A 72,089-nucleotide genomic window follows, 5' to 3' on the forward strand; every position below is an offset into this window, starting at 1 on the left:
TGCCACATTACTCCAATTCCTTGTTATAGCTAAACCTTCTTCACATTGAACTTTTCTTGTTCAAATTATTGTCTGGATTCTCTCTCCTGTGTGGACTTAGACTTCTAATTAATACTTGCTAACAGAATAGAGTTCACTTCATTCACACCATAATTTAAATTATTTCTCTCAATGTTCTTCTTGTAGGGTTCACTTAGGTGAGAGTAAGAAAAGTAAAATTATTGAACATTCTCCACTGGGAACAAGGATTGAGGAGCCAGCTCATAAATCACAGAACATATATGACATGAGAGTTTCTCAAAGTTAAAGTTACATATTTAACAATATTCACTAATTCTTTTAAAGACTATTCTTATTTGTGAACACAAGTGGGAAAATCCTGTTTCTTTAAGTGAATATTTACTTCCCATTTAATTATTATATTGAAGATATATACAAAGTAGTTTTCGATCAGCTGAAAGTTATACTTTTTGTTTATTTTTTTTGAAATTAAAAATCTCAAATCAAATTTAACTCTTCAGTAAGATTTTACATAATTTTTCACACATGCTTTTGGTTCATTATTAATTCTGGCCGAATATGCCATAATTCATCATGAAAGAATTACTTGGAGACATAAAAAATGCATTAAAGAACAGCTGTTGTATTGCTGAAAGCAATGCATCAGGGCATGCACATGGTGTTATGAAACACAGAACTGATTAATTGTATACCCTTGTTACAGTAATTTCTTAACTTTATGGTAATTGCCATCTATTTAAGGGCAGACCGTAGGATTTCCTTTATGCAATAAACTTGTCAAAACAAATAAGAAATAATTAAGTTATTAACTTAATTGGAGAATCTCACCTTAAATAGTGTATTTAAGTTACCAATACCAATAAAAAGTCTAAGTCCAAACTCTCATGAGTAAGGTAAATTACACAAAAATTATTGAAACATCAAGGATTTTAATATTTGAATATCTTAATTTTTGAATGACTCTGAAGTTATATATATAACCATTTTAATGTATGTAATATAGTAAGTTCTCATTATGCAAGTTGCATTCTTTCATATGTTGTTTCCCAAACACTGTCACTAATGCTAAAACAACGAGCCATGTGAATTGTCGATGAAGCTGGAGGCAATTCTATTGAATGTTCTTGACCATTATGTATTTATTCAATGATAAAAAAAGAAAACATTAAAAGTTGAATAACATGTGAAAAACTTATGATAACAAAGGAAAACTGTATAAACTTCCTTATTATTCATCAGCATTCAACAAATATGTTTGTTTTATACTTTATTTAAGGCACCATGCTAGGATTATGTGGTCATAAACATCTATTGTTTTCAAATTCAAAGAATTTTAAGCCAAACAGGTAAGATATATAAACATATGTCCCCCAGGAGTTTATTGGAAATTCTGCTCCTTAAAAACCTTCAACCTGCTTATCAAATTATCTGTAGTTAATATTCAATTAAGATTTAGTTTAACTATGTTGAGTAATTTCAAAATATAATTCTACTAACCTAGCCAAGCTACAATGTAAAGAGAGATTCATTATATTTATCTGATTAAAAAAAAGGATGTTTATGTTTTTCAAAGTAAATAATTGCTGGAAGATAGCTTACAAGTTAAATTTCAGAGCTAGGAAATATATTTAGCTCTATGACTCCAAACTAATAGTTCCTTTACCATATTACAACTGTTCATATTAGAATTTCAACAAATGTTTCTTTAAAGTTGAATAACAATTCCTAGGTAGTATATGAAAGTGGTTTGTTTCACATAGTTTTCCACTTCTGTAAATAATCTCTAACTTTTTAAACATACCCTTCACCCCTAATCTTCTTTACACTTTTTAAATGAGACTTATTTTTTTTTAGATCAGTTTAGGTTCCTAGCAAAATTGAGCAGAAGGTACAGAGATTTCCCATATACCCTCTGTTCCCACATATATATATATATACCCTCCCAACTATCAACATCCGCCACAGGAGTATTAAATGTGTTACAATTGATTAAACTGCACTGGCAAATCACTATCACCCAGAGTCCATAGTTTATATGGAAGTTGACTCTGGTGTTACACATTATAAGGGTTTGGACAAATTTATAATGACACACAGTTACCATTACAGTATCATACAGAGTAGATTCACCGCCTAAAAAATCCTTTGTACTTAGCTTATTCATCCTTCCTCCTCTCCCCCAACCACTGACCTCTTTGCTATCTTCATAGTTTTGCCTTTTCTAGATTATCATATTGTAAGAATCATAGAGTAGTCAGCCATTTCAGTTTACCTACTGAAAGACATCTTGTTTCTTTCCAAATTTTGGCAATTATGAATAAAGCTGCAAAAACATCCATGTGAAGGTTTTTACACGGACATAAATGTTCTATTCATTTGATAAATACCAAGGAGTGTGTTTGCTGGATAATACGGCAAGAGAATGTTTAGTTTTATAAGAAATCACCCAAACGGCTTTCCAAAGTGGCTATACCTTATTGCATTCAAACCAACAATGAAAGAGAGTTCCTGTTGCCCTACAGGTTTGCCAGCATTTTATGTTAGTGTTCTTGGTTCTGGCTATCCTAATAGGGGTACAGTAGGATCTCATTGTTATTCTAAATGCATTTCCCTGATGACATGTGATGTAGAGCATCTTTTCATACACATATTTGCCATCTGTGTATCTTCTTTGGTGAGGTCTGTTAATGTCTTTGACCCATTTTTTAATTGGGCTGTTTTCTCATTGATGAGTTTTAAGAGTTCTGTGTGTGTGTGTGTGCACACGTGTGTAGAGACATATATATATATATATATATATATAGTTCCTTTACAGATGAGTCTTTTGCAAATATTTTCTCCCTGTTTGTGGCTGGTCTTTTCATTTTTTTAACAGTGATTCTTTAAATGGTGTTAAAAGAAGATATGGTAGGGGCACCTGGGTGGCTCAGTTGGTTAAGCGACTGCCTTCGGCTGCGTTCATGATCCCGGAGTCCCGGGATCGAGTCCTGCATCAGGCTCCCTGCTCTGCAGGGAGTCTGCTTCTCCCTCTAACCCTCCCCCTTCTCATGCTCTCTCCCTCTCACTGTTTCTCTCTCATATAAATACATACAATCTTAAAAAAAAAGATGTGGAATATATTATATATACAAAGGGAAATTATTCAGTCATAAAAAAGAATGAAATCTTGCCATTTGCAACAATGTGGATGGAGCTAGAGAGTATAATGCTAAGCAAAATAAGTCAGTCAGAGAAAGACAAATACCATATGATTTCGCTCACTTGTGGAATTTAAGGAACAAAACAAATGATCAAAGGGGAAACAGAGAGAGAGAGAGAAAGTGGGAGAGAGAGAGAAACCAAGAAACATCCTTAACGTTAGAGAACTGATGGTTACCAGAGAGGAGGTGGGTCAGGGAATGGGTGAAATGGGTGATCAGGATTAAGGAGGGCACTTATTGTGATGAGTGCTGGGTGATGTATGGAAGTGTTACATCACTATGCTGTATACCTGGAACTAATATAACACTGTATGTTAACTACACTAGAATTAAAATAACAAAATAAAAAATGAATAAATTAAAACAAACAAAACAACAGTAACAACAAACCAAAAGAAGTCTTAACACTGTCTTACCAGGGTGTAAGGTCTGTGGTCCATGTCTAGATTCCTTTTTTTTTGCAGATGGATGTCCAATGTTTTAGCACCATTTGTTGAAAAGACCACCTTTTTCCATGTATTGCCCGTGCCCCTTTGCCAAAGATCAGTTGATTATATTTATTGAGGTTTATTTCTGAGCTCTCTATTCTGTTCCATTGACCTATTTGCCTATTCTCTTGTTAATATCACACTATCTTGATTACTATAAACTTTATAGTAAACCTTGAAATCAAGTAATGTCAGTCCTCCAATTTTGTTCTTTTCTTTCAATTTTGTGATGGCTATTCTGGGTGTTTTGTTCTTCTGTATAAACATTACAATCTGTTGTTATCCACCAAGCTTTCTGGGATTTGGTAAGGGTGTGATGAAACTCTAGATCAAGTGCGGAAGAACTGACATCTTGAATGCTTTCAGTCTTCCTATCCATGAATGCAGATTAGCTCTTCATTTACTTAGTTCTTCTTTGTCATTGTTCATTATAGTTTTGTAGGATTCCTCATATAGATCTTATAACTAATTTGTTAGGTTTATACTAAGTATTTCATTTTGGGGATGATATTGTAAATTATATTGTGTTTTTAATTTCAAATTTCACCTGTTAATTGTGGTAAATAGGAAAGTAATCGACTTTTGTATCCTTCTTCCTTGCTTTAACTGCTTATTACTTGCAGGAGTTTTTTGTCGATTTTTTCAGATGTTCTGCATAGACAATTATTTTACCTATGAAGAAACACAGTTTTATTTCTTCCCCAATCTGTATACCTTTTATTTCCTTCTTTTTTTTTTTTTTGGTCTTATATTAGCTAAAATTCCAGTATGTACAATTCTTTTCATACATTGTTGGATTAGATTTGATATTTTTTTGAGAATTTTTGTACTATGCTCATGAGAGATAATTGGCTTACTTTTCTCGTGATGAAAAGATACAGTTTTCTCCTAATGTATCTGATTTGGTATTAGGGTAATACTGGCCTCATAGAATGAATTAGGAAGTATTCTCTGCTTCTATGTTCTGAAAGAGAATATAGAGAATTAGTAAAATTTCTTCCTAAATGTTTGGCAGATTTTACCAGTGAACCCTTCGGGGCTGGGTACTTTCTATTTGGGAGATTATTAATTATTAATTCAATTTCTTTAATAAATATAGGCCTATTCAGATTGTCTGTTCTTCTTGAGTGAGACTGGCAGATTGTATCTTTCAAGGAATTGGTTTAATCTTGGTTATCATATTTGTGGGAACAGAATTGTTTATAGTATTACTTCATGACACTTTTAATGTCCCTGGGATCTGTAGAGATGTTCTCCCCTCATTTTTGATATTCGTAATTTGTATGCTCACTCGCTTGTTCTCCCCCCCTTTTTTTTCTTGATTAGTGTGGCTAGAGGCTTATTGATCTTATTTATCTTTTCAAAGAACAAGCTTTTTGAAAAAAAATTCTCTCTTGGTTTCCTATTTTCAGTTTCATCGATTCTGCCCTAATTTTCATTATTTCTTTTCTTCTGCTTACTTTGGATTTTATTTTCTCTCTCTCTCTCTCTCTTTTTTTGTCCTGGTTTCCTAGGGTGATGCTTAGATAATTTGTTTTCTCTCTATTCTTTCAGGCATCATTTGTGTGATCAATTCTCTTGGTGTCAAATAGTTGCTAGTAAGGTAGGAAATGATATATAAAATACAGAGTATTCCTTAAAACATGTGTCCAAGAGGGCAATTGTTGTCGATAAATGACAAGTGGAAAAGAAAAGTTGAAGTGATTGTGTTAAAGAAAAACACCTTTGGTGCACTTTACTTTGTAGTGGTATCTAGTAAACTAATAGTTATTTGAGTGTTTACTACTCAGAGAAAAACAAATATGCTAGCAAATGAAAGAAAATACAACAAAAATGCTTATGATTGCTTCTCAGGAGGAGCTTGAACTCCAGGTAAGTGGTTCCTCATTTTTTTTTTCTCTTCCTCTCTGATACCTATCTTCGGATGCATCATATTCTAATAAGCAAACACAAATTTGGATTGCCATTCTATGTCATTGTTTCTCAAATCCACATCTATTCTTAATAAACATAAAAATATATTTTTCAACTTGATAAAGAATATCTATGAAAACCTGAAGCTAACATCTTACTTAATGGTGAGAAATTCAAACCTTTCTCACTAAGATTAGGTACAACTCTCTCTCACCATTCCTTTTCAACACCATATTGGAAATTCTGTCCAGTGCGATAAGACAAAAAAAAAAAGAAAGAAAGAAAGAAAGAAAGAAAGAAAGAGAGAAAGAAAGAAAGAAAGAAAAGGTATGAAGATTAGGAAAGAAGAAGTAAAACTGTCTTTGTTCACAAGTAAAACAATTGTCTATGTAGAAAATCTGAAAAAATCAAGAAAAAAACTACTACAAGTAATAAGCACTTATAGCAAGGCTCTGAAATAAATAAATGATTACATTATGAACTGAATAATATATATGAATAATAAATATAATAAATATGTTCATTGGATACTTAAATTTGTATACAAACATATTTAATATTCATATCCAGCTTTAGCAAGCACTATACACTTTTATTTTCTAAGAAAAAAATAAAAACAAGAAAGATTGTAGAAGTATAATGATTAATTAAGATTCAGGTAGTTTTATCTTGACTTGCTTTTGAAAAAAAACCTCTTGAATAATGCAAGAAAAAACATATTTGAAAATATTCATCTCAAATATTTTTGATATTGTGTCAAGTATAAGTAACAACTTTTGTGGTTAGAAAATTTTCCAATTGAGGACTTTGTAACAAATGTGAAATCTGAATGCATCTGTCTTTTAATTTTTTTCAGATTTTATTTATTCATTTGAGAGAGACAGAGAGGGAGAGAGCATGAAAAGAGAGAGGGGCAGAGGGAGAGGGAGAAGCAGACTCCCCACTGAGCAGGGAGCCTGACACAGGGCTCAATCCCAGGACACTGAGATCATGACTTGAGCCAAAGGCAGACACTTTTTTTTTAAAGACTTTATTTATTTATTTGACACAGAAAGAGACAGCCAGCAAGAGAGGGAACACAAGCAGGGGGAGTGGGGAGGAAGTAGCAGGCTCCCAGCAGAGGGGCCTGATGCAGGTCTTGATCCCAGGACTCTGGGATCACACCCTGGGCCGAAGGCAGATGCTTAACAACTGAGCCACCCAGGTGCCCCAAGCCAAAGGCAGACACTCAACCAATTGAGCCACCCAGTTGTCCCTCATCTGCCTTTTAATTAAAAAATATAGTACAATATTAAATAATAAAATAGTTTTTATTCAAAGAACTGAATGCTATTTTATTTTCTGTGAAAACAAATGTATAATTTAACTTTAAAGGATATTGAAATGTAATCTACTTGGAGGTTTTTGCTTTAATTATATTATAAAATAGCATATCAATATAAATATGCCAGTTGGCAATTGAAAGATTAGATAAAAAGAGGAAATAAGGAAAATTAGAAAACAATATTATTTTACTGTTTACCTTTAATGTAATATTTGGAAGAGGTAAAATAATTTTGAGGGAAAATCAACCATTTGCACACTCTTCTTGAGAATAAGAATCTTTCTAAATATAACTAATAACTTCTAAATTTTGAATAAATACAAAATAAGAAAAATATAATGATTTATCTTTTATGTTTATGATATTCAGAGTATTAGATATATATATAGAAATATATATATATGGTACAGAGTAGGAATAGAGTATTAGGTATATGTATATACCTAATAGGAGTAGGAATAGATGTACATGTTTATATATTAGTATAAATATATATAAATATATATATTTTAAATAAGAACAAAATTTGCAACTTAGTGCTTATATTAGCTTATTTTTAGAGAGTTCCTTTTTCAGAAATAGTAAAAATCTCTTAAAAAAATAAAGACTTAAATAGTTTAATGAGGAAAGAGGATTAATGTGGCCAAATTTTCCTGTTTTATTAGAGTTCCATTTGTCTATATTTATATTCAATGTTCTTTCTTTAATTCATATATTATAATGTTTCCTTGGTCTGCTTTTTAGCAGTAAAACCAATAAACAATAAGACTCTATTTTCTTCAAAGTGGTAGAAATTTTAAAAGCTTCCAAACCATGAATCAGATATGATTTGCATAAAAAATAAAAATAACGTATCACAAAAAGTTTTTTTACAAGTCCTGAAACTGTGTGTGGAAATTCTACATAAACAGAACAATAATGTGTATAAATGGACACTATTGCTTGCGTAAAGATCCTGATATAAACTCATTTCATTAAAACATAAGAAATTTTGGTGTAAGTGGCCAAAACAGCAAAAGAACTTTATGCACTCTAATTCACAGGTTGTGTTAAAAAAAAATTAACTACAACATTTAAAAATGAAAGAAAGAAGAAATTCTAAGGGCCAAAATAGGGAAATACCTAAGAATCAGGAGTGGCAAAAACAACCTACTAGGAGCTTGGGACCAATATAAGATTCTACATACAGACAGCAGGGTGGGGTGAGGAGACCAGGCTTCCTGCATGATACCTAGAACCAAAACAGCAGTGTCAATTAATTACCTTGGCTGAATTACCTTTGCTCTTCAATTTGGGATGAAGCCGTCATGTGCCAATTTGAATATTCAGAGGGCCAAAGTAAATGCACCCACAAATATGTATTTGGTCTGTGTCACGTGTGGCTACAGGGCCAAGATTGCTGATCTGCAAAGGGTAAGGTTCTGGAAACAAAGTGATAGCATGGTATCTGCTCCTTATATCATGAAAAGCTTTTATTGAGGCTCTTAAGAAACTACTACTCTAGTAAAGAGTGCATGATGAAGAACTACAGAGAATTTTCAATATTTGAGTAATCAATATGTAGGAAACTTTACATCTACAGAAGTAGAAATCTAATAATTATAAGTACAATATTTTGCAAAAATTAAGCTTAAGTTCTCAAAATGTAGAGGCTTCCTAGTACTAAAAAAATAAGTAGGAGTTTTAAAGTACAGAGAAATTAACAATTAATCATTTGAAAATCTTTAAATTGAAAACTATAATCATTGAAATTATATTTTTACTCAATCTTGCTAAGAGAAAATAAATGAACTGAAACCAGAAGTAAATGCAGGAGTTAGCACAGGTCAAACTGATTTGGTTTGAATATTTAACCTCCTTGTCACACTCAGATTCTTCATCTCTAAAACACAAATTGTAATAGCCTTTGCATCTTAGGCTGTTGTGAATGCAAATGTGCACTGAGTAGGTACTCAATAAATCCCTACACATCTATTATATCACTATAATCTCATAAGGGCAGGATAATAAGAAAGAGACTGGAAAATAAAAGCAATTGAGGCATAGAGTATCAAATGCAAGTCTCTAACATAAATCTAGTAGGAATTCTAGAGGGATAGAAGAGGGAAAAGGGAAAGTGAAGGGGGGAAGGGGAGGAAAGAGGAGGGGAGTGGGGAGGGGAGGGGAGGGGAGGGAAGGAACAAGGTGTCAGAGTGTGGTGTTGGTGGTGGCCTTGAGGCAGACCCAGGTATGCAGATCTTTGTGAGACATGACAGACAATTGTCTCCCTACCGCCCCAAGTTCAAGCTCAATGATGTCACTGAGAATATCAAAGCCAAAATCCAAGACAAGGAGGGCACCCTGCCTGACCAGCAGCATCTGATTTTTGTGGGATAAACAGCTGGAGGATGGCCACACCCTTCAGATTACAGTATCCAGAAAGAGTCCCACCATGTACTTGGTGCTTCTCCTTCAGGGCAGCATCACCGAGCCTTCTCCAGCTCACCCAGAAGTACAACTGTGACAAGATGATCTCCCCCAAGTGTTAAGCCTCCCCTACACCCCTGCACAATCAACTGATAGAAGAAGAAATGCAGCCACCCCAACCACCTGTGCTCCAAAAAGGTTAAATAAGGCCCTGCCACCAGCTCTTTCTTTGCCCTCAGGGCAGCCTCCTGCCCAGTCCCATGGACCTGGGACCTCAATAAAAGAGGAAAGGAAGGAGAGGCAAAAATCAAAGAAAGTATTGGAGATGTATTTTTTTTCCAAGTTAATAATATTAAATTGTTTATCATGTGTCAAGGCAATGAACCAAGGGCTTGTCAAAAATAAGTATTATGTTTGAAAAGTAAGTTGAGTTTTTCATTAACTGTGATTGGTCTGTGAACTTTGAATTTCTGATCTGAACCTTTCATACTTTTGTCATGAACAGGGTTTGGCCCAAAGCCCCAGTGATCAATGTCAAGTGTCCATATCCTAGTTCTGGTACTTTATAATTTGGAGATACACAAGGTATTTAAACTCAGTGTGCCTCTGTTTCCTCATCTCACAAAGCTATTAGGCACTTTGATAATTTGAATAATATTACACATATAAAAAATTAGGATTGTGTATTACTTATAAGTACAATTATACTGCATAAACGCAGACTTAATGATTCATCTGAGGAGAATTTCAACAAATCTGAAATTTATCTTGTGAAAATTCTAGTAGGCTACTCCTGGATATATATATATATATATATATATATATATATATATACACACACACACACACACAAACTTATGTATAGACACACACAGTTCATGATGTAAATAATGTAATATGTAATTCATGTAATATAATATGAAATAAGTTTGATCAATAAATTGAAAATAATTAAATTATAAGTAGAAAATATATCTATTTTTTCTAAATACTTTCTACAATCTTTGAAATCTCCCTTCCCACTGTGTAGCTGATTAGTATAACTGCTTCTCATTTGAGCCCACGAATTTTCAATCATTTTTTTTAACTTCGATCACATATTTGATTCAAAGTTCTCCTTCCACTAGCTTAGTGTGGCTGGAAACAATATCTGCTCTTATCCAAAGACCCCTTCTTGCACTTATTGCTCTAGTTGGGAAGATGCAGACGAAGAGGAAAATGAAAAGTCCACATTAGTGGCACAGAAATCGTTTTCCTCATTGTGTGGGATGCTACTAATTCTCCAGCTAATACTCGCTAGTTTTCATTTACTTCTCTGTAGCAGGTACTCAAATGCTGGCTGCCTTAGGAGAAAGACGTATGATTATACAGAAGGTACCACAGGATTTTGGTGTGCACAGGAAATCCATCTTAAGCTATCCCTCTTGTCTCTACTTCTCAGCCACACCTATAAAAATTATTACAAGAAGATTTTTTTTTTAAAGTTTAAATGCTCCTCAGAGGAGCCACGAACATAGTGACTGTGTAGTACAATTATGCTTAACATTTGTTAGGTTACTTGGTGGTATTAACAGGTTGGGTTTTTCTTGTTTGTTTGTTTGTTTTTGCCACAGGAGGCACCTCACTTTGAAATAATGATAAGACAACTTAAGCTTTATAGCAAACAAGATGTTCCCTTAATCAATGGAAAACTCATGGACTCTTACCACGACAAAGAGATGCAGGCTACCCCTTGGTATTCCTGCATTTAGCTAAGCTATCTTTTGGGTTTTCTCCAACCCTGGTCACCTCAGGCTACTTTTGCAGTTTCACTAATTTTACAAGTCCCTTAATTTTTTAAGTCCCCTAAAGTTTGCTCCACTTTGCAGATTTCATCTCATTGATATTAGGCAGACCACTTAAAATTTCTAAGCCTATTTCTTTATATGTAACACATGAAGGATACTTAATTCACGGAGGGTTTTTTTTTTTAAAGATTTATTTATTTGAGAGAGAGAGAGTGTGTATGTGAGCAGGGGGAAGGGAAGAAGGAGAAGGAGGGGGAGAGAATCTTCAGCAGACTCCCGCTGAGTGGGGAGCCCAACATGAGGCTTGATCTCACAACCCCGAAATCATAACCTGAGCCAAAATCAAGCATTGGACACTTAACCTACTGAACAACCCAGGCACCCCTAATTCATGGAATTTTAATGAGGATCAGTTGAAAGAATATTGGGTTGACTATATAAAGTTCAATTAGTATTTTCATATAAGAATATATGAAGTATTAATCCGAACCTCTCTCTTTCTCTTATACACATGAACACACACACACAATTTTAGAACCTACTCTGTATATAATGTCTGTCAACTGCTTTATAATCTAATTATAGAGTCATCACATCAATATAAAGTTAAAAAGTATAAGGGGAATAATATTTTGCCTCCCACCAATTTGTTTTTCCTTTTGCCGATCCAGCCTCCTGCATTACTTCTACAATTTTCCCTCAGGGACAGGAAGGCAAATGTACCTTGGAGCAGGAGGAGGATGTGACTGTATTGTTTTCTGTCACTACACAACAAATTGCTACAGATTTAGCAGCTTAAAACAACACAAATTTATTACCTGATAGTTTCTGTAGGTCAGATCTGTCACAGACCTCACAGGACTAAAATCAAGATGTTGGCAAGGTTACTAGAAGCTCTGGATATAGTCCAATTCCAGACTTATTCAGGCAAAATTCAATTCCAAGTAGTTGTAGAGCTGAAATCCCCATTTCTTTGCTGGCTGTCAACAAGGAATCTTTGCTCCGAGAGTCTCCATCTCTCTTTGTGCTTTCCAAGTGGCCTCCTTCCAGCAACAGTGAGTCTGGTTTGTCTTAAGCTTCAAACCTCCCCTGCTTTCCATGTTACTACATCTCTCTGGGCCTCACTCTTGGGCCTTCCTCTCCTGCTTCTCAGGGGTCATATGATCACATGGGGCCCACTTGGAAAATCCAGAATAATCTCCCTATTCTATAGTCAGCCTATTAGCAAGCTTAATTCTAGAAGCAATATCCCTTCACAGCAGTACCTAGGTTACTGTTTGATTGAATAATCTAGGGAAAGGAGTCTGGAGGGAGGGATGCATCTTTAGAATTCTGCCTGCTATAATGACAGTCATGTTATATACAAAAGGAGGTGGTGCACATTAAAGAGGAAGAAGGCATTTTGTTTCTGAAAGGAAGTACCAGAGAGGGAGAGTAGGGTCTAACCAGTTAAACCAGTTATTTCCACCTATCTAAAAACAGTTTAAATGCCTGGGAGAGATAGGTAGGAAGTCAGAAGCACAAGAAGCTTCCTGGCCTTTTTCATCCTCATGGTTGGTACTGAATCTGAGTAGGGGGTGTGGAGCTAGAACACTGAGGAAGGCTGGAAATACTCCCAGATCTGAGAACATCTGCAACATGTCTTAAGCAGAGTGAAAAATCAATGGTGGGGGATTGCACCTGGCTTAGCATTACAGAGCTCTTCGCTCTGCTGTTTAATATAGAAAAAGCAGCGCAGGGGCGCCTGGGTGGCACAGCGGTTAAGCGTCTGCCTTCGGCTCAGGACGTGATCCCGACGCTATGGGATCGAGCCCCACATCAGGCTCCTCTGCTATGAGCCTGCTTCTTCCTTTCCCACTCCCCCTGCTTGTGTTCCCTCTCTCGCTGGCTGTCTCTCTCTGTGTCGAATAAATAAATAAAATCTAAAAAAAAAAGAAAAAAGAAAAAAGAAAAAGCAGCGCAGAACCTACACCCTCCCCAAAGAAAAGAACTGCCGAGAAGAGATTTTAAAGGAATAAAGGATGGTTTCTCTTCCAGTACATAGCATCCTCCTATGACTTGAACCTCTTTTCTTAGGAGATGGGTACATTTGCGTGCTCTTTTAATCCTTGCTGCCCCTCAGCTTGGAAAAAAGAACTGGAGGTTCTCTGAACTTGAAATGTAAGTAGAGTTCTCCATATCTCCATAAACTTAGATAAAGTTCTTAATGCTGATTCTGAGAAAGCAGGAAAATCTCATTAAGCACTTCCATTTATTCTGATATTTTTGACAGAGAGAACAAGTAATTGTTCACAAAGCGAACACTCAAACATAAAGAAAGTGGCCAGCACATGGCATTCTAGTCAATCACAATACCTAGCGCATCACCCTTCATTTCTTTAGTAATCTCAGTGAGGTTAGGAACGTTGTGGATTTTGCTCAATATTTTATTTCCATGCCTTTATCACNCTGTAGATATGAAGTGTTTAGCCATATCAAAGGTGATATAAAATTATAGAATACTTAGATCTGTGGTTTGGACCTTTATTGTCTTAAAACTTGATTGTGTATAGTACTTTTTTTCCCTCAAAGCCAAGCTTCTAACCAAAATTTAATGTAGAATATTGATGTCATTATTTAAACAAATAAAAATGAAGAAAAACAATCTAGTTTCCATCTAAATTTCTGGGAGAAAAACAACTCAGTATCTCACATTTGCCAATTCAGGCATGTAATATCCCTACTTCATTTTGTAAAAATAGACTGTGAAATTTAATAATGTATGCATTTAAGAGAAAAATAATTCCAATTCACTTCTATGAATACAAAATACATTAAGGTACAGTGTTTTGATTTGGTTCAAGATGATAAACAGCCAGGTTTGTTTGAACCTCTTTTCTTAGGAGATGGGTACATTTGCGTGCTCTTTTAATCCTTGCTGCCCCTCAGCTTGGAAAAAAGAACTGGAGGTTCTCTGAACTTGAAATGTAAGTAGAGTTCTCCATATCTCCATAAACTTAGATAAAGTTCTTAATGCTGATTCTGAGAAAGCAGGAAAATCTCATTAAGCACTTCCATTTATTCTGATATTTTTGACAGAGAGAACAAGTAATTGTTCACAAAGCGAACACTCAAACATAAAGAAAGTGGCCAGCACATGGCATTCTAGTCAATCACAATACCTAGCGCATCACCCTTCATTTCTTTAGTAATCTCAGTGAGGTTAGGAACGTTGTGGATTTTGCTCAATATTTTATTTCCATGCCTTTATCACATTGGATAGGGAGGAAACATTCAATAAACTGCATTTCTATCACCACTCTGGGTGGGGACTATTTTCTGCATTTCTATCACCACCCTGGGTGGGGACTATTTTGAGAACTGGTACATTTCAGATAAGCTTGTTTATCTTTACTGTGACTGACACACAGATTTGCAAAGAACCTCATATTAATTAGTGCAGGCCCACTTTACACAGGCAGAGATTATCATTGTACTTTACTGTAAAGGCAACTGAGGCCCAGAGCAAGACAAAGAGGACCACCCAGCCAGGAAGACACAGGGAAGAACACAGTGCAAATTTTCTGACTCCCAATACCGTGCTTCCTTCGCTTCACAATGTTCCTCAAGCATAAACAAGCTAAAATTGTTCCCTTTCTGCACACCAGAGTACTTATTCAAAAAGGCATATGAAAAATTAAATCAAGTTATTGTTCCCACAATATAAACAGGACTGTCCTTTGCTGAGACAGAGAAATACTGAGCACTGGACAGCTTCCTAATCCATAAAGAGTGTCCCATTAGGTCATCCAAGGGAATTATCAAGAGACTATCCTCCTGATACCATGTGGGAGGTAGATGGCTTCCCAACAGAGATTAAAAACACAGCCAGGTGGCATTGTGCTAATAAGGCTATGTACCTTGAATCAGAATAAAATAAGAGACCCGCAATACCCATGATAGGGATGCTTTGGTTGAGAGAACAAAGCACTAAAGAGTAAAAGGGAGAGAGGAAAACAAAACAAAAACCTTCTTGAAGTCAGTTCTTCAATAGGGAAACTGAAATGTGGCCAGTTCTAAAGGACAATCTGTTCACTTACCTCTTCTCCATTAAAGCTTCCCAGCATCCTGTAGCAGCCTTTCCAATTTCTCAGAGAAAGAATCAGCACTCAGGCTGTGAGGCATATACCAATCAGCAGCTGGATGCGCGTCAAGGCTTCCCCTCGGCGGGTTGGCTCTCTGCTGAAGATGGGAAAAGTCAGAGTGCAGCCAAATTGGAGAAACAAATAGAAGTGATGTCAGTGGATTTTTTTGTTGTTGTAAATATGAAGTGTTTAGCCATATCAAAGGTGATATAAAATTATAGAATACTTAGATCTGTGGTTTGGACTTTTATTGTCTTAAAACTTGATTGTGTATAGTACTTTTTTTCCCTCAAAGCCAAGCTTCTAACCAAAATTTAATGTAGAATATTGATGTCATTATTTAAACAAATAAAAATGAAGAAAAACAATCTAGTTTCCATCTAAATTTCTGGGAGAAAAACAACTCAGTATCTCACATTTGCCAATTCAGGCATGTAATATCCCTACTTCATTTTGTAAAAATAGACTGTGAAATTTAATAATGTATGCATTTAAGAGAAAAATAATTCCAATTCACTTCTATGAATACAAAATACATTAAGGTACAGTGTTTTGATTTGGTTCAAGATGATAAACAGCCAGGTTTGTTTATTTGTTTAACTCTCATCATGGGTTGATTTTTTTTTTACAAGTAACTGTATTAGTTTATTTTATATTTCTACAGAATATATTTATGTACAAACATTTCGTAGTACAAATTTATTATATCTGAAATTAAGGAAATTTGAATACGTTGTTATTTTCTCCTTTATTTTATTTTTTAAAAATATTTTATTTATTTGAGAGAGAGAAAGAGAGCACACGTGTGTTCACACATGGGAGTGGGAGGAAGGGCAGAGGAAAAGGGAGAGGGATAAGCAGGCTCCCCACTAAATGAGGAGCCAGGTGCAGGGCTTAATCCCAGGATTCAGAGATCATGACCTAAGCCAAAATCAGACGCTTAACCAACTGAGCAACCCGGGCACTACACCACTTCCTCTGTCCCTCCCTCCCATCCTTTTCTTTCTTCCTTCCTTCCATTAGCCATCTTAACTGTACTTTTTTAAATTAATTGAAAGCAGCTACTGTAAAAACATTTTCTTTTTCAGTACTACGCCATGCCAGACAACAATGCAAAAGTGAAAATGAGTTAAGTTATTCTTTCAAAGATTTCTCAATATATCTGGGATGACAGAAACAAAAATAAATACTTGTAATATATGAGAGATGTTAGGACTGAGTTAATAAACTACAATGGGAAGACAGATAAAGAACAGTTCAAGGTGAGGAATTATGGTTAGGTGGCAGGCAAGACAGATGGGGGTAATCTATTGAGCTGGCTCCTTTAAGCAAACAAACTCAATATTTTATATGTAAAAGAGAAAAAAACTTTTCCTAGAGTTCAGTGGCCTTATTAGGTGAGAGTTTTACAAAGATTACATTGAAATAAAATGTATTATGAAGTGTGTAGTGAAGAGAATTGTACTAAAGAACATATTAGGTAGGTATTGTGAAACTCAATGGAGGAGAAGTATGATTAAAGAGAAAAAGATCAGGTGGCTGTACCCCCCCCCCAAAAAAAAATCTTGTGACTAGTGTAGGTTTTCTAGCAGGGGGTCAGACTGGCAAGAAGGCATCAGTAAATGCAGAGAATTCAGCAAATTAGGTACACTAGAAAAGAAGGGACACAAGAAGAACTGATTTGGCTATGTTGGAGTCAGTAATACAGAAATAACTCAATGTGTCTCTTGTAGCTTCTCCTTCTTCACTTTAACCACACTAATCCATTCTCCTGCCATGATCTATTTCAGTGTTCTCGTTTAGAAAACAACGCCCGCCCCCCAAAAAAATACTATTCATCATTTTGAAACCTGTAGCTACTTAGATTTGAGCAGAAACTTGTTTTGTTTATTTTTTAAAATTTTTATTATTATGTTCAGTTAGCCAACATATAGTACATCATTAGTTTTTGATGTAGTGCTCAATGATTCATTAGTTGTGTGTTGTTTTTAACAAAATTTTTATTCTAAACAAACTTTAAATTTACATAATTACATAAAATAATTTGACTACAGTAACAAAACTAGTGCCATAATTTAATGAGTCACATTAACTGAGACAAGCAATGTTAGGACATCAGATTTAGTCTGTTTCTGTTTGTTTTTAAGAGAGAGAGAGAGTGTAGGGCTAGGAGGGGCAGAGGGAGAGGGAGAAAAAAATCACAAGCCTACTCCCTGCTAAGCATGGAGCCAGAAGTGGGGCTAGATCTCTTGACCCTGAGATCATGACCTGAGTGGAAATCAAGAGTCCACTGAATGAACCACCTAGGCGCCCCAAATTTAGCCTGTTTTAAATTAATACAGCAAATTATCTTTGATGATGAATTTATTCTTTCAATTCAACAGATATTTTTGAATGTTAATGATGTACCAGAAAATCTTCTAGGAACAATGGATATATTTCAATCCTTACAGGGTTTTCCTCCTAGTGATAGTAAACAAACAAACAAAAGATGAATATGAACTATTTTGGAAAATGATAAAGCTAAATAAAAGAAATTCTAAGAAATAAGAAAATTACAGTTTTATAGAGAATTTGCCAGAAGGGATTCACTGAGTACGTGATATCTGAGTGAGGAAATGAAGCTGATGAATCAGCAAGCCATGAAATATCTGGGAAGGAACAATCGGTTAGAGAGAAGAGCAAAGGCTAAAGGAGACTGACTAGTAGGATCTAGAGATACTCAAGAGTCGAAGCAGCTAAAGCAAAGTGAGTAGAAAAGAGACACAGAAATTAGCAAAGAAGGTTAACAGTGGACTTTGACTTTAATTCTGATTTAGATGAAAGACCTCAAAATCATCAGAGAAGCAACTGTATCCACCTTACATTTTCACAGTGTTATTCTAACTGCCGTTGAGAATATATTGATTGTATGTAATCAAGAAACAGGAAAACCATTTACAGGACTATTGCAAAAACCAGGGTGTCAGCGATGTAGCTTGGACTGGAGGTGTAGCAATGAAGGTAGTAGTAAAGACATGGAGGAGTAAATAAATTCTGAATAAATGCTGGTTACTGTTCTACTCTATACCATTACTACGCTGATAAAATTTGTTAATGGGTTGCATGTGGTATGTTAGAAAAGGCAGAATCATCAAAGACTACAAATTTTATGACTTGAGCAATTGGGAGAACGGAGTTACCATTGAGGGAGATGGCAAACACCATTGGGTGATGAGATTGGGAGAGAATATCAAAGGCTCAATTTCCAAATGTTAAGTATTAGATATCTATTAAACATCAAATAGAGATGTCCAGTAAATAGTTAAAAATATGTATCTGTAGTTTAGGGTGAAAGTCCAGGCTGGAGATTTAAATTTAGAATTCATTAGCTATTACATATTTGTTCCAATTATGTCCTTTACAGGTAACAGATAATGTTGGAAAAACTGAAATGGCCTTGTCTTCAATGAGTTACAGCCAAATTGAAAATACATAATGGATATTAGTAAAATAGTAAGCAATCAATTCCAAACTGTCATGTCTAATAAATATCTAAAATAGCAAATGTTAAAAACATAACACTTGTCAACTGTCTACAAAAAATATCCTTTTTTTCTCCTGTCTTCCCCAGGTGCCAAGTCTGTGTATCTAGTAACTCAGATCAAAACAAATTGGTGTCATCTTTCTTGCACTGCCTTATCTAATTCTTGAGCAAATTATTTTTTATCTCCTTTCAGAAATACATTCAACATTTGACCACTTCTTTTTCCAATTCTATTATATTCTACCTACCACTCTCAACTATCACCTTAAACATTTCAGTACTATAAATTTGGTCGCCTTGTCTCCACCCTTGTTTTTCTGCAGTCTGTAACCTATATGGCAGTCAATGTATTTCTTTAAATATTTAAATCTGGTCATATCATTTATTTGCCATTAATCCTGATTGCTTCCTTTCTCACAAAGAATACATCCAGACACTTTCCAATGGTGTGCAAACCCACATGGTCTAACAACCAGCTACCTCACTGAGTTTGTCAATGCAGACTGTCCCCTATCACACTGTNACTGTCCCCTAGCACACTGTTCTAATCACATCAGTCTCATTACTCCTGGAACTAGCAAGGCTAGTTACTACCTTACAGATTTTATATTTTTGTTCACTTTTCCTGGTATTCTCCTCCACAAAATCTTCACAAGAATAACTTTTCTTCATTATTTGTACCCTTAAATTTCAATTTTTGTAGACACTTCCTCCTGATCACTTTATCTAAAACATGTTCATCTGATCATTGTCCATACAATTACCCTGTTTTGTTTTCTTCATGGCATTTGTGTTACCTGAATTAAATCATTTACTACATACTCTTTATCTAGTAGCTTTTACCTATTGTATCCCACTGGAATCATTAGATCCATGAAGTGGAGTCATTCTCTGTTTTAGTCACCACTATAGCTCCAGGGTTTAGATAAGATTGGTTTGTAGTAGCCAGTTAATAAATGTTTGAAACAATGAAGGAATTGCTGGGTGCTTGGATGAAATATAACTTCTAGAATTTAACTAAAATATCTTTCTTCCCTGAGCACCGCTTACAGACTTTCACATTTTCCTTTCCTTATTTAAGTACTTCTACACTCTGTTCTAAGAGTGTGTGTGTGTGTGTGTGTGTGTGTGTGTGTGTGTGTGTGTGTGTACACCAGCAAATGAACCACTGCTATTTTTAAAACTTTGTATTTTAGTATTGGTATCTTTCTGATAGTAAGAATAATGTATCCTACACTTCTCCACTATTTCCTCATCTGATAAAGTTACTGACAATGAAGTTTGTTAAATATTTACTTTTTCTTCATTAATAGAGACAGTATGGTATTTATTAGTTAGAAACATAGTTATTACATGTATCTTCCATTCTGGAATGATACACACGCTTCACCCGGTGCTTTCCCATTCTTAAAACACCCTCAAGGCAATGAAAATATCTGCAACAAAATATCCTAAAGGCAAGCCAATTAATTTAGGCTTACATCTCCTGTGGGAATGTATAGGTCAACTTCCCCACACTTTTTTTTTCTTTTAATCTTCTTCCCAGGACCTTGTTTTTCAGACTGTTACAAAAAAAATGAAAATAAAACATTAGTTGTAATGAGAAATATTTTTTAAATACATTTATTTTTTTATAGTAGACCTTATGTTTTGTACAGTTTTGGATTTACACAAAATCGAGCATATAACACATAGAGTTCCCATATACCTCCCCCCCNTTAAATTAATTGAAAGCAGCTACTGTAAAAACATTTTCTTTTTCAGTACTACGCCATGCCAGACAACAATGCAAAAGTGAAAATGAGTTAAGTTATTCTTTCAAAGATTTCTCAATATATCTGGGATGACAGAAACAAAAATAAATACTTGTAATATATGAGAGATGTTAGGACTGAGTTAATAAACTACAATGGGAAGACAGATAAAGAACAGTTCAAGGTGAGGAATTATGGTTAGGTGGCAGGCAAGACAGATGGGGGTGATCTATTGAGCTGGCTCTTTTAAGATAAACAAACTCAATATTTTATATGTAAAAGAGAAAAAAACTTTTCCTAGAGTTCAGTGGCCTTATTAGTTGAGAGTTTTACAAAGATTACATTGAAATAAAATGTATTATGAAGTGTGTAGTGAAGAGAATTGTACTAAAGAACATATTAGGTAGGTATTGTGAAACTCAATGGAGGAGAAGTATGATTAAAGAGAAAAAGATCAGGTGGCTGTACCCCCCCCAAAAAAAAAAAATCTTGTGACTAGTGTAGGTTTTCTAGCAGGGGGTCAGACTGGCAAGAAGGCATCAGTAAATGCAGAGAATTCAGCAAATTAGGTACACTAGAAAAGAAGGGACACAAGAAGAACTGATTTGGCTATGTTGGAGTCAGTAATACAGAAATAACTCAATGTGTCTCTTGTAGCTTCTCCTTCTTCACTTTAACCACACTAATCCATTCTCCTGCCATGATCTATTTCAGTGTTCTTGTTTAGAAAACAACGCCCGCCCCCCAAAAAATACTATTCATCATTTTGAAACCTGTAGCTACTTAGATTTGAGCAGAAACTTGTTTTATTTTTTTAAATTTTTATTATTATGTTCAGTTAGCCAACATATAGTACATCATTAGTTTTTGATGTAGTGCTCAATGATTCATTAGTTGTGTGTTGTTTTTAACAAAATTTTTATTCTAAACAAACTTTCAATTTACATAATTACATAAAATAATTTGACTACAGTAACAAAACTAGTGCCATAATTTAATGAGTCACATTAACTGAGACAAGCAATGTTAGGACATCAGATTTAGTCTGTTTCTGTTTGTTTTTAAGAGAGAGAGAGAGTGTAGGGCTAGGAGGGGCAGAGGGAGAGGGAGAAAAAAATCACAAGCCTACTCCCTGCTAAGCATGGAGCCAGAAGTGGGGCTAGATCTCTTGACCCTGAGATCATGACCTGAGCGGAAATCAAGAGTCCACTGAATGAACCACCTAGGCGCCCCAAATTTAGCCTGTTTTAAATTAATACAGCAAATTATCTTTGATGATGAATTTATTCTTTCAATTCAACAGATATTTTTGAATGTTAATGATGTACCAGAAAATCTTCTAGGAACAATGGATATATTTCAATCCTTACAGGGTTTTCCTCCTAGTGATAGTAAACAAACAAACAAAAGATGAATATGAACTATTTTGGAAAATGATAAAGCTAAATAAAAGAAATTCTAAGAAATAAGAAAATTACAGTTTTATAGAGAATTTGCCAGAAGGGATTCACTGAGTACGTGATATCTGAGTGAGGAAATGAAGCTGATGAATCAGCAAGCCATGAAATATCTGGGAAGGAACAATCGGTTAGAGAGAAGAGCAAAGGCTAAAGGAGACTGACTAGTAGGATCTAGAGATACTCAAGAGTCGAAGCAGCTAAAGCAAAGTGAGTAGAAAAGAGACACAGAAATTAGCAAAGAAGGTTAACAGTGGACTTTGACTTTAATTCTGATTTAGATGAAAGACCTCAAAATCATCAGAGAAGCAACTGTATCCACCTTACATTTTCACAGTGTTATTCTAACTGCCGTTGAGAATATATTGATTGTATGTAATCAAGAAACAGGAAAACCATTTACAGGACTATTGCAAAAACCAGGGTGTCAGCGATGTAGCTTGGACTGGAGGTGTAGCAATGAAGGTAGTAGTAAAGACATGGAGGAGTAAACAAATTCTGAATAAATGCTGGTTACTGTTCTACTCTATACCGTTACTACGCTGATAAAATTTGTTAATGGGTTGCATGTGGTATGTTAGAAAAGGCAGAATCATCAAAGACTACAAATTTTATGACTTGAGCAATTGGGAGAACGGAGTTACCATTGAGGGAGATGGCAAACACCATTGGGTGATGAGATTGGGAGAGAATATCAAAGGCTCAATTTCCAAATGTTAAGTATTAGATATCTATTAAACATCAAATAGAGATGTCCAGTAAATAGTTAAAAATATGTATCTGTAGTTTAGGGTGAAAGTCCAGGCTGGAGATTTAAATTTAGAATTCATTAGCTATTACATATTTGTTCCAATTATGTCCTTTACAGGTAACAGATAATGTTGGAAAAACTGAAATGGCCTTGTCTTCAATGAGTTACAGCCAAATTGAAAATACATAATGGATATTAGTAAAATAGTAAGCAATCAATTCCAAACTGTCATGTCTAATAAATATCTAAAATAGCAAATGTTAAAAACATAACACTTGTCAACTGTCTACAAAAAATATCCTTTTTTTCTCCTGTCTTCCCCAGGTGCCAAGTCTGTGTATCTAGTAACTCAGATCAAAACAAATTGGTGTCATCTTTCTTGCACTGCCTTATCTAATTCTTGAGCAAATTATTTTTTATCTCCTTTCAGAAATACATTCAACATTTGACCACTTCTTTTTCCAATTCTATTATATTCTACCTACCACTCTCAACTATCACCTTAAACATTTCAGTACTATAAATTTGGTCGCCTTGTCTCCACCCTTGTTTTTCTGCAGTCTGTAACCTATATGGCAGTCAATGTATTTCTTTAAATATTTAAATCTGGTCATATCATTTATTTGCCATTAATCCTGATTGCTTCCTTTCTCACAAAGAAAGACACTTTCCAATGGTGTGCAAACCCACATGGTCTAACAACCAGCTACCTCACTGAGTTTGTCAATGCAGACTGTCCCCTAGCACACTGTTCTAATCACATCAGTCTCATTACTCCTGGAACTAGCAAGGCTAGTTACTACCTTACAGATTTTATATTTTTGTTCACTTTTCCTGGTATTCTCCTCCACAAAATCTTCACAAGAATAACTTCTCTTCATTATTTGTACCCTTAAATTTCAATTTTTGTAGACACTTCCTCCTGATCACTTTATCTAAAACATGTTCATCTGATCATTGTCCATACAATTACCCTGTTTTGTTTTCTTCATGGCATTTGTGTTACCTGAATTAAATCATTTACTACATACTCTTTATCTAGTAGCTTTTACCTATTGTATCCCACTGGAATCATTAGATCCATGAAGTGGAGTCATTCTCTGTTTTAGTCACCACTATAGCTCCAGGGTTTAGATAAGATTGGTTTGTAGTAGCCAGTTAATAAATGTTTGAAACAATGAAGGAATTGCTGGGTGCTTGGATGAAATATAACTTCTAGAATTTAACTAAAATATCTTTCTTCCCTGAGCACCGCTTACAGACTTTCACATTTTCCTTTCCTTATTTAAGTACTTCTACACTCTGTTCTAAGTGTATGTGTGTGTGTGTGTGTGTGTGTGTGTGTGTGTGTACACCAGCAAATGAACCACTGCTATTTTTAAAACTTTGTATTTTAGTATTGGTATCTTTCTGATAGTAAGAATAATGTATCCTACACTTCTCCACTATTTCCTCATCTGATAAAGTTACTGACAATGAAGTTTGTTAAAGATTTACTTTTTCTTCATTAATAGAGACAGTATGGTATTTATTAGTTAGAAACATAGTTATTACATGTATCTTCCATTCTGGAATGATACACACGCTTCACCCGGTGCTTTCCCATTCTTAAAACACCCTCAAGGCAATGAAAATATCTGCAACAAAATATCCTAAAGGCAAGCCAATTAATTTAGGCTTACATCTCCTGTGGGAATGTATAGGTCAACTTCCCCACACTTTTTTTTTCTTTTAATCTTCTTCCCAGGACCTTGTTTTTCAGACTGTTACAAAAAAATGAAAATAAAACATTAGTTGTAATGAGAAATATTTTTTAAATACATTTTTTTTTATAGTAGACCTTATGTTTTGTACAGTTTTGGATTTACACAAAATCGAGCATATAACACATAGAGTTCCCATATACCTCCCCCCCAACACAGTTTACCCTATTAATATCTTATGTTACTATAGTATATTTTTAAAATTAATGAACAAATATTGAAATCTTACTGTTAAATCACAGTCCATAGTTAATTCAGATTTTCTTACTTTTTACTTAACATCTTTTTCTGTTCCAGGATGCTATCCAGGATTTCAAAGAATATTGAGTTGTCATGGTTCCTTAGGCTTCTCTGGCTATGACAGCTACTCAGACTTTCCTTAGTTTTGATGAGCTTGACAGTTTTTTTTTTTTTTAAAGATTTTATTTATTTATTCGACAGAGACAGAGACAGCCAGTGAGAGAGGGAACACAAGCAGGCGGAGTGGGAGAGGAAGAAGCAGGCCCATACCGGAGGAGCCCGATGTGGGGCTCGATCCCATAACGCTAGTTATCTAGCTGTGTTCATAGGATGAGGTGAGCCTACATCTTCCTATCCCACTGCCATCTTCCTCTCTTACAGACCCACTGTATTTTTATAGTAAGTCTTTGAGTCAGGCAATGTCAGCCTTCCTTCCCCTTCCCCTTCTTTTTAATTTCCTCAATGTTGTACTGGATATTCTGGGTCTTTGATTTTTCCATATAAACTTTAAAATCAGTTTGCAAACTCCATAAAATAGCTTCATTTGATTGAGATTGCATTGGTTAGGTCAGAATAACTGGCCTCTTAACAATGTTGAGTCTTCCAGTCCATGACCAGTAAATATATCTCCATTTAATTATTCTTTGAGTTCCTTTATCAGAGTTTTGTATTTTCTAAATATAGAGTCTGTATACATTTTGTTTGATTTATACTTAAGTATTTGGTTTGGGGGGGCCTTTGTAAATGGTACTGTGTTTTGATTTCAAACTCTCATGGTTCATTGCTGGTGTAAAGGAAAGCAACTGAATTATGCATATTAACCTTGTATCCCATTAATTCCAGAAGTTGTTGGTTTGTTTTTCAATCATTTCTTTATTATATTGTACATAGACCATCATGCCATTTATGAAGAAAGAGAATTTTATTTCTTCCTTCTCAAACTGTACACATTGTTTTACTTTTCTTGCCTTATTGCAGAAGGTAAGATTTCCAATATGATGCTGAATAGAAGTGGTAAAAAGGACACCATTATCTTGTTCACAATCTTAAGGGGAAAGCATTCTTCCTTTAAGTATTATGGAACTGCAGGGTTTTTGTATATGTTCTTTATCAACTTGAGGAAGTTCTTCTCTATTCCTAGTTTGGTGAGTCTTTTTAATTGATTGAGTATTGGACGTTGTCATATACTTTTTCTGTATCAATCAGTATGTTTATATGATTTGTCACCCTTACCCAGCCTATTCGCTGGTGGATTTTATTAATTGGTTTTTGTGTGGGCAACCAGCTTTCCACGTTTGGAATAAATCTTCCTTAGTCTTAGTGTATAATTTGTTGAATTCTATTTCTAATATTTCGTTGAGAATTTTTGCATCTATCTTCATAAGAGATACCAGCCTGTAGTTTTCCTTTCTTATGATATCTTTATTTGTTTTTGTTATTAAGGTAGTGCTGGCCTCATAGAATGAGTTAGAAAGTGTTCCCTCTGCTTCTATTTTCTGAAAGGGATTGTAGAAAATTGGGATCATTTTCTTTCCTAACAAATTTGCTAGAAATCACAAGTGAAAACATTTGAGCCCTAATGCTTTCCCTTTGGAGAAAATTCTTAAGTGTTAATTCAATTTCTCTAATAGTTATAGTCCTACTCACATTTATACTTCTCTATCTGGTAGTTTTGGAAGTATATGTCTTTCAAAGAAATGGCCCATTTAACCAAAATTGTCATATGTGTAAACATAGAATTGCACATAATATTTTTTTAATCCTTTAGTGCCCTGGTATTGGTAGTGATGTTAGCATTTCTGATGTTAGTAATTTATGTCTTCTCTCTTTTTTCTGTTATTATTCACGATACGGCTTACCAATTCTAATTAACTTTTCAATGAACCAGCTTTCGCTTTCATTCTTTTTTCCCATTTATTTTCATTTGTTTTCAGTGTCAAAGTTTCTACTCCATGTCTTTTCTTTCCTGTTTCTTTTCTTTTCTTTCTTCTGCTTTGTTTAGGCTTAAATTGTTTTCCCTTCTCTAGGTTTCCTAAGGTAGAAGCTTAAGTGATGACTTCAGCTCTGTTTTTCTAACGTATGTATTCAGTATTTTAATGTTCTCACTAATCATTGCTTTGGTTGCATCCCACAAATTTTGATAGGTTGCATTTTCATTTAGACTTAGTTTAAAATATTTAAAATATTTTCTTTCTTAATACTTCTTCTCTGATCCACATGTGTTAAATTTGTGTTGTTTAATCACAAATATATATATATATATATATATATATAATTTTCCAGCTATTTTTCTGTTACAGATTCCTATTTAATTCCATTGTAGTCTAAGGGCATACTTTGTATTATCTCTCTTCTTTTAAGTTTGTTAAGGTGTGATTTATGAGCCAGAATGTGGTCTATTTTGGTAAATGATCCATGTGATCTTATTCTGCTGTTGTTGGATAGAGCATTTTATAAGTGTCAGTTAAATACAATTGATTAATGGTGTTGCTCAAGTCACATCCTTACTGATTTTCTGTCTGTTGGTATCAGTAAATGATAAAGGAGTAGGTATTAAAATCTTCAACTATAATAGATTTGTCTATTTCTCCTTGTGGTTCTATCAGTTTTTGCCTTATGTCATTCTTTGATGCTTTAATGCCGGGTGCCTACATATTAAAGATTATTACATATTCTTGGAGAATTGACCACTTTATAATCATTAAGTAATTCCCCACCTTATCTCTGATAGTTTTCCTTGCTCTGAAGCCTGCTTTGTCTGAAATTAATATGGTCATTCCCACTTTCTTTTGATTTACTATCGGCATGTTCTATGTTTTCATACCATTACTTTTTAACCAGTCTTGGTTTTTATATTCAAAGTAGGTATCTTGTAGACAACATATAGTTGAGTCTTGTTTTTGCTTTTGTTTTAAATCTATTCTGACAGTCTCTGTCTTTTAATTACTGTAGTTAAACCACTTACATTTAGGTGATTATTCATATAGTTTCATTAATATTTATTATGCTTCTGCTTTCTATGTGTTGCACATGTTCACTATTTCTTTTTCAATCTTCACTCCTTTTTTTTCCTGTCCTCTCTGATTATAACTGAGCAGTTTACATGATTCCATTTTCTCTCTGCCCTTAGCATATCAATTATACTCCTTTTTATTTTAAACTGGTGGTCTTAGTGTTTCAATTTATCTATTATACCTTTACAACTAATCCAAGTCCACTTTCAAATAACACTTCATAGGAAGTACAAGTAATTTATAATCTGTTTCCAACATTCTCACCCTTTATGTTTATCTGAATTTCTGACTTGTATCATTTCCTTCTTTCTACGGAATTTTCAATATTTCCTTCAAGACAGGTCTATTCATGATAAATTTCCTCAACTATTGCCTGAGAATGTCTTTGATTCCTTCACTTTTGAAGAATACTTTTGCTGCATACAGAATTGTAGATTGGTGGGGTTTTTTTTTTCAAAAGTTTAAATATATCACTCCATTCTATTCTTGTTTGTATGGTTCATGAAAAGAAGCTGAATGTCATTCTTATCCTTGTTCTTCAATATATAAGGCATTTTTGTTTTGTTTTTACTATGACTTCTTTCACAATTTTCTTTTCGTTTTTGTTTTTCCAAAATTTGGATATGACATGCCCAGGTATAGACTGTTTCATATTTATCCTGCTTGCTGTTTTCTGAGCTCCCTATGTTTGCACTTTGGTGTCTGTCATTAACTTTGGAAAATTCTTAGTCATTATTGCTTCAAATATTTCTTTTGTTTCTTTCTCTTTCCTTTCTAGTATTCCAATTACAAATATATGTGCATGTCATACCCTTCGTTACTGTTCCACAGGTCTTGTTTTTGTTGTTGTTGTTGTTGTTGTTTTTTAATTCGTTCTGTTTTCTCTTCTATTTCAGTCTGGAAAATTTCCATTCTTCTAGCTTCATGGTCTCAGTTTCTTTCTCTATTGTGTCTAGCCTACTGATGAGACCATCAAAGGCATTTTTCACTTTGTTAGTGTTACTCATTTCTAACAATTTCTTTTAATTTTATCCTAGATTATCCCTCTCTCTGGTTACACTACTCATCTGTTTTACATGCTGTCTATTTTTTTTCCCTTTACAGACCTTAACTTATCAATTATATTTATTTTAAATTCCCTATCTATTGGTGATTCCAAAATCTGGGTCATAACTCAGTCTGGTTCTGATGCCTGTTTTGTTTTCAAACTGTGTTTTTGATCATTTTTTAGCATGCCTTGTTTTTTTATTATTTATTTATTTATTGTCAAAAGTTGGACATAATGTATTGGGTAACAAAAATGGGTAAATGGGCTTTAACATGAGTTTTAATGGTAATCTAGATAGGATCATGGCTGTGTTTACTATTTGGTGTGGCTGTAGGTGTAAGAGGCCTGTATCCTACAGTGTCCTTGGATTTTTTTTCTCCCTTGCTTGTGGGTTTCTCTAAGAACTTCTTCACTCACACTGCTCTTTCCATTATAATCCTCTGTTATTATACTGGAACCCGGTTGATGTGGTAAGGTGTGGGGTAGAGAAAGTGTTTTATAAGCTTATGATTAACTCTCAGTCTCTTAGTAGATCTAAGTATATGCCCTGTGACAGTCAGAAGTATTTCTTAGGGCTATGTTTTTCTTATCTTAGATGAGATGGGTATGTTAGAAAGGCTGAAGTTGGCCAGTATCCTTCTTCCCAGTTAATAAGGCACTAGTAAATTAATTTCCTTTTAACAAGCATCTGTTATATGGAACGTTTTGGATATATTTTTAAATGTTTACATCCCATCTATCCAGAACAGGAAACATGAGGGGATTTTTCTAGGATCATCATATTGAGAACCCAATGAGATTCCTGTTGGTAAACCCACAAAACTAAAGGGGCCCCCTAAAACTGGGCCCTCCAAGAGTTTTTTATTCTGTCTCCAACAGTTTGTTAAAATTACCATGTAAGGGTTCCTACCAATATACGGTTCAGAGTTTCTGCTCCTGGTGAGCTGATCTGGGCTAAGATTCTCAGTACTGTCCTATTTTTCAAATTTCTGGGTGGGAGTTTGTCCATGACCTCAGTTCTTTGGCAGACTTAAGAACAGTCAATGATTTCCATTGTGTTCACCTTTTTCTTACAGAATGAAAAATTATTGTATTTTTTTTTTAGAAATTTTAAGATATTAATGAAATGTCACCCTTGTAGTAGGCTGATTCATACTGCAGTAAAATCCTTATACTATGGATTAATTCTTTTTTTAAAAATTTTTTTCCCATGTCTCACATTGCATATAACTCTTCAACAAATTCCACTCCTCTCTCTTCCTTTTCCACTATTCCTTTGTATCTTTCTTTTGCTCAGTGGGTATACCCTCTTTCCCCTTCTCTTTCTCAATAAACTCCCACTCCCCTCTTCAATAACCTGCCTTTTCCTCTCTCCTACCCCAAACTCCTTCTCTCTTGTAGTATCAGGAGAATAGATTCTCTAATTCATTTTCTCTTTTCCTCTTAATTATCTCTTTATTGTATTTGAAGTGGAAAAAAAGAAAGATAAAAGAACACAAAATGATGTCAGATTAGTTTTAATGAGCGGTGTAATCATTCTGAAAAGCCTCTGAAAATACCAGAATGTGACCCTCAGAATTTCTACAGAATCGTGGGTGATCATTCCTTCATTTTTTAATTAAATGTTTTCAGTCAGTCCAATAATTCAATAAAAAGAACTAATTTTTATTCTATTTTTCTCTGTTTTGTTTAATTGGTAGTATTGCAACCGTATTATTTCCCTACTATTTTCCATTACAATTACACATTATTTTAACTACATTATGGCATAAATAGAGTTCTCTGGGTTTGTCTGAGGAACTAGCTACCATTTATAGCTTTGTTTCCATGCAAAAATTACTCCCTTGGTCTAAACAATTAACTACACAAAACTTTTTGTATAAATGCTGTAAAAGTGATAAAGCAGGTATTTTCTTCCCTACTTTGATCTACCCCTTCCCATTAACCGAAGAAAAGAATGGATGCTAATTTGTCTCAGGAAACCAAACACAAATTCTGTTTCCAATAATAACAATCACACTCTTTTAGTGAATTCCAGGCTCTGGTCATTTAGAACCCTGTGTTAAGTACAATATAATTGTTAACCATTTTAATTTTCAAAATAATCATATTATCATATTATCACATTTGATGTGTAAAGAAATTGAAGTTCCAGCTGATTAAAGAAATTCCTCAAAGCCATGTTTCTAAGTGGCATAACTGAAATTCCAACCTGGAATTACTTGAACTTACGCAATAGGCTATAACTTCTGAGATAATGCTAATCAAATCCAAAAACAACACTGACATTTCTCATTCCTCTTTTATTTTGCCTATACTTAATTCTTAAAATATTACATTCTACAGACTCACCACCACCAGAACTTCCCCAAGCATTTATATTTATATTTGTATTTAAGCATCAGTATAAGGCATTATCTAGCAGTACGCCCCTTTTAGAACAGACTTCATAGAAGAATATATAGGACATTTATGGAGAAATGAAAATTCTAGCATTCTAAAATGCTGAATTGTTGGGGCTAATGTAGAACATGAAATCGGCCTTAATAACTGGCTTGCTAAAATGTAACATGGAGGCCGCTGAGGGCAGGGAAGGTTTCGGAGAAGCACAAAGGCCTTTGGAATGCCGACGCCTAAATTTGACCACTCTGATCTTGAAATGCCGTGGGGAGTCACCTTCCTGAAACTTTCTTAGCCCAAACAGCTGCCCTGTGATCTAAGAGATGTAGGCATTGTCCCCTAGGACAGGGACTGCTGGCCATTCCTGGCACTGAATATTGTAAAGCCTGATGAAAAATATAAATATTCAAAAATAAAAATAACAAAACATTTTTTTTATTCTTTAAGAAGCATATAAAATTGTCCTAATACGTTCTTTTATATTTAACCACCCTTTTTTCAAGTATTCTTGAAGCATGACAGTATGCAAGTTTCCTTTAACTTAGATTTATATGTTATCTACAAAAAAAGAAAGAAAAATGGCATATTTTATAATCTTTCATTATGATGATAATTCAAAAGAAAGTACGTTCTAGCATATTTAATTACAGTGGACTCTTCTGTGTTTAGCCGAATGACATCATTATGTGCTGTATGAACAACGTTTTTCAGAAGTTCTACTGGAAGAAAAGAGGAGAGACTTGAGTCAGATTTGAGTGACCTGACTCACTCAGGCATTCCTAAGTCAAAACCCATAAAACAAAATACAGAAAAATGCTGAAGTCTTAAGTACATTGATTCTAGGTACAATATTTTCAAGCACAAACTTTCAAAATGTTTTCATGTTTCCCATTTATAGTAATGATTAAATATAATGTGCATGTGCCATATTTCAGAATGCTACACACTAATAAAGATATATGAACAAGAAGGTTAATACTAAGTCAGTGACATAATTAAAATTAATATTTGTGGTTATTTGGTTGTGTATGTGGTCTGATTATGCTAAGCTAACAACAAATATTTAATATTAATACCATGTTATATACCATCCACTTTTTGTATACACATATATACATTTTTAATTCAAGTTAACATATAGTGTAGTATTGGTTTCAGGAATAGACTTTAGTGATTCATCACTTACATGTAACATGCTAAAGTCAAAATGCAAGGGCGGAATACAGAACTTGGCGGTTTTAAGAAAACAATGTGATTGTCATATTTTATTACTTTTGTTAATTTGTTCTTTCATACTTAAAATCATTTGTATTTTTTCTTATTTGTATAACCATAAAAGAAGTATGATCACAAAGAGTTATAGCTTGACATGCTATTTATAGACACATCATCTTAGTAAAATGTTTTTAATATCACAGAAGTCCATGATTATTTTCTTGTAAGAAAAAACCAAGCAATACTCAAGTTTGGAAAATTCTGGTGCTGTAAAAAGATGTGGTACATGAAAGAGTGCAGCACCTACTACACAACAGAACTAAGCAATTTCCAATTTTATCATTAGTTAAGATAGGTAAGCTGGAAAGGCCTTATGAACATACAGATTTTTATTCCATACTATATGGAAGGAAAGATTCTTTTACTAGAAATACTACTAACGTCCACATTAGAAGACAAATCTGCATATCTCTTTAGAAATCAATAAAGATTCAAATATAAACATAACTAAATATACCTCAAAAATACATTTCTCTGTCAAGAGAATACACTATTCTTTTGTGTACTATCTTTACTCTTATCTATAGTAAAAAGCCGATTTTGTAATACATGAAAATCAAGGCATAAATTGATATAATTATGAAAATTATCATCAACAGTAATATCATCATCAAAAGTATCATCAATGATACTATATTTTACTCTCCTGGGAGTGAAACATACTTTCATAAAATTTTAGTAGACATTCATCAAATTTTATTTCTGAAGTTAAAAAGATACATCAAAATTCAGAACATATCTCTTTAAGATAAACAAAAGAAATTAACAAAACTATTATATCTTGTAGTGTTCATTAACTGCTTATCTGTGTAGTTGCTAAGGTCAAAAGACAAATAATAATCACAGGAAGACTGAATATCACATTTTACAAAAAAAGATTGTAATCATAAGTGTTACATATTTCCATTTAATTGGTTACGTAAAAAACCCTCAAATACCACTATAGATGAGAATGAGAATGATTAAATTGGGAAAAGTAATATTAAAATACTTGGAAATTTTCAAACAGATCTAATTGGCTGACTCTTACACAGATTTCTGGGATTTACAGATGAAAAGCAACTACTTTTTTTGGGTGGGGGGGGACTTATGAGGAGAGAAGAAATTCCTTGTACATCACTTTTCTCTTTTAAAATGTTCTTAGCATACTATGTAGTCCCAAGGCAGTCAAACTGTCAATGTCTTTGCTTATCATCATCATTATTATTTTTTTAGAATGCTTTGGTTGACTACCAGAGCAATTTGTATTTATTATTTTTCTCTGTATTTTTATTTTCTTTTTCAGCTGTTTCCAGTTTATTTTTTCAGGCTGCCTATCTACTTATGTTTGTTTTCTAAACAAAAAATAAAGACTATTTGGAGGGTTATTAGTAAGCTAGATTTTATTACACACTTAAAGCTAGATGCTTTTTTGCCTTCACTTTACCAAAATCTACAATAGATTATTCCATGATGGGTCCTCTTTCAAGTTTGATGATTTGATCAACAAATGAGCCTGCTGAGGAAGGAATGAAAGAACCTGATCTGCACCCCGAACCATAATTTTGAATTATTCGACTTGACGTTTTATATCATATTTTAAAATACTTTATTGAGGCATAATTAACAAATAAAATTGCATGTAGTAAAGTGTACAATGTGACGATTAGGTGTGCATATACTTTGCGAAATGATTACCACCATCAAGTTAATTAACACACTTACCACCTCACATAGTTACCTTTCTCTTCTGTTGACTGAGAATGCTTAACATTCACTCTTTTAGCAAACTTTGAGTATACAATACAGTATTATTAACTATAGCCACCATTCTGTACTTTAGATCCTCAGAACTTATTTATTTTATGACTGAAAATTTATGCTCTTTGACCAACCTCTCCCAATTTTCCCCACTCCCTCAGCCTCTGGCAACCACCTTTACTCTCTGTTTTTATAAATTCAACTTTTTAAAATTCCACATATAAGTGATATTATACAATATTTGCATTTCTCTGTCTAGTTTGTTTCACTTAGCATAATGCCCTACAGTTTCATTCACGTTGTCATAAGAGGCAGGATGCCCTTCTTTTCTTATGGCTGAATAATAGTTCATTATATACATATGGAATATTATATATATTATATATATTTTATATATATAGTCTGAATCCATTCATCCACAGACGGACACTTAGACTGTTTCCATATATTGGCTATTGTTAAAAAGCTGCAATGAACATGGAGGTGCAGATATCTCTGTAAGATACTGATTCTGCCTCCTTCAGATATATAACCAAAAGTAGGACTGCTGGGGGCGCCTGGGTGGCACAGCGGTTAAGCGTCTGCCTTCGGCTCAGGGCGTGATCCCAGCGTTATGGGATCGAGCCCCGCATCAGGCTCCTCTGCTATGAGCCTGCTTCTTCCTCTCCCACTCCCCCTGCTTGTGTTCCCTCTCTCGCTGGCTGTCTCTATCTCTGTCAAATGAATAAAATCTTTAAAAAAAAAAAAAAGTAGGGTTGCTGGATCATACGACAGTTTTATTCTTTTTTGTTAGGGGAACCTCCATACTGTTTTCCATGCTGGCTGTACTAACATATTCACTGACAGTGTACGAGGCTTCCATCTTCACATCCTAACCAAAATTTATCCCTTGCCTTTTTGGTAATAGCCATCCTAACTGGTGAGCTCGTATCACATTGTGGTTTTCATTTGCATTTTCTTGATGATTATCAGTAGTGAGCACCCTTCTGTGTAGCTGTTGGCCATTTGTGTATCTTTGGAAAAATGTCTATTCAGGTCCTTTGCCCAGTTTTCTTTCCTATTGAGCTTTATGAGTTCCTTGTACATTTTGGATATTAAGCTCTTATTAGATATATGGTTTGCAAATATTTTCTCCCGTTCCATAGAATGCATTTTCATTCTGTTGATAGTTTTCTTTGCTACACAGCTTTTTTAGATGTATTCTCAAATTTATTTTTGCTTTTGTTACTTTGCTTTTGGTGTGATATCCAAAATATCATTGAGAAGACCAATGTCAAGGAGCTTTTTCCCTATTTCCCTAGGAGTTTTAAGTTTTCACATCTTAATTGAAGTCTTTAATCATTTAAAGTTAATTTTTTAAGTGGTATGAGATAGGGATACAATTTCATTCTTTCGCATGTGGCTATCCAGTTTTCCTGTCACCTTTTATTGAAGGCATTATACTAACCACATTATATGGTCTAGGCGCCCTTCTCAAAGATTAGTTGACTGTGCATGTATGGGTTTATTTCTAGCATCTCTACCCTGTTCCTTTGGTCTACGTGTCTAGATTTATGCCAGTAGCATGCTATTTTGATTACTATAGCTTTGTAATATTTTTCAGGAAGTGTAATAGCTCTAGCTTTGTTCTTTCTCAAGATCGCTTTGACCATCTGAAGTCTTTTGTGATTCCATAAAAATTTTAGCATTGATTTTTTTTCCTATTTCTGTGAAGAATGTCTTTGAAATTTTGGTAGAGATTGCATTGAATCCATAGATCATTTTGGGTAGTATGGACATTTTAACATAATTAATTCTTCCAATCAAACAATATTTCCTCTTATCTGTGTCTATGTCCATTTATTTTATCAATGCCTTATAGTTTTCTATAAGTAAAGGTCTTTCACCACCTTGATTAAATTTATTCCCAGGTATTGATGCTATTGTAAATGGGAGTTCTTTCTTCATTCTTCTTTCAGGTAGTTCATTTTTAGTGTATAGAAATGCAACTGATTTACAAAAATTGATTTTGTATCCTAAAACATCACTGAATTCATTTCTTAATTCTAAGAGTTTTTGGTGTCATTAGAATTGTCTATATATAAGATCATGTCATCTGCAACCATAGATGATTTTACCTTTTCTGATCTGAATAGCTTTACATCTTTTTACAATTTATTTTATTTTCTATTGCCTACTTGCTCCAGCTAGGACTTTCAGTATTACATTGAATAGAAGTGGGACAGTGGGACTTCTCATACTGTTCCTGATTTTAGAGAAAAGTCCTTTAGCTTTTCACCATTGTAGATAATGTTAGCTGTGGGCTTATCATATTTTATTATGTGATGTACATTCCTCCTATATCCACTATGTTGAGAGTTTTTATCATGAAAGGATGTTGAATTTTATTAAATGCTTTTTCTACAGCAATTTAGATGACCATATGATTTCTATCCCTCATTACGTTAATGATCATAATGTTTGACCCCTTAACGTTCTGTTGAATTTGGTTAGTATTTTAGTAAGGATTTTTGCATCTTCATTAATCAGGGACATTAATTTGTAATTTTTTCTTGTAGTGTTTTTGTCTGGCCGTCCTATCAGGGTAATGCTGGCCTCATAAAATGAGTTTGGAAGTGTTGCTTNTCGGAATCTGGGGATGTACTGTATGGTGATTAACACAATATAATAAAATAAAATTAAAAAAAAAAAAAACTAACATTTAAAGAAATGGTAGAAATCACCAATGAAACCATCTGGTCCTGACCTCTTTCTGGTAGGAGACTTTTTTTGGGGGGGCGGTAGGACATTTCTGGTTGCTTATTAAATCTCCTTACTAGTTATAAGTCCATTCAGATTTTGAATTTATCCATTTCTCCTAGATTTCCTAATTTGTTGTCATATAATTGTCCAATGTAATATCTTATGATCCTTTGTACTTCTGTGGTATCAGTTTTAATCTTTCCTCTTATTTCTGATTTCGAGTCTTTTTGTTTGTTTGTTTAGCCAAAAATTTGTTTAGCCAAAAATTTTTCAGTTTTATCTTTTCAAAAAGCCACAACTCTTTTTTTGTTTAGCCAAAAATTTTTCAGTTTTATCTTTTCAAAAAGCCACAACTCTTAGTTTCATTGAGTTTTTCTATTGTTCTCTAGTCTATTCAATTTATTTCTGCTCAATCTTTATTATTGCCTTCCTTCATAACTTTGGGCTTTATTTCTAGTTCCTTGCAATGCAAAGTTTGGTTGTTTTAGATCTTTCTTTTTGTTAACTTAGGTGTTTATTGCTTTAATTCTACAATAGGCAAAATTGGTCCTTTGCAGTAATATGAAATAAGCAAAAGCCCTAAGTTATAGGAAGATAACACATTTAAGTAAATTTTCACCAGGTTTCCACGTTTAAGATCCAAGAGTGTATATTTTCTGCCATATTAGGGCACAATGTAAAATATCAACTTAGACATGTCAGTAGATTTTTAATGAGCATGCTTTTATTGTTTTGTTTTCACATCAAAAATAGTATTACAAGTGTTTTAATCAATAATATTATTTAGTACTTCATTTTATAAATGCAGAAATTGATTTGAAGATTTCAATGATTATCAGAAATGTTTATTTTATTCTCAGGTCACAGTAGTGTATAGTGAAAAGGAATATACTGACCCCACCTAAAATTCCTGGCCCCAAACTCTTCTCCAAAATGGATTTTATTTTTTTAACAAAATGACTGCCTATCCAAGGTTGCAATACTAAATTAACAGTTGCAGTATTCATTATTCAAAAACTGTCATGTCATGATATTGTTTTCATTAAATATGAATGGTGTAGATAATGATGGTTATTTTACTTAGAAGACACATCTAAGAACTTGTTTTTAAAAAGCTGAATATTTTATCAAAGAATCTTGATTATATCTAGCTCTAATTTCTAGGCATTTTTTTTTGTTTGGTTTATTTTTGGGGTTTTTTCCCGAGTTCCATATGTCAATGAACATATAATTCTGATCCTCAGGCTCTTAAAAGAGGCACAACAGAAGCCAAGCAGCACACAACTACAAGTGCCAAGGAAGTTACTCCAAATCATATTCTACCTGTCACAAAGTTTTTTTTGTTTGTTTGTTTTTTAAGATTTATTTATTTTAGAGAGCCAGCGAGCAGGCGGAGGGGCAGAAGGAGAGGGAAAGAGAGAGTCTGGAACAGACTCCTCACTGAGCGCAGAGCTGACAAAGGGCTAGATTCTAAGACCCTGAGATCATGACCCAAGCCAAAATCAAGAGTCAGATGTTTAACTGACTGCACCAACTAGGCACCCCTGTTAGAAAGTGTTTTTAATAATAAATTAGAGTCAGTAGAACAGGGCTTTCTTTCGCTTGATGCCCACTAGGGTTTTTATTTAAGAGGCAGCTGGTAAACAGCAGCAATTGTAATCCCAACTTTGTCTCCTTTCTTTTCTTTCTTCTGCTTTATTTCTGATGCCCTCCTTCCCCACCATGATGCTGTTCATCACACATCTATAATGATATATCTTATATCCTTTGCTTATTTGCTTCATATTTTCACATTAGGTCATATTATATTTATGTGATGGCTGGTTTTACACGTCAATTTGGGCTAAAGGACACCCAGAGAGATGGTAAAACAGAGTTTCTGGGTGTGTCTGTGAGAGTATCTACAGAAGACAGCATGTGAATCACTAGATTAAATAAAATACATGACCCTCAACAATGGGGATGGGCATCATGCAGTCTGTTAAGATCCTGAACAGAACAACATGTGAGGAAGGACAAATTAGTTCTCTCTGCTTGAATTGAAATATCCATCTTCTCCTGTCCTTTGACATCAGTACTCCTGGTTCTCAAGCAATCAGATTCATGCCAGGAATTATACCACCAGTCTCCCAATTTTCAGGCCTACAAACTTGGGCTGAATTATACCACTTGGTTTCCTGGTTCTCCAGCTTACAGACAGCAGATCATGGGTTTTTCTGACTTCCATAACTGCATAAGCCAATTTCTATAATAAATCTTTCTCTAGATATAGATCTAAATATATATAAGGAGAACAACAAAACTTATATATAATCTCCAAGCTTACTGATACACATGTATCTCCTATTGGATCTGTTTCTCTTGAGAATCCTGACATACAATTTAGAAGAGGCATTCTAAGCCTTTATTTCCTTGGAGATGGATATCCAAACCACACAATCACTCTTTTCTTGGAACTTTGGGCCATCATCCTGAAACACACTGCAAGAGCCTCTTTCTACTTGTTTATTATGTATAACATTAGTTATAACCCATCCTTCCTATTCTGGTACATTACCAAAAATATCCATAATTATGTCACAGCAGAAGCAAGAGGTTGGGGTGAGGCAAGAAAGTGGTCACAAGCTAAGGATTGCATGTGGCTTCTAGAAACTAGAAAGGGCAACAAAACCTATCATTCCTTCAGAACTTCCAGGAAGACACAGTTCTGCAGACTCCTTAATGTTAGCCAAATGAAACTGATTTTAAAATTCTGATCTCCAAATTTTAATATAATACATTTATGTTAATTTAAACCACTATGTTTGTGGTAATTTTTTTATAGCAGCAATGAGACTAATACATACCTCTACCTTTTTTCCCAGTTCAAAGTATAAAATATATTTAGAGTTTAGAGATAGATGAATATGGACTTAAATAACTCCATATTTTCTTTTTGAAAGCTATAACAGATAGCAGCCATTTGTAGCTGACTATCTTTTAACAAGCTCACCACAATTTGACATTTCTGAATAGGATGAATTCCAACACTATTAAGAATTGTAAATAAAGGGGCACCTGGGTGGCACAGAGGTTAAGCATCTGCCTTCGGCTCAGGGCGTGATCCCGGAGTTATGGGATCGAGGCCCACGTCAGGCTCCTCTGCTATGAGCCTGCTTCTTCCTCTCCCACTCCCCCTGCTTGTGTTCCCTCTCTTGCTGGCTGTCTCTATCTCTGTCAAATAAATAAATAAAATCTTAAAAAAAAAAGAATTGTAAATTTAAAAAAAATATATTTTCTAGAGCCCTTGCTGTTAGCATTAAGAAATGTGACTTTGTTTGCACCAATCAAACATCTATGACTTTAATCCCAGTATACTAATGTGAAGAAATACGAAGGATGTGATACATCTACTTTTTGGATGCTGATTCCAACAACACAGTATTTAGTGTTATTATATATATATTATATATATATATATATATATACATATATACACACAATTTCTCTATACCATATTTTCTAGTTCTTTAAAAAAAATCTGAGTTGAGCTCTATTAATTAAATCATAAGGATTCTTTCTCTCCTTCCTTCTTAAATTGTTTCAAAGATATGGTCTCAACACCCATGTGTACCACAATTACCTGGAATTCTTTAGTAAAAATGCTGATAACCTTCCCTCTCTCAAGAACAACAAAATTAGAATTTCCTGGAATGAATCCTAGGACTCACTATTTACTTTTAATGATACCAAGAAATTCTGAGAAACTCCAAAATTTGAGGACCATTGGTACAATAATAAAATTTTACTTTTTTTTTAGGCTTCTGAGGGTTATTTTTAATTATTTTCTAAATGTATTTAAATGCAAATATATGCATTTCAGTTATTTGAATTAACGTTAAAACAACTACATTTATAGGCTCCTTCACATTGAGAAGAAACTTTAGGATATATTTACTGTTTACTTCCCAACATTTCCTGATCAACTGTTGCTTTATTTATATATTTAGTATTTATATTAGTTTTAGATTTAAAAATATATATAGAATCACTTGTGCATTACCAGTTTTTGATTGAACTATCAGTGTTTTAGAAATAATTTCTAATTTATTTTCATTTTTATTTTCAAATTTTTGTGATACATTTTCAGTCTTCTACTTTTAATATCCTTAAATGCATTAGTTTTTTAAAATAATTATTTAAGCAATTATTTAAATTTAACTATAAGTATAAATGGGGTCAAAGAAATGTATTCTGTGTTTGGAAACATCTGAAAATTCTTGTATTTGTAAAAAAAAAACTACTAATTGATGAACTTTCTGTGTGTCAAAGAATAGGAGGATAATCTAAAAATAAGAAAAATAAGAGTGAAGATATAAAGAAGAAACCACCTCCCTCCAGCTTACATATATTTTAATTTTAATTCGAATTCAATATCAACATTTCAAATGTAATCAATATTTGAAACAACATGAGATATTTTACATGCTTTTTTCTTTTCATACTAAGTCTAGGAAATATGGTGTAGAGACATCAGTAACAAATAATTAGACATGAACTAGTTCTCCTTGGTTATCTAAGCCAGAGGATTTTAATATTGTTTATAACTGAAAATTTTATAGCAAAAATGGCCTGTTATTAAACACTAATGAGCTTTTCAATTCATCTGTCAGCAGAGTAAAACTGCAAAAAATTATGGCTTATCATTGCAAGGCCTCAACATGTGACTCACAAGTGCCACAGCTATGCCTCTTTCTTACTAGAAAAAACTGAGTTAGCCACACTGAAGAATCGCAAAAGTGTCTAGTTATTCAGACAACAGTATTTGGACTTTCATTCTTTTTTCCCCTCCCAGCCATATCTTGAACTAGACTTTCAAGGAAAAGTGCTAACATGTAATTTTTATTTTTCTATTTTTTAATAATCAATAAATATTTGTCTGGGACCATCTTAATTACTTAGTGAAAGTAAATCAAGATAATTAGAAAAATGGAAATTATAAAAAAAAATGAACTCATAATGATAAAATATGCAAATCTGCAATGAAAAAATTACTGGAAAGTTTAGAACAGATTAGGCAATTTGGGGGAAAAATCAGTGAAATTTAAAACACAGCAATAACAACTATCAAAAAATCACAGAAAGGGAAAAGAATGGAGAAGAAAAAAAACCTCTGTAAGTTGGGGCAAAATATTAAATGTCTTACATATATTAGGAGTTCAAAAAGAAGAGGGGGAATGGGGAGGGATAGAATAAACTTTTTAAAAAATTTTTATTTATTTATTTAAGAGAGAGCACATGCACAAGTGGGGGCAGAGGGGAACAGAGGGAGAGGGAGAAGCAGACTTCCTGCTGAGAAGAGAGCCCCAAGTGGGGCTCAAATTCAGGACCCTGAGATCATGACCTGAGCTGAAGGCAGATGCTTAACTGATTGAGCCACCAGGTACCCCAAAATATTTGAAGAAATAATTTCCAAGAATTTTCCAAATTTGATGAAAACTATGAATTCACAGATCTAAGAAACTCAATGAACCCTAAGCAGGATAAAAACAAAGAAACCATACCAAGAAATAGCATAATGAAATTGCTTAAAGCTGGTGAAAAAGGAAACTTTATGAGCCAATGGAAACAAGCACATTTCATTCAAAGGAACAAAGACCGTAATGACAGAGGACAATTTGTGAGAAATATGGTAGTGTGAAGTCAATAGAATACCATCAATACTCAGAAAAAAATCTTTCAAAAATGTGTAAAATATATTTTCACACAAACAGTAGATCAGAGATAGTTGACCATCACTATAAGAAATATTAAATTAATTCTTCAAGGAATAGAAAAATCATCCCAGGTGGAAAAGTAGATCTACATAAAGGAATGAGTAACAGAGGAAATGATAAATTTGGGGGTAAATGTAAAATACATTTTTCTCATTTATTAATTCATTTAAAATATAATTAAAATTGTTTAAAAAAAACAATAACTCTTGAATAGATTATCTCAAAACCACACCCAGAGACCCTGAAGAAGTAAAGAAGTGCCTGTTTCCAGGTATAAGTACTATATATTTCCCTCAATCTCTACTTTCCTACACAGATCTGCCAACCAGTTTAAAAAATATATATGAATCTTCTAAAAGATAGGATTAAACAGTCTTCCAAGATACATAGTTATCTTCAGAAACAGATTCAGGTATGTCATAAATGTTGAAACTATATGAAAAGGAATTCAAAAGATGATGCATTTAAACTGGTTATCAATATTCAGATTAAAATGGGCATGTTTTAAACATATCGGTTAAAAGAAACATATTCTTTTAAAGCAAGGCACAACTACTGATTGACGAGTATGCTTCAAAAATATTGAAGAGTAGAACAACTAGGAAACATTATGGAACATTCTACAGTGAGGAACACCAAGAAATTTGAAATTGAAATGACATATGTGATCTGGGTTTGATTCCAGGATAGGAAAACACCATCAATTAAAAACAACTGCTGAAATCCAAATAAAGGTGTAGTTTGGTAATAATACTTGACTGATTATTATTATTATTTTAGTTTTGATAATTGTACTTTGGCTATATGTTATTTGAATTGAGGGAAGGTAGGTGAAGGATATGTGGGAACTCTCTGTACTATTTCTGCAACACTTCAGTAAATCTGAAATTCAAGAAAACATTTAAAACTTAGTAAATGTAGTCAAGTCCATGAAAACAAAAAGGAACTTCTTTTTCATCGATGAAAACTTACTCATGGCTTAGATTTTTACTTTATATTTCTTTCTATTAGTAGTTCTTCATGCACAGTACATACAGTCTTTGTAATATGGTAATAATATTGATAGTATGATGATGTTTAAAAGTAAAATAACTGACCATTTCAGTCTTTGCCTAATGAAAAGCCTGTAATACTTTTTCCTTAAGATCACAGTATTGTTCCGAATAGCATGAAAGCTTGTCAATAAAACCAGAAAAAGTTAATTCCTATTTTTGGATACTGTCAACATACAATCTTGAGTAAACAAAGTATATAAAGTATATATTCTGTGATCATTGCTCCAATTTTAATGTCCTACTGACTTAGGAATTTTGTATTTCTATATGGAAGAAGAAATTGTTACTTTGTGACTATATGCATGTATACTGAGGTGTCAAATTACGGACAGAATGGGAATATTCGATCTTGAAAAAAGTAAGGTAGAACAGCTTTCAAACTTATTCTGTACATCACAGTAACCTAAGGAGGATTTTAAAATGGTGTATTCCATGAACCCACACCCAGAGATTCTTGTTCACTAAAACTGAATTGATACAAGAGAATATGCATATTTAATAGCTCCCCGGGTGATTTTGATAAAGACCCATACTGTCTGAGTAGCATTGTCAAAAACCAAACTGCAAAAAGTGACTCTTAATAACAGAGCACAGAATAATAAAAATCAGAGAGCTCTGAAGTCAGGAAATAGTAACACATATTTCTGCAAGCAGTGCCTTGGGGATTTTCTAGGCTTCTAAAACCCATTTTTGTTATCTCAAGAAAAAAAATCAGGATAGCAATATATAATATATTATATTTTATATATTACATATATAAATATATACAGCAATGTATAATATATATACACATTATTTAATGTGCATATACTATATATATACACATAATTTAATGTTATAATTATTACAACAATGTTTAAGTATGCCATGTTCCTGATACAGCCAATGCTCTGTAAGTGATGAAATCCCAGTTTTCATTCAAACACAGCTACTTATGAGTCATTATAACAAGATTCATAAGACTGTTATGCACTACCACCTTCAAAACAAAATAAACACAGGATAACCCCCACACATGAGATACTTCAAAACTCTTTAGTTAATGACCATTTAAAAAAGATGACTTTTCAATGACAGAAAGTAATAGAATCAAGTAGTCCAAGGAAAGAGGATTCATGAGCTTCTATGACTTCATCTCCTGTGGGAAGATATTGACATTTCATAAAGGGTGAGAGTATGCTCTTAAAAAGCACAAATATTATCATGTAATCTATATTACAAATAGAAAGTATCCCTTTGGTATTCCAAACAATAAAAATTAAGCCCTGATGTACAAAATCTTCTAGACTGTAGAGATGCTGAGAAAAAACTACCTTCACAAAAGACTGTACTCTCAAAAATTTAAGAGAAACTGATGAATTAATGATATTATATGGTTTAGGGACTGTCACTAATTATATGCTTTTGAAAGAAAGGTTTGATGTTTTTGAGCCTCAGTGATATCCTTATTAAAACTTGAAGGTTAGGGGCACCTGGGTGGCTCAGTCAATTAAGCATCTGCCTTCGACTCAGGTCATGACCCCAGGGTCCTGGGATCAAGCCCCATGTTGGGCTTCCAGCTCAAGCAGACACAAGTCTGCTTGTCTCTCTCCCTCTGCCCCTCCCCCCTAAATCTTACTCTCTGTCTTGCTCACTCTCAAATAAATAAAATCTTAAAAAATATATAAAAAGAAAATTTAAAGATTAGATGCAATTCATAATATTGTCCAGATATTAATAATAATCACTGTATGTTAAAATATATTGATATAATTTAAAATGTAAGTATTTTATCTATTTCATACCTAAGCATAAAAATAAAAATATTTAGATATATAATGCATATAAAATAATTATATATGTTTATGTGGAATATAAAGATCTTCTTGATACATCTGTTTGCTTTAGCTATTAATAAAACATGTGCCAAGCTGAAATACTTTTGAGGACAGAGTTGACTCCTTCCTTTCTCTACCTTTGTTACTGTAGTTAAAAGAATAGATAAATAGATAAACCTCAGTTAACAACATTATCTTATGATTACTTATACTTGTATATTAGCTTTTTACTTTTTCAGGTCCCACCTCAGTCATTTGATTCTTTAGTTGGTTTCTATGTTTAACAGTACCCTTGGTACTAAATTAAAAGCACAACTGACAAAAATCTAACTGCCCCCAACAAATACATAATGTAAAGGAAACCAAAAATCCCAAGAATAATCACAAAGAGACATTCATATGTGTACAGAGATGAGCTTCGTCTAAGATTTTATTGAGAAGAAATGAAAATCCTTTAAAACTTGATAGCTTTACAAGCACTAAAGGAATAAAACTTTTCTTTCCTTGAAAACCACTTAGTCTCCTTATACATGGTGATAACTTTTCTTTTAATGGCAACTAAGAGTAATATACCATGGATAATATACCAAGGGATATAACATTTTTTAAATAATGAAAATACTAATTAACACATGCTTCAGTAGAGGGAGAGCAGAAAGCTGGGAAAAAAAATTTTTTTAAAGCTAAACATTTCTAAGAATCAGAAAAAAATAGGAGAATAAGCTTTAGGCTTTTCTGTTAGTATTAATATAAAGAAAAACTATAACAATATAAAAATTTTAATTATTTACCACAGGAAGTTTTTGTTATAATCTGTTTTGTTTTGCATTTTTCTATGCTATCTTTGTTAGTTCAAATTCATTATTGTACTAAGACCTATAGTAATCTATTTTCAAAAGAATATTCTATATATCTCCTGGAAGTGAGGCACTTATGTGATCAGAAAATATCTTGCTTCTTGGAATAGAAATATGACACAAATGCACTGTTATCCTTGTATTGTCAAAAGAGAAAAGGTTAGTGATAGTTTGAAGACTCAGGAGATGATGTCATTATACCATGTGAATTGCACATAGGGAGCTAAACCTTTTCAAATAGCAAAATCAGATATTAAATCTTTAAAATTTCACTTTCTTCTGTACCTATCAATAAGCAAAACAAAACATAAAGCAATTTGAGTACTTTCTACTCTGTACTACAAATTTCATGAGAGTTTTTGTGTTTAATCCTTTTTTTTGTCTATAAAACAAAAATTTTCAATCTTAGATAAAGAAAAGCTCTTATAAATTTCAAGATACTGTTCTTGAGTTTAGTTTTGAAGACTTTCTCATGTTTCATATCAACTGCTTTCTTCTGTGTAAAATAATTTTCTTTTTAGAAGTGTAAACAATTTGATCGCTTTCACAATTAAAACAGTAAAGAGAAAAAGAATTGATTTTACTTACAATCCATGATAGTCAATATTCTCTTTCTACAATTGATTAAGCCCTATTTTATACTTCATGTCAATTATTTAGGTTAAACACATATCTAATGTTCACATACTTCATGGCTCCAGTGTCTACTTAATGTTTGATGATATGCACTTTCTTCAACTAAAAATAATTATGTCATTATGTGCATCTATGACACGCTTAGAAGAGACAGCTCTGATCTCAAGTAGCTGAAATCCAAGCTCTAACTTACCACCATGAAATTGGTAAAACAGTCAAAAGTGGCTTTGGTACCTTAAAAGATTGCTCAGTAATGTCAAACAGCACGACATTGCTTTATTATTAACCTGTCCCACAGGACTCGTTTTGTATTTTAAAATAATCATAGTTCTAGCAAATATTTATTGGGCAGTTAATATGTTTCAAGTACTGTACTCAGCACTTTATCTGTATTATCATACTTAAACACAAACAACTCTGCAATATAGGAAATATTATCACTGTTTAATAAAAAAGGGATAATTATCCTGTTCACAGGGTCATAACTAGTAAGCAATGGAGATAGTTCTAAACTTGATGATTGGATTCTAAGGTGCATGGATTTAATAAGTCTGTATAGCGAAAAGAGCCCTGGAAGAACAGTGCACTGGAGAGATAATTGTTTATGATGACTGCACTCTGAAGTGGTTCTCAATATTCCACCATTGAGAAACTCTTAGTCCCCTTTATATATGCCCACAAGGGATATAAAACTATAAACTTCACTTTGCTTTTAAATGATTGCCCAGCAAGTGGAAAGTCTTTTTAAGTCACGAGGAGGAAATGAACTAGCTCAAAATACCTCATCAGCTTCACACAGAAGGCAAATTCTTTTGTACAAATGCATTTTTCTGTAAACAGCTCCATTATTAGCTGCTATCCTTCCCCAGCAGGTACAATGTGACACAACAATAAATTACTGTTCACCATATAACTTCTGATGAAACAAACATTGTTCAAAAGGCAGAAAGGCCAATTATTTTCTACTTCTTAACTGTTTGAGTAGCAACTAGACAGAAATAGGTGACATGATGTCTATTATGTCTGAGGACAAAGTAATTTAAATCTTGATGGGAGAGGTTCTATTCCAGAATTTAGGCCTAGAAGGAACCACAGAGATTAAATTGCCCATATTCCTTAACTAGCAGGTGAAAAATTTCCGGCTCAAAAAAGTTAAGTGCCTTATTTAGGATCACACAGCTAATAACTAACAATTCTGCGAATAGAATTCAGGTGTCTTGAGTGCTTTTCTGATGCACTTTGCTCTTTATCAAGGCTACCTGAGGCTCTAGAGTTTAGGCTTTTAATTAATTGAATTATTATTTGTTTCTTTTCTTAATCTCACTTTCTGTTGCTATCATCAAAATCTTGAGTCATCCTTAATTTCATTCTTTTTCGCTTCATAAGTCATTTGACTGTACATGGAAGAATGTGTTTTATATGTTTACTTATATTTTGTTGTCTGTTTTTGAAAACTTAAATATAAGGTTTTTAAAGGTAGGAGCTTTACTTATGTTGTTTACCACTCTTTTCAGTCAGGTGACCAACCCCGCTGATTTGCCTGGGACTGAGTTTCTCTGGAAGCAGGGTTTTCAGTGCTAGAACTGGGAATGTCCTGGGAAAGCTGGCATGAGTCACTCATCCTATCAGGGCTTCTTCATATAGTTTTACAAGTTATGTATTTCACTCTTCCAAGGAGTGACGTTAATATCAGAATTATCATAGATTTAATTATTACCAACATATTTTGAAAGATGGTGGCAAAGATGGCATAATTTGCAAAGAGTTGATGTTTGAACTGGGATAGTCCTGGTTCTATCTTCATTTTAAAGGACAATGCATGTTATACTGTAGGCACTCAATTAGCGTTTGTTGACTGATATACCGGTTAAAACTATAGGAAGAAAGAAATAATATTCAGTTACGATTTTTTATGATCAGTGGTTTATCTATGCAGTTCCTCAGTCTCAAATTTGGGGCTAAATCTTTTTTGGGAGGGAAGCTGTTGTACACTTTGTAAGATTACACATATATACACAAATATATACATACTCAACCTACATACTATGCATACACATTCATATTCATATGTACATGGATAAAGCTATTAAGTCATAGCCATATGGGCACTATATACATGCATACGCATTGTCTTAAAATGCTATTATTTTATTTGACTGACTCAGGATTGTCAAATGACACCAGTTAGAAAAAGTAAACAGAAAAAAAGAATCAACAAAAATGTTCTTGGTTTCAGGAAACAGAAAGCAAATCTCTTCACTATAAGAATAGGATCCTTTAAAAATGGCTTTTAGATTAATCTCAAGAGTGACCATCACTATAATGAGTAAGGCTTGGCAGAACTATCTTCAACTCCATTCCCTGCTGTGACAAACAGCAAACCCTATACTTAGTACCTGCTTGCATTGTTGAGATGAAATTTGTCATGTCACTTCCTATGCAGCCCCTGATTGTGTTTATGGTATGCGACGGCTTTACAAAGTCTTCATAGACTTGCAGTTGTCAGCTATTCACTGCTATCATAAACCCCAAAATTACCGTGTGTGTTTCCCCCCTGCCGCAATCATCCACTTCCAATAGTTCTTCCCACACCTTTCAATGACTACTTAGGTATTTGGTAATTTTCTTTGGACCCCCACATCCACTTTGTCCACACCCAGACTTCTTTTTTCATTGTTATGAGAAATATCTTTACAAAAGCCTCTTTAATGTGTGTTTTTGGGTTTTTTTTATAGAGGCTATTTTGTGACTTTGTTAGCCCTTCCTCTTGATCTCCCGATCAAAATTACTCCAACAAACTTGTGATAACATATTCTGGTTCAATTTCTCCTGCCTTATATTTTACCTGCTGGTCTATACATTCAACCTGTTTAATGACTATAATATTCTTCACCCAACTCAACTGTAAACATCTAAAATATCTTTGCCTCACCTTTCAAAAAATTCCTCAAAGTACATTTGGGGAAGGTACATTGTTTTATGTTTTCATGAATATTTTATGTATTACTTATTATTTGTTATAAGCCTCCATTTTTAAAGGGAGGCAAAATTTTCTATAAGGATCGATAGGTCCTCCCACACAAATGAAAGAAAAGGTGAAAGTAATTTTGTTTTGCTTTCTTGTTTGCTATTTGTTTCGGATTTCAGGCACTTACTAATGAGGTCAATTATATATTGTATTAACAGCTCTGCTTGTAGTCAAACAGCCTTCAAGAAGCAAAAGCAAACCCTCTATACAGAGAGACAAGACAGTACCAAATGTAATATTATCTCTACAGGTTTTCATACATAATGCAAATAATTTACTCACAAATCATCACTCATAAAAGGACCAAAAAGCAACCAAAAGTAAAAAGACAATAGAAACAGACCCTCAGAAAAATATTAGAAATCAATTACTTGTGTGAAATAAAATGAGAAACCCATGCCTTATGGATCACAGTAGCTATCAAAATAAATAAAACTTACTGGCCTTGGTGCCCCCAAATTACAAGTACACACTGACACTCCTCCAGTCAAAGAGAAGAGAACACATTACAGTTAAGCGAAGGTGATTTTATAGGCTTCCTAAAACAAGGGAGCAAGCAGAAGATGGGGTGGGGATGAGTATGGGAAGTCTCACTACAAGGCTTTAGGACACTGGGTGTTATACATGACTGATGATTCACTCAACACTACATCTGAAACAAATGATGTACTATATGTTGGCTAATTGAATTGAAATTACAACAACAACAACAACACCCAAGGGTTTAGGACGGGTTTCTTATAGGGTTTGGATTTTTGTTAGTGATTTGGAGAGAGTTCAAGAAAGCATAGTTTGGTTCAGAATTGGATACTGTCAGAAAAAAAGAGGTGAATATAGAATTAGGTAAGTTAATAATTTTGGGAAGTTGCAAAGAAGCTAAAATTGTATTCATAGAAAAGGAGCAGCCACATTATGTGGGAGAGGGAGAATTTGGGTCTTTTTTGTTGCTTGACAATGTTCTTGTTTCTGTCTTTGCTGAAACATGATTATGGACTGCTATTGTTTTGGTTTGGTCTCGTCCTGGTCTCAGAGTAGCCTTGTCTAATATTAATTTATTGTTCCACAAGAAAACACCATGCCTTAACAGTCATCAGGGGCTGTTTTTCCCCCCTCAAAGCAAAAATCTAAAGCAGATAGCTATGATTTGGCTGAATGTGAAGGAAATCCGTATCCTAATCAATAGTACTAATACGCTCGGGAAAAATTTTGTTTTCTGTTTCCCTCCATATAGCCGACTAAATAATTTGAAAGGATTTTGACCTTTATACCAATAGATACTAGGTACATGATAAGCCTGTCTTTTAAAGCATCCCTGTGCTCACAGAAAATAAGAGGAAACAACAGCAGCAGCAACTATAACAAACAGAGTCGGCTTACACCAATCATGAGTGTGGCAAAGTGGGCTTACTCCTAACTTCCATTTTCTCATTTTATAGTAATAGGAGCCCAAAATGTTTAGATGGGCACAGGTCAAAGTGACTATTACTCTGGTTTATTTTGAGGTAGATGTAGCTATATGACTAAGTTTGATCAATGAATTATAACAAAAAGTACCATGTGGTCAAGTGTAGGGACTGTCAAGAGATATTGTATCCCTATACTGTTCGTCTTCCTCCCTGTGCTATAATTTGCAGAGGGAAGCACCAGGAGACCTAAGGTAAAGACCACATATAGCAGATCAAAAGGATACAAGGACTCAGGTCTCTGAGATATCAGAGAGCAATGCCAGTCTTTGACTCTCTACCTGGACATTTACATGATAAAAAAAAAACAAACTTCTCTCTCATTAATGTCACTGCCATTTTAATTTTTCTGTTCTGCAGCAGAACCTAATAATAATTGATACAATGAACAATAAGATTTATAAAAGCCATGATTTCCTGACACAAATGATGATACTAGCACTGGTATCTGGAAACTAAGCCTGGGGCTTTTTCTACATTTAGGAGGGTGAACCTGAGAACCTATATTAAGTTAAGACCCTAAGCAGAAGTCCAAGACTGGCAGTGTCATCTGGATCCTATAACAAATAAATGCTATATTCAACAGAAGGCAGCAGCCTTTGTTTAGACCCTCTGAGTTACTGCTTATTATTTTATATTCTCCATGAGGAGAAAGAGGAGAAATATTTTCAAAGTGTCCTGATACCAGGAAGAAAAACTTAAAATCTACTTTTCTGGGGGGAAGGCCACTATTATTTAATTGAAAAATCACTATGAATTAGCTATTTTGCATTATGCTGTATATATTAGACTCTTAGAACTAAAGAACCTGAGAACCTAAACTTGTAAATATGAAAACTTGAATTTAGAATATGGTGACTTCTCAGAGTGTTCTGGATGTCGTGAGGGGTGATGAGGAAAGTAATATACAGAGGAAAGGAGAGAAAATGAAAGTTGGTATTTATTAAGCACCTATACTCCCTAGCATTCAGAAAACTTATCTACTATAACTAATGGAAAATGACATGAGGAATACCAGAATAACAGAAGTAGTAATAAACACATATTTGGGACTGAAACTCAGGGCTCATATATGCCTGGCCACTATAAAATAGTTTTGCCAATACCCTTCCCCAACTTTCCATTCTCTCTGACTTTCTACCAATTTACTTATCTCATTTTCGGTATGTAGACTTCATCTTATGTTTATCGCGGAAAAATCTCTTAGCCCAGAATAAACCGTAAAAGTTAATATATGGGGCACCTGGGTGGCTCAGTTGGTTAAAGCGTCTGCCTTTGGCTCAGGTCATAATCCCAGAGTCCTCAGATCCAGCCCCACATTGGGGTCCCTGCCCAGCGGAGAGCTTGCTTCTCCCTCTCCCTCTGCTGCTCCCCTGCTTGTGTGCTTGCTCTCTCTCTCTCTGTCAAATAAATAAATAAATAATCTTAAAAAAAAAAATAAAATAAAATAAATAAAAGATAATATCTATCCAGATGAATGCATCATCTAAATAAGGCTGACCCCAGTATTTAGTTCAAAGAGAGTATATGTCAACATTTGTATTAAATGATTATTTAATAAGCCATAAATTAATGTTAGAAAACATATTTATGATTTTATGCCAAATAAATAGTCCACTATTTCATTTATGAAACTAAGCTATAGAAAATTATTTCACATCACTTAGAAATTATAGAAATATGATAAAAAGTTTAATAAAGATATTTTAAGTTTTATTATATTCCGTTAATCCAGCCCATTGATCATTTTATATCTATCAAAATTTTAATCACTGTGCCTTTACAGTATGTTTTAATATTTGGTAGTGCACTTTTTAAATCTGTCTTGGTTATTTTCTTTTGTTTGCTCTCCCATCTGAATTTAACATTATTTTGGCCAGTTGAGACATTTTTTTTTTTACTTTTATTGTTACATACTGTATGTGTATGAGAGAGAATTATTTTCACATCATTATTGAACCATATATATGTATCTTTATTTACCTTTATATACTTTTCATAGCTTGTAGCTTATACCAATAAGTCATAACTATTTCTGGATACATCTACTTTTAAGTTTGGGTGATGCATACCACTTCCACAAACTAGTTTTCAGTATCCCACAGCAGATGAGTATTTGAGATATTCTATCCCTCTATTTTACCTGGATAATGCTCATATTTCAGTGTTCTTTTATATTTTATAAGTTTTCATCATCCTAGCTAGAATCTTATATTCGGATTCCTCTTGCCTCTAATGAATATCAACTTAGGTAATATTTTATTCCCTTTTTCATATCTATAGCTAAACAGTGGTGACTGTGTTTTGCTCTTAGTCTGGTTCTCATTTATATGACCTATTCATCTAGTGAACATTCTTGTACTTCAGTGGGATATTCTAACCCAAAGCTTATCTTTCAGACATGGTTACCTATTAAAGAATTTAGAATTTAACCCCCCTACACTGATATCACAATTGAGATCACTTCTGACCTAACCTACCTTGAATTACCTATGGTCAGAACATTTTTCAGGTTGCAAGGTGTTACACCACTCTTTCCCCTCATATTTGTTTTCTCTCTGAATGGACAAAGATGGGAAGATGCTGTTTTAGATGTATTTTTAAATAAGACAACCACAAATAACTTCCCAGTTAAGAACATCTAAAAGTCTTTGAGTACAAGGTTGTTAAATGAAGGAAGAAATATTTTTTTTTATTTATTTTTTTAATACTTGGCTGGCTCTTCAGGAAATTAACAGAAATTCTCAGAGGATACATACTATGAAATAGAGGAAATTCATACAGGCCAGTGAGCAGGAAAGTCAGCTTTTACCCTTGGGCCAGGTAGCTTTGATTATAAGGGAACTAGGAAATGCTATTGGGGGGTTCTGTAGGCAGGAAATTAGATTGTAGATTTCTCAGAAAAATTCAGCTTCCGGGGCAGGTGAATTAGAAAAAAATACCATTTAGGTGATTTAGGGTGATAGTAACTGGTTTAGGTGGTTTAGGGTTGTTTAGAAGATAGTGGGGACCCATGTCTATCTCAGCCTTAGCTGAATGGGAGAAGTAAAAGAAAAAGCTACTGGGGAAAATCTCTAATTACACACCGTCAAATCATACCACATAATTGGCTAGAAAAACCTGCTAAATATGTATTTTAAGGTAGTCGCATATTGATAGTGGGCAATACCTCTAAGAGAGGAGAAGGAAAACTCCTTTCTGGAGGAATAAATGTTACAATTGGTACTCAAAGAGTTAACTACAGGTACAGGGCAAAGTGTCGTGAAATTAAAATTGCCAACACAAAGATGATTATTTGTAGCCTTAGAAACACTCAAAAGCAAAAGCTACAGCTGTCATCATGTAACATATATTTAAGAATATATGAGATGGGGAACTAAAATAAATGATACATTTAGGTTTCATAATTCTATAAATACACAGTTTTTAGGACAAATTATGTGCAAACATAATATTCAATCATTTTCATTCATTTTTTCTCACTTAACATTTAGCTCACTGCCAAAAATATATTTGGAGAGCTCCCACCAACAGTCTAACTTGAGCTGTGCTAAATTTGGATGATATCCATCCCTTTATGATACATGATTTTTTTTATTAATGTCTACCAAATGTTGTACATCTGCCAGTAAAAACAGAAGGCCTTGAGAAGTGTGAGATACATTATCTCTAGCACCTGTTGCAGACTTATACTATAAAATAAATTATGGAAACATGTTTGAGACTATTAAAAAATCAGTATAATTTTCTGGTAAGCTTTAATCTTCCATACTTGTACAGAATGAACTGCTCATGGATATTATTTTTAAGGAGAGATGGATAGTAGATATATTTCTCTAGAAATTTTGTCAGTTGAAACACAATAGACAAAATACTTACAAATGGTAATTACCTATCAGAACTGTAGAAGAAAGAGGAAATGATACCAAACTTAACCTTCATAATAAAACTTCATGGAATTATTTCCAAAGTATGCACATTATATGTATGGCTTTCTCAAACTTACATTATCACCCACATCTAAAAAAGTAACCTAAATTGGGAGGAGCTAAGATGGTGGAGCAAGCTAGGCTTGCCTGGTACTACAAACATAGCTAGATAAATATCAAATCATTCTGAACACCAAAGAAATCAATTGAAAGACTGACAGAACAAACTGCACAACCTGAGGGAGAGAACAGGCTACATCACAGAAGGTAGGAGGTGTGGAGACATGATTTGGGGGAGAAACAGATCATGGGTACTGTAGAGGGGAGGGAGCTCTGGTCACAGAGAAAGAGCAAGAGAGAGAGAGGAGCATACAGAAGATCACACAAGGAAAACTCTTCCCCAAAGCCAATAAGGGGGGCTGATTTTCATGAGTTTTTATAACTAGCAGGGCTCAAAGACTGGAGTTTAGGAGGTCTATAGCATGGCTGATGTGGAGCCCTAAGGGTGCTGCAACTGTTCCTGTGGAGAAGGAGGGAAGAAGGCCAGGAGTAGATGGAGTCTTCTGAGGATCCCCTGGTATGCACTGGGAGAGATATCTCCCCCTTCTTGGAGCACATCTGGGAGAGGTGGCACTGCCATTCTTGGGACAAAAGAACTGGCAGGTGCCATGACCCTCCCTTAGCCCCTTAGCATAAGAGCAGAGACACTTGCTAAAGATGGCTAACCTGGACACCATCTTTTTGCTGTGCTTTACTTCAAAGTTAATGCCCAGTGCTTAGGCACGAACTGCCCTTCTGGGATAAACCTGCATCAGTCTCAGCACAAGACACTCCCCCAGAAAACCAGCACAGGTCCATTCCAAGCCAGGTCCTCAAAGTTTGGAGTTTTAAAACTCAACCAGCCAGCCTTGGATAGAACACAGGTACACTGTGCTGCTGGGTGGACGGACAGCCTGGAGACAGACTGGGTGAAGGCAGGGAACTGAGGGACACCTGGGACACATGAGATAAGACTGTTCACTCTTCTAGGAGTGCTTCCTGGACAGCAGTGCACACAAACTCCCCTCTCCAGGGATGATAGAGGGGGCTGGTGCTATTTTTCTTCCCCTCCCTTCTGCATAAACTAACTTCAGTAAGCAGCACAGTGCCAACAGTGGCAGCCTAAAGAGCTTACACTAAGACCTACTCCCCTGAGCTCTGCAGGTGCTGCTTTTCTCAGGCAAGTGTGGCTGAGAACCACAGCAGTAGGCCCCTCCCCGAGAAGACCAGAACAACTCCCCCAACATGTGCCACCTACTGACAGAGTTCCGCAAAGCTTTGGCTCTAGTGGAAATAGAATCAGGTCTTTCTTAGCAAACAGACAGGAGTGCACCTAGTTAAAAATCACCACACTCTGGCCCAGGTCCCCACTGCAGGCAAGGAGAAACTTGCAGAGGACTGAGCTGAGAGAAAGAGTAGCCAAAACACAGCAGCAGAGTGCCCACACCATACACCAAAGACACTTCCTGAAGTACCAGGCTCTGGACAGTATATGACTTCTCTATAAAGCCATTATTCTCAGGAGCAGGAAACACAATAGGTTTTCAAAACACAAAGAATAAAACAGAGACCTAGACAGAATGCCAAAATGGAGGAATTCAGCCAAAAGTAAAAACAAGAAAAGGTCACAGCCAGGAATATAACTGAACAGATATAAGTAATATGTTTGATCCAGAATTTTAAGCAACAATCATAAGGATACTAGCTGGGTTTGAGAAAAGCACAGAAGACACCAGGGAGTCTCTTACTACAGAGATAAAAGACCTGAAAGTCAGGCCAAAACAAAAAATGCTATGACCCAGATGTGAAACTGACTGGATGTAATGAACACACTACAGAGGAATGAATAAGTGATATAGAAGATAAAATTAGAGAAAATAATGAAGCTGAAAAGAAGAAGGAAAGAAAAATATTAGATCACGAATGTAGACTTAGGGAACTCAGCGACTCCATAAGTGTAATAACATTTGTATCATAGGAGTCGCAGAAGAAGAGAGGGGAAAAGGGACAGAAAGTTTATTTGAGGAAATTTATAGCTGAAAAGTTTCCTAATGTGGAGAAGGAAACATATTCAAATCCAGGAGGCACAGAGAAGGCCCATCAAAATCAACAAAAGCAGGCGAACACCAAGACATAACATAGTTAAATTTGCAAAATATAGAGATAGAGAAAAAAATCCTGAAGTCAGCAAGAGAAAAGAAGTCCCCAACTTAAAAGGAAAAAACAAGTAAGATTAGCATTAGATCTCTCCACAGAAACTTGACAGGCTAGAAGAAAGTGGCAGTATATATTCAACATGCTGAATGGGAAAAAATATGCAGTCAAGAATATTCTATCCAGTAAGGCTGTCATTCAGAATAATAAATAAAATCTTTAAAAAAAATAGTTTTCCAAAAAAACAGAACCTAAAGGAGTTCATGACCACTACACCAGCCCTGTAAGAAACATTAAAGGGGACTCTTTGAATGGGAGAGGAACCAAAAGTGACAAAGACTAGAAAGGAGCAGAGAAAATCTCCAGAAACAATGAGAAAACAGGTAATAAAATGGCACTAAATTCATATCTATCAATACTTACTCTGAAAGTAAATGGACTAAATGCTCCAACCAAAAGACATATGGTATCATAATGGATTAAAAACACACACACAAAAACAAAAAACAAGACCGATCTATATGCTGCCTACAAGAAACCCATTTTAGACCTAAAGACACCTGCAGATTGTGAGGGGTTGGAGAACCATTTATCATGCTAACACCATCAAAAGAAAGCCAGAGTCGTCATATCTGTATCACACAAACTAGATTTTAAACCAAAGATAATAACAAGAAATGAAAAAGGGCACTGCATCATAATAAAAGGGACTATCTGACAAGAAGATCTAATGATCGTAAATATTTATGCCCCTAACTTGGAAGCACCCAAATATATAAATCAGTTAATAACAAACATAAAAGAACTCACTGATAATAATGATACAATAATCGCAGGGGATTTAACACCCCACTTACAGCAACGGACAGATCATCTAAGCAGAAAATCAACAAGGAAACAATGGCTTTGAACGACGCACTGGACCAGATGGAATTAACAGATATATTCAGAACATTTCATCTTAAAACAGCAGAATATATATTCTTTTCAAGTGCACATGGGAAATTCTCCAGAACAGATCACATATATATTAGGCCTCAAGAAGTTCAAAAAGATTGATATCATACATGCGTATTTTCTGCCCACAACTCCATAAAACTTAAAGTCAACTACAAGAAAATATTTGGAAAGAACACAAACACATGGAGGTTAAACAACATGCTACTAAATAATTAATGGGCCAACCAGGAAACCAAAAGTAAAAAAAAAAAAAAAATACAGGGAAGCAAATGATAATGAAAACACAATGGTTCAAAACAATTAGGATGCAACAAAAATGGTCATAAGAGGGAACCACATAGCAATACAGGCCTACCGCAAGAAGCAAGAAAAATCTCAAATATGCAACCTAACCTTACACCAGAAGGAGCTAGAAAAAGAACAAAAAATGAAGCCTAAAGCCAGCAGAAGAAGGGAAATAAAAAAGATTGGAGCAGAAATAAATGATATAGAAACAAACAAAAACAGCAGAATGGATCAATAAAACCAGGAGCTGGTTCTTTGAAGAATTAATAAAATTGATAAACCCATAGCCAGACATCTAAAGGAAAGACAAAGGACAGAAATAAATAAAATCACAAATGAGAGAGGAGAGATCACAACACCACAGAAATACAAACAATTGGAAGAGAATATTATGAAGAATTGTATGTCAGCAAATTGGGCAATCTGGAAGAAATGGATGCATTCCTAGAAACATATAAACTACAAAAACTGAAGCAGGAAGAAATAGAAAACTTGAACATACCAATGACCAGCAAAGAAACTGAATCAGTAATTAAAAATCTCCCAACAAACGAAAGTCTAGAGCCAGATGGCTCCCCATGGGAATTCTAACAAACATTGAAAGAGTTAATACCTATTTTTCCCAAACTGTTCCAAAAAATAGAAATGGAAGGAAAACTTTCAAACTCATTCTATGAAGCCAGCATTACCTTGATTCCAAAACCAGACAAAGACCCAACTATAAAAGAAAATTAATTATAGGCCAATAGCCCTGATGAACATAGGTGCAAAAATTCTCACCAAAATACTAGCAAATTGAATCCAACAGTACATTAAAAGAATCATTCACCATGATCAAGTGGAATTTGTTTCTGGGCTATAGGGTGGTTCAACATGTGCAAATCAATGAACATGATACACTACATTAATAACAGAAAGGATAAATGCCACATGATCCTCTCAATACATGCAGAAAAAGCATTAGACAAAGTACAGCATCCATTCTTAATAAAAAGCCTTCAACGAAGTAGGGATAGAGGGAATATTTCTCAACATCATAATGGCCATATATGAAAGACTCACAGCTAATGAAATCCTCAACAGGGAAAAACCGAGAGGGTTTCCTCTGTGGTCAGGAACAAGGCAGGGATGTCCATTCTCACCACTGTTATTTAACATAGTACTGGAAGTCCTAGCCACAGCAATCAGACAACAAAAATTTTCCAATTTGGCAAGGAAGAAGTCAAACTTTCATTCCTTGCAGACGACATGATACTCTATGTAGAAAACTCAAGAGACACCACCAAAAAATTGCTGGAACTGATACACAAATTCAGTAAAGTCACAGGATACAAAATCAATGTACAGAAATATGTTGTATTTCTATACACCAATAGAGAAATCAGGGATTGATTCTATTTACAATTGCACCAAAGCCAAAAGATACCTAGGAATAAACCTAACCAAACATGTAAAAGATCTGTACTCTGAAAATTATAGAACACTTATGAAACAAATTGAAGATGACACAAAGAAATAGAAAAACATCCCATGCTCATGGATTGGGAGAACAAATATTGATAAAATGTCTATACTACCCAAAGCAATCTACACATTTAATGCAATCCTTATCAAAATACCACCAGCATTTTTTACAGATTTAGAACAAATAATCCTAAAGTTTGTATGGAAACACAAAAGACCCCAAATAGCCAAAGCAATCTTGAAAAAAAAAGGCAAAGCTGGAGGCATCACAATTCCCAACATCAAGGTATACAAAGCTGTGTTGATCAAAACAGTATGGTACTAGCACAAAAACAGATACATAGATCAAGGGAGCAGAACAGAGAACACAGAAATGGACCCTCAACTCTGTGGTCAACTAATCTTCAACAAAGCAGGAAACAATATCCAACAGAAAAAAAGACAGTCTCTTCAACAAATGGTGTTGGAAAAACTGGACAGCCACATGCAGAAGAATGAAACTGTACCATTTCTTTACACCATACACAAAAATAAATTCAAAATGGATAAAAGACCTAAATGTGAGATAGGAAACCATCAACATCCTGGAGGAGAACGCCAGCCGTAGCAACATCTTACTAGATGTATCTCCTGAGACAAGGGAAACAAAAGCAAAAATGAACTATTAGGACTTCATCAAGATAAAAAGCTTGTGAAAAAAGTGGAGGAAACAATTAACAAAACTAAAAGGTAATCTTCAGAATGGGAGAAGATATTTGCAAATGAAATATCTGATAAAGGGCTGGTATCCAAAATCTATAAAGAACTTATTAAACTCAACATCCAAAAAGCAAATAATCCAGTTAAGAAATGGATGAATAAACATTTTTCCAAAGAAGACATCCAGATGGCCAACAGACACATGAAAAAGATGCTCAACAGTCATCATCAGGGAAACGTGAATCAAAACTACAAGGAGATATCACCTCACACCAGTCAGAATGCCTAAAAATAACAACACAGGAAACTATAGGTATTGGCAAGGATTCAGAGAAAAGGGGACTCCCTTGCACTGTTGGTGGGAATTCAAACTGGTACAGCCACTCTGGAAAACAGTATAGAAGTTCCTCAAAAAGTGAAAAATAGAACTACCCTATGATCCAGCAAATGTATTCCTAGGTATTTACCCAAAGGACATAAAAATACTGATTTGAAAGGACACATGCACCTCAATGTTTATAGCAGCATTATCAGCAATAGCCAAACTATGGAACAAGCCCAAATGTCCACTGACTGATAAATGGATAAAGAAGATGTGGTATATATACATAATGGAATATTATTCAGCCATAAAAAAGAATGAAATCTTACCATTTACGATGACAGAGATGAAGCTAGGGAATATTATGCTAAGCAAAATAAGTAAGTCAGAGAAAGACAAATACCATATGATTTCACTCATGTGGAAATTAAGAAATGAAACAGATGACTTGGCGGGGATGAAAAGACAGAGGCAAACCATAAAAAGACTCTTAACTATAGAGAAGAAAATGAGGGTTGCTAGAGGGGTGGTGGGTAGGAGGATGGGTTAAATGGGTGATGGGTAATAAGGAGGGCACTTGTGATGAGCACTGGGTGTTGTATACAATTTTGTGATGAATCACAAAATTGTACTACTGAAGCCAGTAACACACTATATGTTAACCAACTGGAATTTAAATAAAAACTTGAATAAAAAGTAATAGAAAATAAACAAAAAATAAATAATATAAAATAACACATTTTGCCACTAAAAAATAAGATAAGATAAAATAAAATAAAATAAAATAAAATAACCTAAATTTTTGGACATTTAAAAAGGAAAACATGTTATGAGACATTTTATTGTCAATCCCCAATTTTCTCATAGAAATAAATTTAAGAAACAGGAATTTATATTTCTCTCTCATTCACACTGGACTGCATTTAACATTCATTCCTCAGTGCATGTCCATTAGAAATGACATACATGCATTTTTTTCAAAATCCTTATTAATAATTCATTGATTAAGATTAACTTTTATCAAAGAACAAAGTTCTATGTTGATGTGACCTCCTCCAGTGCTAGGGATTTACACCTCTTCATTCTTTTCCATTCTGCGTAATTCTTAGCAGAAGACATTCCTTATATTCACATAGTTTTCCTCCTTACTATACATTTAATAAAGTTAAAAATTGATCATTTGTATCTGGAGGTTAAATGAAACTCCTCAGATGTCTTTTTAGCAGAAAAATTTTTGGTTTGAGAAGTTAGCTAACTGCTGAATTACCAGTTCAGTGAGATAATTTAGTTAGAAATACTGAAATCATTTTTTTTAATGTTTCACTTAGAATTTGAAAAAAATTCAAAAAGTTTGGGGATGGCCCTTATCACAAAGTCAATGATTAATTTTTTTAAAAAAACAGATTACATGGTGGTTAGTTTCCTGTCAACTTGACTAGATCAAGGGGAGCCCAGGTAGTTGTTTAAATATTTCTTGATATATCTGTGAGGGTGTTTCTGGAAGAGGTGAACATTTGAATCAGTAGACTGAGTAAAGCAGATTACCCTCCCCAATGTTGGTGGGCATCATACAATCTGTTAGGGGGTTTAACAAAACAAAAATGATAGGGAAAGGAACATAATCTCTCTCTCTCTCTCTCTCTTTCTCTCTGACTGTTGAGCTCAACATCTATCTTCTCCCATCCTTGGAATAGTACTTACACCACCAGCAGTCCTAGTTCTCAGGGTTTTGAACTTGGACTAGAACTTATACCACCAGCTGCCCCAGTTTTCAGGCCTTTGGATTTGGACTTTGGCTAGAACACACTAATCAGCTTTCCTAGGTCTCCAGTTGATAAGAAAGTATATAGGACTTCTCATCCTCCAAAATCCTGTCAGCCAATCCTTACAATAAATTTAAACATATTTCATACATATATACACATATCTTTCTCTCTCTCTATATATATATATAGAGAGAGAGAGAGAATTATCTATATACATATCCTTTTGATTCTCTGGAGAGCTCTAATACAGATTTCAATAGACATAACATTATTCATTGCCAAAAAGTAGAAATATTGGTCAAAATTATTTAAAATAATGCTTTGACTATTTTGAAATAGTTTTTGGCTTTAAATATATTGCTATGCTTATAATATTTTTGAAGTTTCTATCACAGTCCTTGCTGATTTAACAAATATTATTTGAATGACTGGATATGCAAATACTGTATTTTTATCTGAAACTCTAGAAATTAACATTTTTAAAAAAATCAATGAAACAGAGGCGCCTGGCTGGCAAAGCAGTTGGGCGTCTGCCCAGCTCAGGGCGTGATCCCGGCGTTCCGGCGTTGTGGGATCGAGCCCCACATCAGGCTCCTCCACTATGAGCCTGCTTCTTCCTCTCCCACTCCCCCTGCCTGTGTTCCCTCTCTTGCTGGCTGTCTCTATCTGTGTTAAATAAATAAATAAAATCTTAAAAAAATAAAATAAAAATCAATGAAACAAAAATTGAACATTCCTTCTTTTTCTTTATAGAATTGTCATTTCACCTGTTCTTGGATTACACATTCTTTAAGGTCCAGATCTTTTCTTTAATATGCAAACCTTTAATATGCAAAATATGGGTCACTCTTCTGTCAATTAATAGTTTCCTTTTCTTTGGTATTGATAACATTTAAAACAAACAGAATTTATCTTGATTCCATTGTAACTGTTTCTGCTTGACTGTTTTTTTATGCTAGGTTGTGAGGTACTAGACATCAAAGATGGTGTTATTCAGCTTTATCTACTAATTATGTAATTATGCAATGATGACTAATTGGCTGAATGAATGAATGATTAGACAGTGAATACATAAATTAAGTAAAATTTGTCCTGGAGTTGCCTTCCTACCCCATTTTTCTGCTTCTCACTATGCCAAGCATGAACAGGATATGCTCTGCAAGTCATGTCAGACACAGACATGGCAGAGAAAGGGTCTCATGGCTTAGCACTCTTAAATGGCTCCCCCCCCCCCTTGTTCATAGAATTTTTATTCAGGAGAAAGCATGATATGATCAGCAGGAGATCAAGTACAACAAAGAAATGAGAGGACAATCTTCATGCATTTAAAAGAGCTCACTATGTTTTGAAGAGGAGTAACAGAAGATAAACTTGATAATGATGTCATGTAAATTTTTTAACCAGATCAAATCTACTTCTTAGTTGAATTCATGTATAAATCTCGTTTTGAAAAAGACACTGGCCTCATATTGATAGTGATCTTGTTTTTCTGGGGTTTTTTTTTTGTTTTTTTGTTTTAATATATTCTGGGCAGCTCTTTCTGCCCATGCGTCTAGTCCCTGTGCTTGAATAAAACCACCTTTTTGCACCAAAAAAATTAAATAAATAAATAAAGTAAAAATATATTCTGCATTACACTTAATGCAATTCAAGGAAATCAATATTTAAACAATTGGTTAACTGAACTCTCATTTCAAAATTAATTAAAACAAATATATTTCTGAAATTTTATGATGTTATTGAGAATTTGATGAGGAATGAGTGACTAGCGAGTGTGTCTTCTAAATCACGTATATAACTATCTTCATTATAAACTCTTTGTATACAATTTAGTAGACTCTTGTTCATAAGTTCTAAAACAGTTTTGTAAAATTAATTTAAAAAATTTAAATAGAGATGCAATTTTTTTTTTAAATGAGCTATTTTCACTTAGATCAGTTAAAAATCCTTAAGCTTATGGCCTTCATTAATCTGAAAAAAAGAGCTCAAGCCTCACAGATATAAAGTAAAACAGCAATTTAAAAGTATAATTATGATTGAATAACTTACAACTTTTGTGCAAGCTTCTGGATAATATGTAAAGCAGAAATACATTTGACCTTATGTTTTCATACATAAATGCACTTTTAATTAAGATAATAATATCCTTTTAAAACAGATTCTCTCCAGAACCATTCAGTTGAGTAAAATTATTATTTAAAAATTTTTAATAGCACTAACTGAAGGTCAACGGTTTCTCACAGATATAAATGTAAAGGCAAGGTTTGTGATTGTGTTTTTCCTCTGGTAATGGCATCAGTGCAAATAAGTCCCAAATTTGTAAATGAGCAATTTGTATTTTGAAATAATTCAATGATACTTTTTCCATTATAAAGTCTATAATTACCCAAGTTTAGAATTTCCTTCCAATTCTGCTTAAATCTATTAAGAGTAAATTAAAATAGAAAGCAAATACACAGTCTATGTCATACAAAAAAATAAAAAATAAAAATCTGATATATGTCCTCCCTGTACCAGTTAAATAATAATCACATTAAACAAAAGCTATAGTTAAATAAATACGCTATGGAAGAAATTCTCACTGGAGTTTCATTGCCTTTTTGTTGCACTACCACTAAATTACCTGACTATTTGGAGTAGTATTAACAAATGAAGTAATTTCTTATTTTTAAAAGACATTAGTGAGAAAGATGACATTGTAGGTCATAGTGTAAAACTGAGTAACTGATAAAATTGAAAAGCCTTAGAGCAATCAGTAGAGTCATTAAAAGAGAACTAATGTGCATATTTTTTGGTCTATTTCATTCCATTTTTTCCCCCTTATTTTACTCTTTCCTATAACTTTGTTTTAAATACATTTGTTTCTCAAGATGCTATCAGAGAAAAATACTCCTATCAAAAAGAGCTGTTAAAATGTCAACTATATCTCTTCTAGAGATACACAACTGAGATTAATATGACACTGAGAAATTATAAATGTAAACTGTATTAAATATTTTTCATGTTAGAGGCACAAAACCAGTTTAACACCTTTAAGAGACCTCATTTCAATTCAACTAAACACACTAAGGGGGAAAATGTTTTCTTTTCTTTTTTTTTTTATTGAAACTTCTTTTTTTAAGATTTTATTTATTTATTTGAGAGACAAGGAGGGCACAAGTTTGCTGGGGAGTGTAGAGGGAGAAAGAAGCAGAATCCCAAGACCCTGAGATCCCAGGACGCTGAGATCATGACCTGAGCCAAAGGCAGATGTTTAACCAACTGAGCCATCTACGCGCTCCTTTACTGAAACTTTTTATAATTAACTTACAAGATTTGTGAAAATTATCATTTCACATTCAGGTTTGTTGTTTAACAAAATATCAAAAATTTTTTTCAACGTAACTAATTATTTATATATTCAATTTTTAAAGAACAGTTTTCCACAGTGTGGCTAGNTTTTATAATTAACTTACAAGATTTGTGAAAATTATCATTTCACATTCAGGTTTGTTGTTTAACAAAATATCAGTATTTTTTTCAACGTAACTAATTATTTATATATTCAATTTTTAAAGAACAGTTTTCCACAGTGTGGCTATGCCAGTAAGTTTTTATTAATGAATACATTACTTCAAATTTTAACTACATATAACATATTGATAGAGTTCTCAATAATTACAATTTTTTTACCACTTGGAATTACTTAATAGGCTATCCAAAGCTGAATTATTATGTGAAAATATATGAATTTTTGACATTAAATATACTAATTTTTCAATAATTCAATAATGTGTTTACCTATTCTGTCACAAGGAATAAGAATGCTTATCTTGCAACATTCTTAGTTATAAAAATTTTTTATTTCATTTTAACCATACTTTTTTCAAACAAAAAAAGTATGTGTGTGTGTATATATGTAAATAACCAATTTAACATATTCTAAATTTTTATCCTTAAATATTTTTTTCCAAGTTGATGAGTATTAAAGAATTTATCTTCACCATTGCATTGAGGATTCTTTGCTAAATTATTTAGGTTTCCTGTTGCCTAATCATATTCCTTGCCTATTTTACTAATATTATTTTCTTTCTTAGGTATTCTAATATGCTGTATGTTAATACCAATTCTATATTGTTATGTTTTAAAATACATTTTCAAGTCTGTTTATCTTCTCACTTTTTTGCATAGAACATGTAATTATAACAAAATCAATACATTAATCTTTCATTATTTATACATTGTGCTTTCCACGTCTTATTTTGGATATTTCATATTTTTCATGCAAGTTTGAATTTTGTAAGTTTGGTTATCTAATTAGATGTTAATTTATGTTTACTGTATGACATAGGAATACTTACATATGTTTTTTTCAAATGGATATTTGTTGGGAAAGGTAGTTCCACCAACACAGTCTCTGTACGCTTGCATAGCTGCATGGAATGCACTTTGTGAACATTTCCTTACAAAGAGATAGAAAACTTCACAGCCTGTGCCAAGCCTTTGTCCTCAGGAATGTCTTTATCTCTTCTAGCCTTGTGTTTGCTTCTTTGTTCTCTTTAAATGCATGCATTATGGCACCCAGCCAACCCCNTGCCAAGCCTTTGTCCTCAGGAATGTCTTTATCTCTTCTAGCCTTGTGTTTGCTTCTTTGTTCTCTTTAAATACATATGCATTATGGCACCCAGCCAACCCTACTGCTATAACCATTCCCAGCAGGGAAGGGTGGCATGCAGACCATCTTTTTGTTGGGCTGTAGGAGGAGCCCCTTTGGTCCTCAACAACTAAGCTTACTATCAAAACTGATCTTCCTCTCTCTCTTCTTTACAACAGTAAAGCATTGTTCCATCCAGTAGCTGCCTGAGTTCTATCTTGCTTGGAAACCTGGGGCCTGCAAACCATGGAGTGGGTTGACACCAGGGGACTACTGCTCCTTTATAAAGTAGTTACTATGCTATCTGCTATACTTCGTGCCATGCAACTCCTCCCCTAGAACTAATAACAGGTGTCACTTGCTAGACAGAATTCATTCATTCAAATTCTGTTTAGTAAATCTTTATTTGTACTATTTCCAATACTGTCTACTAAGTTTCTTTAGAGCTTTTAGCCTGTATTGGAGCTTTCCATTCTGTTCCATCACCAAATAAATATTTGCTTATTTTTGTAATAATAACAGCCCTAATTGCTGTAGTTTTTAATGATATTGCTATTTCATAAGAAGGGTTTCTTCATCCTCATGAGGCTCAAATCTATAGATGTAGAGATATGGGAAAAGAGAGAACGCTGATTAACATTTTTATTAAAAATTTTAATAGCAAATTTACTATTTCTGTCTCTTGCTGGGGCCGTGGCTATCATAAATGGAGGTTATATATGAATTACAAAAACATGCCTTCCATAATCATATTAATTACAAAAATGTAATTTCCCCCCCTTTTCCTCTTTCTGAAAGACAAATTCCAAACATATGCTCTTTCTTCTGAACTGAGGCAGCTCTGCCCATATTGCAAAAGCTTGGTGCACAACCTTACTTGGGGGTTTTGCACTTCACACTTCCATATCACTTCTCCCAATTTATTATGCTACCTCTGGCTATATAGGGTTTGGTGCAGAGGGGACAGGAAAGGAAAGGATGTCTGAACTGGAAAATTCTTTCTTGATGGATGCACTTGTAATATAGTACTGGCTTCCTTTAGATAAGACTACATGGTCAGACACTAAACCCGTCTGTTGGAGAGCATTTTGCTGGTTTTTCAAACTCATGATATAGGGACATTTGACCCCTGGCAGTTTCTGCATCTTTCAAAAGTCACATTTTTTTAGCTAGGAAATCTTAGATGAAACACTTTCATCTAAGAATCACGCAAGATTCTTGTGTCCAGTTACTGTCCATGGGTCCAACTGACCATATGATTGAACTCAGACTTGTTTTCAACAATGTGTCTGAAAGCAGCGTGCTTCCAGTACTCTGAAATATCCTTCTTAGTGGCTGAATCCAGGGGTATCAGGATAATCTTTTTCTCCTGAAAAACATCTGTCAATGTTTATTTTAAGGACTCACTTCTTGGCTTGTGGTGATGACAAAAAACACCAACATCCCAAGTTATATAGACACTGGAGAGTGGGAGAAGGGTTACACATCACTCCTGCAACTCTCTTGAAAGCAACACTCTTTATCAAGTATGTCCCCTAATCATGTCTGCCTCTCTTCACATTCTAAAGCAATGCTTTTAAATAGAGCTTTCTGATACAGTGGAAATATTCTTTGTGCTGTCCAATGTGGCTGTCACTAGCCACATGTAGTACAAAGCACTTGAAATGCACCGGGTATGACTAAAAAACAGAACTTAAAATTTTATTTTATTTTAAATAATGAAAATTAAAGTTAAATTTGCCATGCCTATGATGGCTACCATAATAGAAAGGAAAGCCCTGGGACTCTCTTTGGGCTAGAGGACTCAAACTCCATTTGTATGACATAACTGAATTGTCTCACACCTTGTCTTGCTCTAAACAGTGAGACTACTTAGAAAATATTGTCCCCAGCTTTGGGGCTGCAGACAAAATTTTAAATAGTAAAAGTTCCTCCTAATATCCTTTCCCAAATATTATTAAATAACTTTCTGAATCTATTAAGAGAATCATATAAATTTCTCTCTGGTTTTACTTTAATGTGTTGGTATACATGGATAAATTTACTAAAGTAAACCATCCCTGGATTCTAGGGACACTCTTTATTAATGATTCAATATTTTCATACATTCTAAATGTGATTTGTTTGAAGATTTTTGCATATATGTTCATGAGCAAGAAGAATTTATCATTTTATTTTCTTGAACTCTCCTTGAACTTAGAATTAAGATTATACAAGCCTCGTTAAATGTGTGGGGGAAAAGTGTACATTATCGCTTTTTTAAAGATTTGATAAAAATCATGTGGTCTTGATCATTTGTCAGGAAGAGGTTTAAATACCATTGTATGAAATTATTTAGTGATTATTGTTTATCTAGATTTTTGTATTTCTTAATTCTATTAAATTCTAATTTTTAAGAAAATCATTCATTACTATTAAATCATGCATATTTTTCTTTTGATTCTTCCACTTGTATGTTACAGCTCATGCCACTACTTACAATCACATCATCGTTGATGATAATGCTTAGCAACCACAGTGACTAATTCCAGAGCTTCTGTGATGTGTCAGGTTTATTAGATAAAAACGTTATTCTTATTTTTTATACCTCTTCTCCTTTGTTAATGACTGAACTGCATCTATATTAAAACTTAGACTGGGGGCACCTAGGTGGCTCAGTTGGTTAAGTGTCTGCCTTCACCTCAGGTCATGATCCCGGAGTCCTGGCATCAAGCCCCACATAGGGCTTCCTGCTCAGGAGAGAGACTGCTTCCCCCTCTGCCCCTCACCCCACTCATGCGCCCTCTCTCTCTCATTCACTCTCTCTAATAAATAAATAAAATCTTAAAAAAAAAACAAAACCTTAGACTGAACAATAAACAAGTGAAAAAAGGAGGCCCTTTCAGTGACAGTCTAAGAGATCTTACAAAACCCTAACCTGTAAGTTTTAGTTTGGAAAGTGGACACTAACAAACAGGCCATAAGACAGAATTTATGAAGTTTAAGTACTATTTATAGACAAACGCACATCTTTCTTGATCCTGATTCTACTAAGTCATCTTTTACACGTAGATCATACCAGAGTTCTCTAAAACTGTATATGTCGTTTCACTGGAGTTGGGAGTTGTCGTTCCACAGCCTCATAATGTATCATGCTCTAAATTGTATTTGCTTACGGTTGGATGTATTTTAGTTTTCTAATATTATTTTTCCGTCATTTTTTTTCCTTTTGCTGATGTTGAACAAAGCTAGAGTTTTTCTGAGAAACTAGTATTAAAAATGATAGGCCTTATACCCAGCCCTGAAAATAAAAAATAATATATGGATTCTTTCCTCATTAGCCACTGTTTTAATAGTATTTTCTACCAGAGAAACTGTTCAATCAATATTCTCACACTGTCCAGAACTTTCTCATTTTGAATTTTGGAGATATGATAATTAGTACAATTTCCTCAACTGTCATGGTCAAGGTCAGTATTTTCATGTTTAGATAGTCATGTATATACACATATGTATAGTCATATGTGTACACACACATACACACATGTACATATACAGTAATATATGTACACATATATACTTATACATAACTTTGTAAGTTCTTTGTGATTTAGTGATCCTTGTTAGTTTTAATAAAATTAAAATTTGGTTATCTGCAATTAGTAAATATTTGATATATTAAGACCCTTTCCAAATTTTTCTATGCCATGAATGTAAGATAGCAGTTATATTAAGCCAGTGCACACTAGCAAGAAAATGGTTTAAACCACAGTAAATAACGACCTCACATTGGATTTTAAGATCCTTATGTTCATGTATCAGAGAAAGCCCTTCAACCAGAAACAGCATGAAAACATATGCAGAAGAAAATAAAGATCGCATTCCCAGCTTCCTGTTTATGGTTTCAGTAATTCCTGGGACTTGTATGTGTTTCCATGTAGGATCTGTGAGACACCACTATATTCTCATTTTGCTGCCCTTTTGCTGGAACTAATTACAATTGGTTTCTTTCCCTTGCACCCCAAATTTTCCCAACTAAAACGAATCACCATTAAGATAAAAGTAGAATCAAAATGAATAGTTCCACTAGTTTAGAATATTGGTTATAGAAATTAAATGACAGTGCTACTCCATTTCTAATTTTCCATCTCTATAAGAAGATATATGGAAGGATAGCTAATGAGGCAAGATTCGAAACTATGAAACATACACTATCACTGATATATCATCTATTTAAAGTAATTGTAGCAGCATTTAAGTAATACATGTGGGA

Source organism: Ailuropoda melanoleuca, chromosome 15, assembly GCF_002007445.2.
Source record: "Ailuropoda melanoleuca isolate Jingjing chromosome 15, ASM200744v2, whole genome shotgun sequence".
Taxonomy (NCBI): Eukaryota; Metazoa; Chordata; class Mammalia; order Carnivora; family Ursidae; genus Ailuropoda; species Ailuropoda melanoleuca.